The sequence below is a fragment of the Rutidosis leptorrhynchoides genome, chromosome 2, assembly GCF_046630445.1.
Source record: "Rutidosis leptorrhynchoides isolate AG116_Rl617_1_P2 chromosome 2, CSIRO_AGI_Rlap_v1, whole genome shotgun sequence".
NCBI classification, from domain to species: Eukaryota; Viridiplantae; Streptophyta; class Magnoliopsida; order Asterales; family Asteraceae; genus Rutidosis; species Rutidosis leptorrhynchoides.
In genome coordinates this window covers 604,330,445-604,402,533 of record NC_092334.1, presented here as the reverse complement: position 1 = coordinate 604,402,533, position 72,089 = coordinate 604,330,445, and the positions used below count along the sequence as shown (strand labels likewise).

At 33.2% G+C, this 72,089-nt stretch overlaps 1 non-coding gene across 1 annotated transcript; it reads left to right on the top strand.

Moving 5' to 3' along the window:
- Nucleotides 1-30,184: 30,184 nt before the first annotated feature.
- On the top strand, nucleotides 30,185-30,291 carry LOC139894710 (small nucleolar RNA R71). The gene has a single exon (XR_011775196.1). It is a non-coding gene; the product is annotated as a small nucleolar RNA R71 (small nucleolar RNA).
- Nucleotides 30,292-72,089: the final 41,798 nt, after the last annotated feature.

Genomic DNA, 72,089 nt, shown 5'->3' with positions numbered 1-72,089 from the left:
AATGAGAGCTAAACGCACTGGCCAAGGTCACGCAATTACTCATCCAGACATTAATGCGCCAGATTATGAAATCAAAGGACAAATTCTACACATGGTGACTAATCAATGCCAATTTAGTGGTGCGCCGAAGGAAGATCCAAATGAACATCTATGTACCTTTAATAGGATCTGCACACTATTTAAAATCCGAGAAGTGGAGGATGAACAGATATATCTCATGTTATTTCCCTGGACTTTAAAGGGAGAAGCCAAAGATTGGTTGGAATAGTTACCTGAAGGGGCGATTGATACATGGGACGTTTTAGTTGAAAAATTTCTTAAACAATTCTTTCCTGCATCTAAAGCCGTAAGACTTCAAGCAGAAATTGTTACGTTCACACAGAAGCCAAATGAAACTCTATATGAGGCATGGACTAGATATGGAAAGTTATTAAGAGGATGTCCGCAACATGGTTTAGACACCTGTCAAATAGTACAAATATTTTACCAAGGATGCGACATCACTACAAGGAAAGACATAGATATAGCAGCTGGTGGTTCTATTATGAAGAAAACTGAAACTGATGCTTACAAAATTATTGATAACACTGCTTCCCACTCACATGAGTGGCACCAAGAAAAAGATATCGTTAGATCATCTAAAGCAGCTAGAGCCGATTCTAGTCATGACTTAGATTCCATTTCCGCAAAGATAGATGCTGTCGAGAGACGAATGGAAAAGATGACTAAAGATATTCACTCAATACGAATTAGTTGTGAGCAGTGTGGAGGACCACATTTGACAAAAGATTGTCTCAGTATTGAATTAACAATGGAACAAAGAGAGAATATTTCATACATAAACCAAAGGCCTGGAAATAATTATCAGAATAATTATCAACCGCCAAGACCAATTTACAATCAAAACCAGAATTATAACTGAAATATTCCATACAACAACCAACAAGGTCCTAGCAATCAACAAGTATCCAATAATACTTACAATCAGCAAAGACCTAATTTTCAAAACAAACCACCACAACAAACCGATGATAAAAAGCCGAATTTAGAAGATATGATGACGAAGCTAGTTGAAACTCAAACGCAGTTTTTCACATCTCAAAAATAAACCAATGAACAAAATGCTCAAGCATTTAGAAATCAACAAGCTTCTATTCAAAATCTGGAACAAGAAGTAAGTAACCTAGCAAGGTTAATAGGTGAAAGAAAACCGGGAAGTTTACCTAGTGATACAAATGCTAACCCCCGGAATGAAACAGCTAAAGCTATTACCACAAGAAGTAGTACAATGCTTAAACCACCGGAAATACCTGTAACTTCTGATGAAGCTATTCCTACTCCACAAGAACCACAACCTGATCAAGATAAGGAAAAAGAACCGGTAGTTGAAAAGGTTAATGAAGATAACACAGCTAAGGATAAACCTTATGTTAAACCATACCAACCACCACTTCCTTACCCGAGTAAAATGAAGAAAGAGAAACTTGAAGCCGAGCAATCCAAATTCTTGGATATGTTTAAACAGATAAATGTAAATCTTCCTTTCATTGATGTGATTTCAGGAATGCCTAGATATGCTAAATTCTTGAAAGATCTAATCTCAAATAGAAAGAAAATGGAAGAACTCTCGGCTGTTACTATGAATGCTAATTGTTCAGCAGTGATGTTGAATAAGATACCAGAAAAACTATCTGATCCAGGAAGTTTCACAATTCCATGTTTTCTGGGTAGTCTTAGTTCAATAGAAGCATTTGCAGACTTAGGTGCTAGTATAAATCTAATGCCGTATTCACTATACGCTAAACTAGACCTTGGAGAATTGAAACCAACCAGAATAAGCATACAACTAGCCGATAGATCAATAAAATATCCTAGAGGGATAATGGAGAACATGCTATTTAAAGTTGGTACTTTAGTATTTCCAGTAGATTTTGTTGTTCTGGACATGGAAGAAGATTCTCAAGTTCCTCTCATATTAGAAAGACCATTCTTAAACACGGCTAAAGCAATGATAGACGTGTTCGGTAAGAAACTGACCCTAAGTATAGAGGACGAGAGTGTTACCTTTTCAGTTGATAGAGCAATGTAACAACCACAATCTGCAGATGATACATGTTATTATATTCAAACTATAGATGCACATGCAGAATTATTAGAAGAATTTCCAGAATTACAAGGAACAGGAGAATGTTCATTAGGAGAAAGTAATGAACCAATTGATGAAGCTGAAATGTTAGCTACACTTATAGCTAATGGATATGAACCAACAACAGAAGAAATTCAAATGCTAAAAGAAGAAGACAGATATCGATACAAATAGAAGAACCTCCGAAATTAGAGTTAAAGCCACTTCCAAACCATTTAGAATACGCTTATTTACATGGTGAATCTGAATTACCTGTAATAATATCATCTTCTCTTACTGAAAATGAGAAATCACAACTCATTTCTGTGTTGAAAGCTCATAAACCAGCCATTGCATGGAAGATTCATGATATTAAAGGAATAAGTCCTTCGTATTGCACACATAAAATCCTTATGGAAGAAGGTCATAAAACGTATGTGCAACGCCAACGAAGACTAAATCCTAATATGCAAGATGTAGTTAAGAAAGAGATTATTAAACTGCTAGATGCAGGTCTAATTTATCCAATTTCTGATAGTCCATGGGTAAGCCCAGTTCAATGCGTGCCTAAGAAGGGTGGCATGACTGTCATTACAAATGAGAAAAATGAGCTTATTCCTACTAGGACTGTAACAGGATGGCGTGTATGTATTAATTATAGAAAATTAAATGGCGCCACCAGAAAAGATCACTTTCCCTTACCTTTCATTGATCAAATGTTGGAAAGATTAGCCGGAAATAGTTACTATTGTTTTCTAGATGGATTTTCCGGATATTTTCAAATTCCAATAGCACCCGAAGATCAAGAGAAAACCACATTCACGTGCCCTTATGGTACTTTTGCTTACAAACGCATGCCATTTGGACTTTGCAACGCCCCTGCAACCTTTCAAAGGTGTATGATGGCGATTTTTCACGACATGATAGAAGAATGCATGGAAGTTTTCATGGATGACTTTTCAGTCTTCGGTGATACATTTGAATCATGTCTAGTTAATCTGGAACGAATGCTTATTAGATGCGAACAATCAAATCTAGTACTTAATTGGGAGAAATGCCATTTCATGGTTAAAGAAGGCATCGTTCTTGGTCATAAAATTTCAAAAGAAGGAATTGAAGTGGATAGAGCTAAAGTAGATGTAATTGCTAAACTTCCACATCCCACCAATGTTAGAGGAGTTAGGAGTTTTCTAGGGCATGCCGGTTTTTACCGACGTTTCATAAAAGATTTTTCTAAAATTGCCACTCCTACGAATAAACTCCTAGAAAAGGATGCTCCATTCATCTTTTCAGATGAGTGTATCAAATCTTTTAATATTCTTAAAGAGAAACTCACTAATGCGCCGATCATGATAACACCAAATTGGAATCTACCATTTGAACTAATGTGCGATGCAAGTGATTTTGCAATGGGAGCCGTTTTAGGACAAAGGATTGAAAAACGATTTCAACCTATATATTATGCTAGTAAGACGTTACAAGGAGCACAAACGAACTATACAACTACTGAAAAAGAACTCCTTGCTATTGTCTTTGCTTTTGACAAATTTCGATCATATCTCGTTCTAGCAAAAACGGTGGTCTATACCGACCAGTCTGCTCTTAGATACCTATTTTCAAAACAAGATGCTAAACCAAGATTAATCCGTTGGATCTTACTCTTACAAGAGTTTGATATTGAAATCCGAGATAAAAGAGGAGCAGAAAATCTCGCCGCTGATCATCTTTCTCGTCTTGAAAATCCCGAATTAGAAGTTCTAAATGAATCGGCCATACAAGACAACTTTCCTGATGAATATCTATTGAAGATAGATTATAAAGAAATTCCATGGTTTGCAAACTATGCAAACTACTTAGTTTGTGGATTCCTTGAAAAAGGATTATCGTACCAAAGACGAAAGAAATTCTTCAGTGATATAAAACACTATTTTTGGGAAGATCCACATCTGTTTAAAAGTTGTCCCGATGGAATAATACGCCGATGTGTATTTGGAGATGAAGCTAGTAAAATATTAAACCATTGTCACACAGGACCAACAGGAGGGCATTATGGGCCTCAATTAACAGCAAGAAAAGTTTATGATGCTGGATTTTATTGGCCTACAATTTACAAAGACGCACACCTTCTTTGCAAATCCTGTGATGCTTGTCAAAGGGCCGAAAAAATAAGTCAACGTGATGAAATGCCACAAAATGTCATCCAAGTATGTGAAGTATTTGACATTTGGGGTATTGACTTTATGGGTCCATTTCCAAAATCTCATAATAATCTATATATACTCGTAGCCATTGATTATGTGTCTAAATGGGCGGAAGCACAAGCTCTCCCAACTAATGATGCATGAGTTGTAGTCAACTTTTTAAAACATCTTTTTGCAAGGTTTGGAACACCGAAAGCTTTAATAAGTGATCGGGGTACTCATTTCTGTAATAATCAACTTGAGAAAGTTCTTAAAAGATATGGAGTAACTCATAAAATTTCCACCGCATATCATCCACAAACAAGTGGACAAGTTGAAAATACCAACCGAGCTTTAAAACGTATTCTAGAGAAAACCGTAGGATCAAATCCGAAGGAATGGTCCATTAAATTGGAGGATGCACTCTGGGCTTTTAGAACAGCCTATAAAACTCCAATTGGAACCACACCTTTTAGACTTGTTTATGGAAAAGCATGTCATCTTCCAGTAGAAATTGAACACAAAGCATTTTGGGCTTTGAAGACATGTAATCTTGATTTACATGAAGCTGGACGTCTACGATTAAGTCAACTAAACGAATTAGAAGAATTAAGACATGAAGCATACGAAAATTCATTAATCTATAAAGAAAGAACGAAGAAATGGCATGATAAAAGAATCAGAAGTTCAAAAGAATTTAAAGAAGGAGACAGAGTTCTTCTTTTCAATTCACGATTCAAGCTATTTCCTGGAAAATTGAAATCAAGATGGTCTAGACCATTCATAGTCAAAAGAGTTTTCCCATACGGAACGATAGAATTAATAAATTCAAATGGAATTGAATTTAAAGTTAATGGTCACAGAGTTAAACATTACATACATGGTCCGATGGAAGTTGACAATGAAGTTAATCATAATTTCACCACCCAAGAAAACCTTCAAAATGAAAACATAAATACGTTATCAACAACATATGAAAAATCAAAACTGGAATATAGGGAGGATTCAAATTTGAGTGATGAAGAAGAATTCCTATACAAACCTCCCATTCCAAGAAACGAAGAAAAATGTGAACAAGAAATTCAAATAGAAATGAAAGAATCAAGGAAAGAACACCCGAAAAAATTTTACAAACCAACTCGACTTACTAAAGCAGGAGACCCGGGTGAATTTATCATTTCTTGCTTACTTAATGATGGTGCTGTATATAATGGACTCGCAGATTTAGGAGCAAGTGCAAATATTATGCCTCTTTCCTTATACAAAAGATTAGGCATGGGTAAATTAAAACCAACCAAAATAGGTGTTCAATCATTTGACCAAACCATTAAACACCCGGTTGGAATAGAAAATAATTTACTTGTTAACGTGGGAAGTTTGACCTTTGTTGCAAACTTCATAGTGATTAATATGGAGGAAAACCTTGATGTTCCTCTAATTCTAGGTCACCCATTTTTAGCAACCACCAGGCATTCATTGATGTAAGAGAAGGTAGAATGACACTTAGGGATGGTGATACATCGATCACCTTTGTGAACCGAAAGTTTAGATCTCCACAAACCAAAACTGTTAGGCCAATAAAAATGCATAAGTGTGGGGAAGATGAAGAAACACTTAATGATGATCCAATCACAAAGAATGTCGTTGATGATACGAAATTAGATGAACCCATTTTTAACAGTTCAACGAAGAAACTTTATAAACGGATTCACGATGCTAAGATTAAAGGAAACTTTAAGTTATATAACCGATTAATATCCAATTTATCGTCAAAAGAAAAGGCAATGTTAGTTGAATTTGTGAAAGTTACGGAGGAAATCAACAAATGGATTGAAGTAAAAGTCAAAGATATATAAGTTGTTGATGATTCAATTGAAAATAATGTTAATCACAATTTCGACACCACAGCTAACTAAGTGTGGGGAGAATCAAGTCTTTAAAGGATAATATGTATTTCTGTTAGAGTTAGATTGTATGTTTTCGTGTAGTTCTCGAAAATGGAAACCGAATGGTCTTTCCCTAGCAGACCCTAAAGAACTAGTCTTCTCCCCCCATTCTGAATTTTTATTTTTTTTTAGGTTTTTACAAAATGAAGACTGCCTGTGAACTAAACCATGGTCTAATGCTACACGCTTTGATCACTAAACGTAATAATGACATACTACCGAGTGAAATAGTATCAGTAATCAGAGAAAGAATGGACGGAGTTAGAAAAGAATCCAGATGTGAAGATAATAAGTTACAATTTGGTAAAGGAAAATCAAAATCCGCAGCGAAAAGAAGAGCACGACACCTAGAAAGATGTCACAAATGCGAAAAATGGTCACATGGAGGTAAATGTTCAAATAATTAAACCTATTCAAATACCGAATTTGTTACTTTATGCAGAGACGGACCGTTCATATGTTTAGAAGAAAAGACACTGAATGTTCGAGGTTACGCCTATGTAGCTATGGAAAACCAATTAAACCGACTATCTTATGAATGGGATAGATCATATAACTAAGAAATCTATTTCACAGGTATGTTTGTACAGTTTTTATTTTATTTATTTTTATTTTTAACCTTTTAATAATAAACGATAATTTGTTCGCTAAAAAGTATTAAATTGGTATTGAATAAAATTAGGTTTGGCGACCTAAATTATTGATATCATTCAAAAATTTATTACATCACTGCGAAATTTAACGTTTATTCTTAAGGTATAAATATCTTTAATCAACCAACCCAAAATATTTCAAAAATTCGTCATGAGTTAAATTAGGTTTTGGAACCGAAATTACTTTACCGAAAAGAGGGGCGCATATTTTTGATAATATTTGATTGATTAAAGTGGGATAAAAAGCCAAAAAGATTTTTAATTTTATTTTTACCATGTTTTTAAAATTAATATTTAAATCTTAAATTAATATTGTAAACTTTGTAAAAACAATATTTTTTAAATTGTAAATACTTGCAAAATTAAATTAAGTTTGGTGTGAATTTTTAATTTTTAAAATATGAATTTTTAATTTTATGCATTTCAAATTTTAAGTTTGGTGTGAATTTTTAATTTTTAATTTTGAATTTTATATTTAAATTGTGTGAATTTAAAAACAAAAATTTACTTTATCTCATTAAGTTAAAAATATGATTTTTAAAATTCGTCGTAAGTTGAAGACTAGGTCTTTGAACCGAAATTGCTTTACCCAAGGGAGGGACGAGAACTTTTATTATCATTATTTTTAATCTTATTGAATTAAAGTATGCCAAAAACATTAAAAAACCCAAAAATCTTAGCTTTTAAAACAATCGCTACAAAAAGACAAATTTTAAAATTTTGTCGAAGGACGGACTAGGACATCGATCCGAAACGACCTCGTCCTAAATAACAAGGGAAACAAAATTTTAAAATTAATTACTTAATTGTTTTAATTAATATAAGATGTTAAAAAAAAAAAAAAAAAAAAAACTCCGCGACTCGCGGAGTTTGAAGCCTTAAACACCGCGACTCGCGGAGGGATGAAATTACAGAAAAAAATAAAACAGCCGAACTGATCAGTCCCAACACACCACACCAAAAATACTGAAAAAACACTGCGAAAAACAAGAAAAAAATCGAAAAAAAACCCCCAAAATCACAATTTTTAACCGTTAATCATCAAATCTTTTACTAAAATCATGTTGAGAAGGATGCTATCAAGGAATTACTCAAGAAAAACGGTAAATTTCTACACCTAAACACCATTTAATCCGAAAATTAGTGTTCTTGAGCAATTTTTTCCCCAATTTGATTTTGATGCTCTTTAGTGTAATTAGGCTTAAATTGTTTATGTATTATGCTTGTATAACCTAGATTGATGCTGTTTAACATGATTAGAAGCCTTAAACTTCAAATTTTGAGTAATCTAGGGTTTGTGTTCTTGAGCAAATTTGGGGCTTTTTGATATAAACAGGTTATGGCCGATTTTTGTCATGAATTGTTGCTAAATTAAGTAGTGTAACATGTCTAGGTAGTTAAATGATCCAAACTTTGAGCCTAAACATGATTTTGAGAATTAAAGTGGACTTTTTCAAGTCTAAAATTCATGAACTTGATTTTTGAGAGATAATGCCATTTGAAACTTGTTTAATTGCTAGTAATGATTATTTTGACATGTTATTTGAGTTGAATGCTTATGAACTTGGTGAACATTTTCGTATATGCTTATTTGAAAAAGTGTAGATTTGATGAAAATATGAAAATAAGCTTAAGTTTGATATAAATTGATCATGTCATTGTAATTATTTTGATTGATGATTTTGCTGACACTAATGCATATTTGGATGCACAAAAATTGTGTTTGATGTGTTTTGCAGACTGAAAGGGGTGAATCTTCATCCCAAGCTCGCAATGCTCCTGCTGAGAATGCGGAACAACAGAAGGTGGATAACTACTACAAGCAGGATATACCTCATCCAGTCATGACCTTTTCTGATATGCACTTGGAAGATTTGCACCCGAACCTGAGATTTGACAGACTTTGGATAGATTATCCAAAGTACCAAAGGGGTTTGCATACTCTTCATTCTAAGGTTGTTGAGGTACCGAGGGTCATAGAATGGGGACCCTTAGAAGCTGTAGAATTGGCCGGGCCAATTAGGGAATTACTTGTACAGAGGTATGGTAATTCTACTTTTAATGACTGGGTACGTTTATTCACCATGCGTAGACCTGTATATAAAGTATGGTGTGAAGAATTATTGTGTGGTATAGAGTTGAATGATCGGGTAGCTAGTTTAACCGGTCGATCTTTTATTAGATTTTTGTTAGGAGGTTCGATGCGCCACATGTCTTTACTAGACATGGCTCAGGCTTTACGTATATATACGCCTGAGGAGTTAGCATCTGCCGATTGTAGAGGGTTGATACTAAATGGTAGAAAGATATATGAAAATTTTGATACACACGGTGTGTGGAGTCAAATGACAAGCCATCACCGATTCAAAGGGGGAAATTACTCTTATTTGGATATAGATAGAGCTGAATTAAGAGTGATTCATAGGTTTTTAGCTAATTCGATTACACAAAGAGGTAAGAACAAGAAAAAGGTAAATGAACAGGATTTGTTTTACCATATGTGTATTCGAGACCCACAAAGCGCTGTAAGTATACCGTATTGTGTGGGTTATTATTTATCAGCTATGGTTCAGGGGATGAGACCGCATAGCATAATAGGAGGTGGTATTTTTATTACTTTGATTGCTGAATATCTCGGTGTGGATATAAGTCGGGGGGGATTATTTGTAGAAGAACCAGAACCCCGCGATACTATAGGTTTAAATGTATACCATGGTGCTAAAGTTTTGAAGAGGCGAAATAACGCCGCAGTACAATACCATGGTAGACATCCACAGGTTGAGAGAAACCAACAGCAAGGTAATGTAGAAGGGGGAAATGAGATGCAAGAAATGCAAAGGTTTATAGCTTCACAGGAGTACGAAAATTCTAGACAGAGAGCATTTGAAGATTGGCAAGTTCATCAGAACCAAATCATAGCTCATTGCCAAAATATAGGTAGAAACTATATTCCTACACCAAAACCCATATTCCCTCCCTGGTCTATAGAGATACAACCACCGTATCCTACGTATAACCCTGCCGAAGCATTCTATAGCACCTATGGTTATGCTTGGAACCCCTATTGGTATCAATATCATCCCTAGTCTACTTAATTTTATTTATTTTGTAATTTGTAATGTTGATACATTTAATACTTATGTTAATATTGTAATAGTTTTTATAAATTTCTAACTTTTATTCTTAGATTTTAATAATTTTTGAATGTGGGGTAATATACCAAACTTCAAAAATATGTATATATGTTTGCAGTTTATCTTATGTACACAACAGGGTAAAACAACGCATTTTCAAAGACTGGCATTAAGTTCAGCAAAAGCAACTAATTTTGACGACAAGATGCAAAATATATGTGAAATAACAACAAGGCGGAATGAACAAATGATGTGCACCATTTATCATTCAACAAACAAACGCCAATATATTTGGAAACTTTGGTAAAATTTAATCATTTTCACACAAATCACCCTCAATAATTTAAACTGTTACTGATTTCTTGCAAATGAGGGCATTGCAAGATCTTAAGTGTGGGAAGGGGTTAAATTCTTTCGGATTTTAAAAATTTTTATCTTAAACACTGGGTTACCATTAAAAATACTAGTAAAGCAGTAGTTGTATTAGAATCTAGTGCTCTCTGATAATAAAGAACAGCCCTAGTCTTATATACTGACTACCCAATTCTAGTAAAATTTTTCAAAATTTTCAAATTAAATGAACTCAAAATCATGTTTATACATATTTATGAACGATAAAACTAGGTTTCAACACCGAAATTATTGTTACCTCAGAAAGGACATAAATTGAGAAACAAACCAAAATGTTAAAATTCATTTAAAATGGAATAGAGGACGCTAAAAAGGAAAATAAAAGCCAAGTGTGGGAAAATTTACCAAGTTATTCAAAACATATATCACATATATCTGTAACAAATAACTGAAAATACTTTTGCTTTGGACTAAACTAAACTGTTTTACCCGATGAAAGAAAAGAAGAGATGGATCTACACGATGAATCAATTCCATCATTAAAAGGAAGTAAAGTCTTCCGAAAAAGACACGCGCTTCTTGATTTAGGTCATGAAGTTGTCGTCCAGACCAGCTGTAGGTTGACGAAAAATCTAGAAAAGTCATCACTAAAATCAGCAGGAAATCCACGGACCTCAGCATTAAACAGGGTCGCCAAGTGGTCAGATTTATCCTAACCATGAGAAGGATTTATCTCGTAAAATGGGGGGGCACCATGCAAATTAGCTGGATAAGACTAATGAATCAGATCCCCAGAAAGGATAATCTCCTTAAAAGATCAAAAATCAGCTTTTAAGCCTGATATAACTCAATCCTTGAGATTGACCTTAAAGATTGAGAATTACAAACTCATGGAATTCAATGATATCTAAACTCGAGCTTGAACGAGAAAATAATTTGATCAAAATTACAAACCGATTTGTTTTCTGAAAACCCTATTTTCAATGCGTTCATTACCATTGAACGTAAAATCCTAGGAATTCACCTGGAATTCATTAGGTCACCTGAACTAAATCGGGTGTCAACCGTAAGAACGGTGGTTGCATAGCATGGTCAAAGACAGGACCTTGTGCCAGACCGAAAAATCATAAGGGTGAGCTTTACTATTGCTCCTACCAAGGATAGTAATTGCGTCCGACACGTTATAGACCATAATCAAAAGCATGTCAGGGGACATTGCCTTAACAGTTGCTTGTTCAACGCTTTCCTTTACAACCGGACGGTAGTTTACCGAAAAGTAATATACGGGACAAGTAAACTGGACGTGTTGCTTTCCAAATACAAGGTTAGCAAGTGGGTGACACAAAACCGCAAGTTTTGAGCTAAAATTTTCAAATCTGAAACCCAACAAACCCACAAAAATATTTTGCAAACACCGGTGAAGGGTTATTCCGGAAAACTTATCTAGGGTAAAAACTAAATTTAATTTTCAAAAGATCAAATGTTTTCATAAAGATCCAATTTCCTTAATGGATCTAAATTTCTATAGTCATGTGGGACTGTAAACCATATCGTTACTACCATTGTTTATACCGCCGTATAGAAATCACTGATGTACAAAGTGTGAAGAATAAAGAAGTGATTCTAGTATTTCAAGACGATATTGCTTGAGGACAAGCAACGCTTAAGTGTGGGAATATTTGATAATGCTAAAAACGAACATATATTTCATAGCATTATTCCTCAAGAAAGACAAGCTTTTAGTTGCAATTATTCTATTTAAAAGTGATATTCGTTTAAATAATAAAAGGTGAAGACAAAAGGCAGATTCGACGAATTGAAGACGCAAACGACCAAAAAGCTCAAAAGTACAAAAGACAATCAAAGAGGTTCCAATTATTGATAAGAAACGTCTCGAAATTACAAGAGTACAAGATTCAAAACGCAAAGTACAAAATATAAAATTGTACGCAAGGACGTTCGAAAATCCGGAACCGGGACCAGAGTCAACTCTCAACGTTCGACACAACGGACTAAAAATTACAAGTCAACTATGCACATAAATATAATATAATATTTAAATAATTCTTATAATTATTTAATATATTATATTTATTTATAAAACCGTCGGTAAACAAAGAGTCAAACTCGTGTGAGCTGTAAAAGCAAACTCCGCGACTCGCGGAGTTTGAAGGCCAAAAATGCCGCGAGTCGCGGAGCCCCAAGTTTTGAAAGTCCCTATAAAAGCAACCGAATTCTGAGCATTTTTCATCATCTTTTTTTCCTTCTTCTCTCAATATATACGTAATATATATTTATAATTTATATTTTAATTTTAATTTTAATTTTAATCCTAATAATAAGGGTATGTTAGCGAATGTTGTAAGGGTGTAAGTCGAAATTCTGTCCGTGTAACACTACGCTATTTTTAATCATTGTAAGTTATGTTCAACCTTTTTAATTTAATGTCTCGTAGCTAAGTTATTATTATGCTTATTTAATTCGAAGTAATCATGATGTTGGGCTAATTACTAAAATTGGGTAATTGGGCTTTGTACCATAATTGGGGTTTGGATAAAAGAACGACACTTGTGAAAATTAGACTATGGGCTATCAATGGGTTTTATATTAATTAAACAATACCTTGTTAATTTAATATACAAACTTATAATTCGACGTATTTATATATAACCACATACGCTTGACTGGGTACGGTGGGCGGGATATCTATAAATACCAATAATTATTCATTTTGCCGGATACGGAATTGGATTAATAGTTAATAGACTTGTTGAAACAGGGGTGAATTACATTCAAGGGTAATTGGTGTAATTGTTAACAAAGTAGTAAAACCTTGGTTTACACGCAGTCGATAACCTGGTGTATTCATTAAACAAAGTATTAAAACCTTGTTACAATTCGAATCCCCAATTAGTTGGAATATTTGACTTCGGGAATAAGAATAATTTGACGAAGGCTTTCGCTCTTTATATTTATGACTGATGGACTATTATGGACAAATCCGTATGGACATATTAAATAATCCAGGACAAAGGACAATTAACCCATGGGCATAAAACTAAAATCAACACGTCAAACATCATGATTACGAAAGTTTAAATAAGCATAATTCTTTTATTTCATATTTAATTTCCTTTATTTTATATTTAATTGGACTTCTAATTATCGCATTTTTATTGTTATTTTATTTAATTGCACTTTTAATTATCGTACTTTTTAATTATCGCAAGTTTATTTTATCGCACTTTTATTATTCGCAATTTCATTATCGTTATTTACTTTACGCTTTAAATTAAGTCTTGTATTTATTTATTATTTTACATTTGGTTTTAACTGCGACTAAAGTTTTAAAATCGACAAACCGGTCATTAAACGGTAAAAACCCCCCTTTTATAATAATAATATTACTTATATATATATATTTGTATTTTTATAAAAGTAAACTAATATAACGTTAAGCTTTGTTTAAAAAGATTCCCTGTGGAACGAACCGGACTTACTAAAAACTACACTACTGTACGATTAGGTACAATGCCTATAAATGTTGTAGCAAGGTTTAAGTATATCCATTCAATAAATAAATAAATATCTTGTGTAAAAATGTATCGTATTTAATAGTATTTCCTTGTAAACTTTAATAGTATTTTATACCCCTTAGCTTTGACATCAGCGTCTTTGTAAATTGTAGGAGAATAGAATCCAGCATCATAAATTTTTCTTGCTGTGAGTTGAGGCCCATAATGCCCTCCTGTTGGTCCTGTGTGACAATGGTTTAAAATTTTACTAGCTTCATCTCCGAATACACATCGGCGTATTATTCCATCTGGACAACTTTTAAACAAATGTGGATCTTCCCAGAAATAGTGTTTTATATCACTAAAGAATTTCTTTCGTTTTTGGTACGATAATCCTTTTTTAAGGAATCCACATACTAAGTAGTTTGCATAGTCTGCAAACCATGGAATTTCATTATAATCTATCTTCAATAGATATTCATCAGGAAAGTTGTCTTGTATGGCCGATTCATTTAGAACTTCTAATTCAGGATTTTCAAGACGAGAAAGATGATCAGCTGCGAGATTTTCTGCTCCCTTTTTATCTCGGATTTCAATATCGAACTCTTGTAAGAGTAAGATCCAACGGATTAATCTTGGTTTGGCATCTTGTTTCGAAAATAGGTATCTAAGAGCAGAATGGTCGGTATAGACCACCGTTTTAGCTAGAACGAGATATGATCGAAATTTGTCAAAAGCAAAGACAATAGCAAGGAGTTCTTTTTCAGTAGTTGTATAATTCGTTTGTGCTCCTTGTAACGTCTTGCTAGCATAATATATAGGTTGAAATCGTTTTTCAATCCTTTGTCCTAAAACGGCTCCCATTGCAAAATCACTTGCATCGCACATTAGTTCAAACGGTAAATTCCAATTTGGAGTTATCATAATCGGCGCATTAGTGAGTTTCTCTTTAAGAATATTAAAAGATTTGATGCATTCATCTGAAAAGATGAATGGAGCATCCTTTTCTAGGAGTTTATTCATAGGAGTGGCAATTTTAGAAAAATCTTTTATGAAACGTCGGTAAAAACCGGCATGCCCTAGAAAACTCCTAACTCCTCTAACATTGGTGGGATGTGGAAGTTTAGCAATTACATCTACTTTAGCTCTATCCACTTCAATTCCTTCTTTTAAAATTTTATGACAAAGAACGATGCCTTCTTTAACCATGAAATGGCATTTCTCCCAATTAAGAACAAGATTTGATTGTTCACATCTAATAAGCATTCGTTCAAGATTAACTAGACATGTTTCAAAAGTATCACTGAAGACTGAAAAGTCATCCATGAAAACTTCCATGCATTCATCTATCATGTCGTGAAAAATCGCCATCATGCACATTTGAAAGGTTGCAGGGGCGTTGCAAAGTCCAAATGGCATGCGTTTGTAAGCAAAAGTACCATAAGGGCACGTGAATGTGGTTTTCTCTTGATCCTCGGGTGCTATTGGAATTTGAAAATATCCGGAAAAACCATCAAGAAAACAATAGTAACTATTTCCTGCTAATCTTTCCAACATTTGATCAATAAAAGGTAATGGAAAGTGATCTTTTCTGGTGGTGTCATTTAATTTTCTATAATCAATACAAACACGCCATCCTGTTACAGTCCTAGTAGGAATAAGCTCATTTTTCTCATTTGTAATGACAGTTATGCCACCCTTTTTAGGCACGCATTGAACTGGGCTTACCCATGGACTATCAGAGATTAGATAAATTAAACCTGCATCAAGCAGTTTAATAATTTCTTTCTTAACAACTTCTTGCATATTAGGATTTAGTCTTCTTTGATGTTGCACATATGTTTTATGACCTTCTTCCATAAGGATTTTATGTGTGCAATACGAAGGACTTATTCCTTTAATGTCATGAATCTTCCATGTAATAGCTGGTTTATGAGCTTTTAACATAGAAATGAGTTGATATTTTTCATTTTTAGTAAGAGAAGACGATATTATTACAGGTAATTCAGATTCACCATGTAAATAAGCATATTCCAAATGGTTTGGAAGTGGCTTTAACTCTAATATCGGTGGTTCTTCTATCGATGATTTATATCGATATCTGTCTTCTTCTTTTAGCATTTGAATTTCTTCTGTTGTTGGTTCATATCCATTAGCCATAAGTGTAGCTAACATTTCAGTTTCATCAATTGGTTCAGTACCTTCTCCTAAAGAACATTCTCCTGTTCCTTGTAATTCTGGAAATTCTTCTAACAATTCTGCATGTGAATCTATAGTTTGAATATAATAACATGTATCATCTGCAGATTGCGGTTGTTGCATTGCTCTATCAACTGAAAAGGTAACACTCTCGTCCTCTATACTTAGGACCAATTTCTTACCGAACACGTCTATCATTGCTTTAGCCGTGTTTAAGAATGGTCTTCCTAATATGAGAGGAACTTGAGAATCTTCTTCCATATCCAGAACAACAAAATCTACTAGAAATACTAAAGTACCAACTTTAACTAGCATGTTTTCCATTATCCCTCTAGGATATTTTATTGATCGATCGGCTAGTTGTATGCTTATTCTTGTTGGTTTCAATTCTCCAATGTCTAGTTTAGCGTATAGTGAATACGGCATTAAATTTATACTAGCACCTAAGTCTGCCAATGCTTCTATTGAACTAAGACTATCCAGAAAACATGGAATTGTGAAACTTCCTGGATCTGATAATTTTTCTGGTATCTTATTCAACAGCACTGCTGAACAATTAGCATTCATAGTAACAGTCGAGAGTTCTTCCATTTTCTTTCTATTCGTGATTAGATCTTTCAGAAATTTAGCATATCTAGGCATTCCTGAAATCACATCAATGAAAGGAAGATTGACATTTATTTGTTTAAACATATCCAAGAATTTAGATTGCTCGGCTTCAAGTCTCTATTTTCTCATTTTACTCGGGTAAGGAAGTGGTGGTTGGTATGGTTTAACATAAGGTTTAGCCTTAACTGTATTATCTTCATTAACCTTTTCAACTACCGATTCTTTTTCCTTATCTTGTTCAGGTTGTGGTTATTGTGGAGTAGGAATAGCTTCCTCAGAAATTACAGGTATTTCAGGTGGTTTAAGTATAATACCACTTCTTGTGGTAATGGCTTTAGCTGTTTCATTTCGTGGGTTAACATTTGTATCACTAGGTAGACTTCCCAGTGTTCTTTCACCTATCAACCTTGCTAGGTTGCTCACTTCTTGTTCCAAATTTTGAATAGAAGCTTGTTGATTTCTAAATGCTTGAGCATTTTGTTCATTGGTTTGTTTCTGAGATGTGAAAAACTGTGTTTGAGATTCAACTAGCTTCGTCATCATATCTTCTAAATTTGGCTTTTTATCATCGGTTTGTGGTGGTTTGTTTTGAAAATTAGGTCTTTGCTGATTGTAAGTATTATTGGATACTTGTTGATTACTAGGACCTTGTTGATTGTTGTATGGAACATTTCGGTTATAATTCTGGTTTTGATTGTAAATTGGTCTTGGCGGTTGATAATTATTCTGATAATTATTTCCAGGCCTTTGGTTTATGTATGAAACATTCTCTCTTTGTTCCATTGTTAGTTCAATACTGAGACAATCTTTGGTCAAATGTGGTCCTCCACACTGCTCACAACTAATTCGTATTGAGTGAATATCCTTAATCATCTTTTCCATTCGTCTCTCGACAACATCTATCTTTGCGGAAATGGAATCTAAGTCATGGCTAGAATCGGCTCTAGCTGCTTTAGATGATCTAACGATATCTTTTTCTTGGTGCCACTCATGTGAGTGGGAAGCAGTGTTATCAATAATTTTATAAGCATCAGTTTCTGTTTTCTTCATAATGGAACCACCAGCTGCTATGTCTATGTCTTTCCTTGTAGTGATGTCGCATCCTTGGTAGAATATTTGTACTATTTGACAGGTGTCTAAACCATGTTGCGGACATCCTCTCAATATCTTTCCAAATCTTGTCCAAGCCTCATATAGAGTTTCATTTGGCTTTTGTGTGAACGTAACAATTTCTCCTTGAAGTCTCACGGCTTTAGATGCCGGAAAGAATTGTTTAAGAAATTTTTCAACTAAAACGTCCCATGTATCAATCGCCCCTTTAAGTAACGATTCCAACCAATCTTTGACTTCTCCCTTTAAAGTCCAGTGAAATAACATGAGATATATCTGTTCATCCTCCACTTCTCTTATTTTAAATAGAGTGCAGATCCTATTAAAGGTACGAAGATGTTCATTTGGATCTTCCTTCGGCGCACCACTAAATTGGCATTGATTAGTTCCCATGTGTAGAATTTGTCCTTTGATTTCATAATCTGGCGCATTAATGTCAGGTTGAGTAATTGCATGACCTTGGCCAGTGCGTTTAGCTCTCATTCGGTCTTCCATACTTAGAGGTTCCAGATTTTCCATGATTGAATTTGTTGAATCTGAATCACTAGAGGATTCTGATTTAATGGTTGGTTCCTCAACAATCTCTGTTTGAATGATTGGTGGTTCCGGAGGAAAGATTAGTGGTTCAGGATCTCGAAATCGTCCCTGAATATTCTCCGGATTCTTAATTGTGAGGTCGGGTTCAAAAAATGGATTATCGAAAATTTGAATTGGAGTACTTGGTCGACTGGATGACGATTCTAAAGAAAAATCAACGGCGATAATATTTGCTAGATGTCTTGATCGAGTTACAGGTGGTGAACGTACAAAAAGTGGTGAACGTTTTGCTCGGTGCATTCACTGAATATCCTATTAGTTTTTAAAAAGAAAGAAAAATTATATAAGTTATTAAATTAATAGACTTTTCTGATTTTGCCCACGTTTCGAATAGCCAAAAGATGCAGCAGAGGGGCAGGATTCGTTTGGTCTCAATATAATTGAGTACTGTTTGGCTCCAATAACCCGGTCCACGTAAAAATCCAACTATTACTACGAACCAGAAAATTTTGATGTCTATCATTATAACCACTTAAAACAATTTTTCGTTTGAAATTTAAAGAAATATTAGATAAGAAATAGAGAAAATTCTAAGTCCTAAAAACTAGAATGGCGAGAAATAAGAAAGAAAAAGAGCGCGTCGAAAAACGACAAAAAAATAAAAAGGCGAAAAATAATAGGCGTCGAAAAATAAAAATAAGAAAGTAGCGCTTCTAAACTTAAAAAGGCACTAAAAACTAAAAATTAAAAGTTGCGTCTAAAAATATTAAAGCTTAAAAGAAATACTATATCCCAAATGGCAATAACTTAAAAAGGAACTAAAAACTAAAAAAGGCGTCGCAAAATTCTAAAGCACCTAGATCTTAGTCTAAAGAAAAAGCACTTAAGGGATTTTACGGCAAAGCCTAAAAATCTAGAAATAAAAATAACTATGGCAAATACTATATTTAAAACTAAGTACGAACGATAAAAAAAATACAAATTATGCTAAAACAAATAAAAAGATACAAAATATAAAAATAAACTTAAAGTTTATAAAATTATAATTTTTATAAAAATATTATTTTTATATTATTTATTTTATAAAAGTATTAATTTTATAAATTAATAAAACTAATTAAACTAAATAAACAAATTAATTAAAACTAAAACAAATTAATTAAATATTTAAAACCTAATTAGGGTTAATAATAATAATTATTATTAATAAAACCCTAAACTGTAATTAATGCGTACTATGTTGACCTGTCAGAGGACCTCCGCGAGTGCGGTTAGTCCCAGTTCAAAATCTCCGCGAGTCGCGGAGGGTTCAGTTTCAGCTGAGAAAGGTTCGATTTTTATGCAGGGTCAGATTTTTTTTTTTTTTTTTTTACTTTTTCTGTTTTTCTGTTTTATAAAATATAAAAAATATAAATATAACTTAAATAAAAATTTAATTTTAAAACTAAAATAAAAATACTTATTTACTTTATAAATATTATAAACTCTTAAAAATATAAATATATTATTTTTTTTCTTTTTGTATTTTTATATTTTTATTATTTTTAAAACTTATATTTTTATAAAAAGAACTTAACAAAAACTTTTATAAAAAATTTTTTTTTCTTATTTTTAGCGTTGCGCTTTCGGCGTTTAACTTCCCCGGCAGCGGCGCCAAAAATACTTGATGTTATGCGAGGCGTATATGAAATAGCTTATATTTTACTAGGAAATACTATTAAATATGATACAATTTTACACAAGATATTTATTTATTTATAGAATGGATATACCTAAACCTTGCTACAACACTTATAGGCAGTGTACCTAATCGTACAGTAGTGTAATTTTTAGTAAGTCCGGTTCGTTCCACAGAGAAATCTTTTAAACAAAGCTTAACGCTATATTAGTTCTATCTTATAAAAATACAAATATATATAAGTAATATTATTATTATAAAAAGGGGGTTTTTACCGTTTAATGACCGGTTTGTCGATTTTAAAACTTTAGTCGCAGTTAAAACCTAATGTAAAATATTAAATAAATAAAAGACTTAATTTAAAGCATAAAATAAATAACGATAATGAAATTGCAATAAATAAAAGTGCGATGAAATAAAATTACGATAATTAAAAAGTGCGATAATTAAAAGTGCAATTAAATACAATGACAATAAATAAAAATGTGATAATTAGAAGTGCAATTAAATATGAAAATAAAGGAATTATGCTTATTTAAACTTCCGTAATCATGATGTTTGACGTGTTGATTTTAGTTTATTCCCATGGGTTAATTGTTCTTTGTCCTGGATTATTTAATATGTCCGTCTGGTTTTTGTCCATAACAGTCCATCAGTCATAAATATAAAGTGCGAGTGTCCTCGTCAAATTATCCTTATATCCAAAGTCAAATATTCCAACTAATTGGGGACTTAAACTGTAACAAGATCTTAATACTTTGTTTAATAATTACACAAGGATGTCGACTGCGTGTAACCCAAGGTTTTAATACTTTGTTAACAATTATGCCAAGTGTCCTTGTACATAATTTCACCCTTGTTTTAATAATTCCATAGACTATTAATCCATTCCCGTGTCCGGTTAAATGAACGATTATTCGTACATATAAATATCCCGCTCATCGTGTCCGATTGAGTGTATATGGTTATTTATAGGTATATCCAATTGTAAATCTTTATATTAAAATTAACAAACTATCATTTAGTTAAACAAATATAAAGCCCATTAATAGACCATAGTCTAATTTCCACAAGTGTCGTTCTTTTGTCCAAACCCCAATTATGGTACAAAGCCCAATTACCCAATTTTAGTATTTAGCCCAACATCATGATTACTTCGGCATTAAATAAGCATAATAATAACTTAGCTACGAGACATTAATGAAAATAACATAAACATAACTTACAGTGGGTGTTATTAGCGTAGTGGTACACGGACAGAGTTTCGACTTACAAAACCTTAAAACATTCGACTAATCGATCCTTATTATTATCACTAACTTAAAATTAAAATTACAAATTGAGATTACGATTTGGAGTGATACTTGATACATAAAAATGGGGAAAGAAAAATATATATAAAATATAAAAGGTATATATAAATCGTCGAAATGCATGTTCTTTTATAGGCAGAGAGTGCTCCGCGAGTGCGGTGTATTTTAGTCTTCAAAGCTCCGCGAGTGCGGAGCTGTGGATTCCAGCTCACACTTTTGGAATCCAATGCTGCCGACGGTTTTTATTATAAATATAATATAAATATATAATTTATATAATTAATTATATATTATATTATATTTATATACATAATTGATTTATAATTTCCGGTCCGTTGCGTCATACGTTGAAAGTTGGTTCATGTCTCGGTTCCGGATTTTCGAACGTCCTTTCGTATGATTTAATATCTTGTACTTTGCGTTTTGCGGCTTGTACTCTTGTAATTTTGAGACATTTCTCATCAATAATTGGAACCACTTTGATTGTACTTTGTACTTTTGAGCTTTTTGGTCGTTTGCGTCTTCAATTCATCGCATCTGTCTTTTGTCTTCACCTTTTATTATTTAAACGAATATCACTAGTAAATAGAACAATTGCAACTAAAAGCTTGTCTTTCTTGAGGGATAATGCTATGAAATATATGTTCGTTTTTAGCATTATCAATTGTGTGTATATCTATATGCGTATTATAGGTAAAAGCTTGCTCGGGTGCGTTGTTGGAGATTTCGCGCGTGGTTTGTAATGCTCGAGTTCGAGGTGAGTGGAATAATTATATGCGTAGGTATATAATGTATTTATTTGTTGTAGCGTGAGATGTGAAGTTTTGATGTGCTAAGACACCACATTTCACGTGACGAGTGAAGTGTCGATGTGCTAAGACACCACTTAAAGTGATATGACGGGTGAAGTGTCTATGTGTTAAGACGCCACCCGGGGTGAAGTGTCGATGTGTTAAGACGCCACCCGGAGTGAAGTATCGATGTGCTAAGATGCCACTCCAAGAAAGTAAAGGATGAAGTGTCGACGTGTTAAGACGCCATCCGGGGTGAAGTATCGATGTGTTAAGATGCCACCCCAAGTAAGTTAAAGGGTGAAGTGCCGATGTGTTAAGGCGCCACTCGAGGTGAAGTATCGACGTGTTAAGATGCCACTTCAAGTAAAATGAAGAGTGAAGTGTCGATGTGTTAAGACACCACTCGGAGTGAAGTATCGACGTGTTAAGATGCCACTCCAAGAAATGACGAGTGAAGTGTCGACGTGTTAAGACACCACTCGGGGTGAAGTGTCGACGTGTTAAGACGCCACCCGGGGTGAAGTATCGACGTGTTAAGATGCCACCCATGGGGTTAGTATACGACATGTTAAGTGCACTAATGGTTGTTATGAACTCCAACGGTCTTTTAAATACCGTTCCCTCATTCGATTGGTTAACCATGGTTATTGTGTTGTAGTGTAGCATATTATATTGTTCGGGTTACATATATGCTATTGTTGTGCTAGCTTGTGGTATTGGAGGTATATAGCTTTATATTTGTGACTATAAGCTAATTGTGTTGCTAGCATGTATGGGGTATATGAGTAAGTGATTGCAAGTAGGTATATTATATATGTACGTGTATAACTATTGCACTCACTAAGCTTTATGCTTACCCCTCTCGTTGTTTACCTTTTTACAGGTATCGTGTTTTGAAGCTAACTAGTTGTTAGACTAGATGCTTAGGAGCGCTTGGGCTTGATGGGGTAGCTTTTGGATATTTGGACGCGGATTGGGGATTTGGTAGTTCCCGGGATTATGCTCTTGGTATTGGGTTGGGTTATTGAGTCTTAACCCGTATTTGTGGTGTAAACACTTCTAATTAACGTTTGTGATGTAAAATTTGATTCTATTGAGTAAATCTCTTAATTATAATTATTATTGTATGTTGTGAAAACCGTTACGTTTAAAAGTGTCGGGAAGCGAGTTTTCCGCTCGCGTGATTTTGTAAAACTGATCAGGAACTTTTAGTTCATTTGGACGCCGTCCCAAGGGCTTGGACGTCGTCCAGTCCTTCAGAGCTGGACGCCGTACAGATAACTGGATGCCGTCCATATGTACTGTCCCAGAATTTTTTTCTTAGGCGTGTTTTTGGTAAAATGAAGTCGGGTTGTTACAGCACAGCGGAAGATTTCTTTCAAACCTGAGAATAAACATGCTTTCAAGTGTCAACCAAAAGGTTGGTGAGTTCATTAGTTTATCATAAACATTCATTTCCATCATTTTAATAGACCACAAGATTTCATATATATAATTGTACACGTAACCCGAGTACAAAATAACACGCGTAACCCGCGAATTAAAAATGGTGAACGCTTGATAACCGACTTAACTTTAATGCATAGAATATCCCCAAACAGAACCTCTCGTCTGTATAATTAAATAATCTCGAAGTACTAAAGCATCCGTACCCCGGATGGGACTTGTCGAGGTCCATAGATCTATTTTTAGGATTCGCGTCAATTAGGGGCCATACCCGTTTCCTAATTATTATGTTACCAAGCTAAAAAGGGGTGATATTCAATATTCATAATCCAGCCATAGAATGTAGTTTTTGATCACTTGTGTCTATTTCGTTAAACATTAATAAAAACAACGCATGTATTCTCAGTCCCAAAAATATATAAAAAGGGAGTAATGAAACTCACAATAGTGTATTTTGTAGTAAAAATACATATGACGAAACTGAACAATGCGGGGTTGGCCTCGGATTCACGAACCTATATCAGCTGCATATATATTAACATATATCCCATTTAATCAACTAAGTTTACTTATATTTTATAATTTATTAAAATTAATATCTTTAAATATAATTGTACTTATAATAAATATATGATATATAATTTAATTAAGGTTTTATCAATATAAATGGTGATATATTAGTTAAAAACATATTAGTATGTAATATTAGTTGTCTTGTAATATATTTTTATATAGATGACATTTGTGTGTTAAAAATAATAATTATAATAATAATACTAAAAATAAATATAGTAATGATAATAATAAAAATGTTAATACTTTTAAAATAATGATAATACTAATAAAAAAAGGATACAAATGTTATATGTTAATAATGATAATAATAATAATAAAAGTGATAAAAATAATAGTAATAATAATAATAATGTTAGTAATGATAATAAAAATAATAATAATTATAATGATAATGAAAATAAAAATACTTTTGTTAATAATAATTTCAACAATGATAATTTTAGAATTAATAATAATAATAATAATAATAATAATAATAATAATAATAATAATAATAATAATAATAATAATAATAATAATAATAGCAATAATAATCCTAATACTTATTTTGATGAAAATAATAATAATGAGTATAACATTTATATTAGTGTAATAATAATAATAATAATAATAATAATAATAATAATAATAATAATAATAATAATAATAATAATAATAATAATAATAATAATAATAATAATAATAATAATAATAATAATAATAATAATAATAATAATAATAATAATAATAATAATAATAATACCTTAAAGAGCAAGCTTAAACAGGAATGTCACGGTCGAGATTCAAGCCCACGACCTCTTGGTTCCCCACCATACTCAATAACCATCTGCGCTTCTCAGACTCTTCTGAAGTTATATAACACTTAATATATATAACCCGTACTATGCTCATTGGGCCTCAGCAGCCCACTTAACTAACAATCTGTTTAAGAAGCCCAACTCGTTACCATAGTTATCAGGGTTTGCTGTATGTGGCCCAAAATAACAATTCAGTTGGTTTTGATTCAACAATAATTGAAAAGAAAAAAAATGTAGCAAACGAGGATTGATCACAAGACCTCTCGTTCCCCAAAATACTCCCTAACCACCTGAGCTACTTCGTTTTTTTCTGATATAGTTTGGGTTTGAATTTTTTTATTTAACTCGTCTCTCCAATTATTACTATATATCTATCATCATCTTCATCTCCTTAACATCATCATCCATGTTCATAGTCATCATCATCACAGCTCCCGATTATCTTCATCATCACATAATCATCATCATCATCCTAACATCACAACATCACCATCGATCATAATCATGATCAACATCATCAAAATCGTTATCTTTTCATCATACCATTGTCATCTTCACTATCTTATCATTAATCTCAATATCCTGTACCTAACCTAATCATCACGACACCCTTATCATCATTTTCATTTTATAATCTTATCATTGTCTAATTATCACCATAATTATCATCTAATTATTATCATACTTTTCATCTATTTATTATCATACGCGTATAATAATATAACCATATCATCATAACATAATCACGATTATCTTCACTGTTATCATCGACCCATCATTATCAAGGAATCACGATCATATCATCACCAAGCTTGTCACAGTCACTCGTCATCATCATTAATCGGTTTGCATAGAAAACTTTAACATTGAATGTTGCTGTAGCGAAGAATAAAAAATAAAATAAAACAACGGTGATTTGCAGCAGTCCTTCTCGAGTTCTTGGTGGTTTTCGAGCAAGCAAATGTGGTTTTGGGGTTGTTTTCACAGCGGACTGCAGCAGTAGTTTGATGGTGTGTGATGAGTAAAAAGAATGACAGTAGCAGTGGTAATAGGGTGATTGTGAGAGGTGGTTGTGATGGTTATTGGCGGTGACAACATCAGCTAATTAATTGCAGGTGGTGTCGGTTGTTTACAACAAAAACAGAAAACCAATCATGGTATATGTGGTGGTCATTCGAACAAAAGAGAGGTGATGGATGTATGGTGGTTTTAATGGTCTCACCGTGGTGATGGGTTTTGTGGTGATGGTTGTGGCTGGCTTGTGGTGTGAGCTTCAAAACAGAAATATTAACATCGGTGGCGGTTGTGATGGTAGGGAAGAAGAAGAGGATAGTGATCAAGGTTGATGAAGGTGTTCGGTGGTTCGATGGTGTGGCGTGAATGGTCACAATAAGAAAGGAAGAAGATGGAGGATGTGTTGTTAATATGTATGTAATGTATATGTATATGTAACTCTTCAGGAAACAAGTGGTGATATTAATATATATATATAATATACTAGAGTAAGATAAAGAACACAGTGACCATACATAATAATTCACATATTCACGGGTTCCTTTAGCTCTATTAGACTGCCGACATCTATCACGGGGTATTATATCGTGTCTCTTGCTAAACAGATAATGTATAAAAGTCTTCAGAAAAATCCCCAATTTTTAAATTAAGTTCATTTAATTATTTCAGTCATTTACTGTTTAAAACCTGATCAAAAAGGTTCGATAATTATTTATTTTCTGTTCTAATTTATATGTACGGAGTACTAATACTTAAACTTAGAAAGGTAAAAATATTTTAAACAAATCTAAAATCTTCGTAATCAATTTACAGTCTAACTTTTATGTTAATCCTTCGTATATATATATTATCTCTTTGTGAACACTAACGAAATGTCAACCGAGTGTTACAGACGTTTACTATTTAAGCTCGAAATCATTCATATTCCATTTTCTCTCTCTCTCTCTCTCTATATATAGTCAGTTTTTAAGTAACAAGTTTACCACATAAAAATATGTTATATAATTTTAAACAAATAGATTTAATATAATTTTATATATTTACAAATAATATTTATATACATATTTTATATATATATATATATATATATATATATATATATATATTATATTTATTTATGATAATAGTTTTCATTACATCGCATAATATTTTACATATTTATTTCCAACAATTAACCATATATTATTTCAAATAATATTTCAAATTATTATATATATATATATATATATATATATATATATATATATATATATATATATATATATATATATATATATACAAATAATTGTTCATGAATCGTCGGGAATGGTCCAAGGGTAATTGAATATATGAACACTGTTTAAAATTTTTGACACTTCAACATTACAGATTTTGCTTATCGTGTCGGAAACATATAAAGATTAAGTTTAAATTTGATCGGAAATTTCCGGGTCGTTACACCTGGCGAGGTTCAAGGGGCAGAGCCCCTGGCTGGGGTCGAGCTGCCATTCGGTTTAACATCACTTTATTAAAAATGTGTTGGAATTCGATTTTGACCCGGTTTGACCCAAAATAAAAAGCCCGGATAAAACACCCATTTTTAGCAGTTATGAAACTTCCATTCGGCAGTTATGGAACTGCCATTCGGCAGTTATAAAACACCGGGTTTTTGGTTATTTATTTGGTACGTTTTAATCAAATTAACACACAAAAAACACAGATTCATTGTTCAAATATTCTGAGTTTTATCCGATTGAAGATTTCGATAGTACCATCGAAATTCTTTGATCTGAAAGTGATTACACGACTCTCAGAAATCCAAACTCGAAACTCTAATATACAACAGATATGTTGTTAATGTAGCGGAATTTCTTCCTTGATAGGGGTATCTTCGTTTCTGTTATTTAATTTTATATGTTTGAATATATCATTTCATGTTTTTTTTTTGGCGAAAAAGACTAAGAACTTTTATTACTACGGATATTCATCACATAGATGAAAAACACGATACAAGTAACAAAACCATGAACAAAACTAATGGAACCACAAAGACGACTAAACCTAAGCCACAAAACCAAACGAGCCTAAAATTGGAAGGACCTAAACACCAACAACACAAATACACAAAATGAAACAAAAGAGGACAATAATAAATACAACAAACCAAACAACGAACCAAGAACACACAAGAAATACAACCTTGAACTTAAATGCCTTCGTTATAAAAACCGTTCATTTCAGCACCATGGACTTTACGTCCTTTACCTTTTTTGACCTTCAAACCGGGGGTGGATTAATACGTTTTCCTTCCACAAGAACATCCTTCATCTCCTTCAAAGCCGAGTCGAAAATACCTGCGAACTTACCCGAAGACGGTGACCTAGCAACCAAACAAACACCATTGGCCAAACTGACCACTTCATCCTCATCAGACACGGCATTCGGATCGGCATCATCAACGACCTTCATCTTCCCTATCCTTTTACTCTTCAACTTTGGATACTTATGAGAAGCAGAAAGACATCCGGGTTCATCCGTATCGGTGATCTTGATCTTGTTGATAGTCACCCGATTGACTCGGCACGGATCACCACGAAAAGGACCATCAACATTATTTAAGCCCGTCTTCGATTCCTCAATGGTAGTTGGCGAATTCATGACAACATCCAAATAAGATTTAGATCCACTAGCTTCAGGAGCATCTTTAGTCACAAAAATGACCACATCAGTTCCAAGAGCATCCTTAGACACATAATTTCTCATGTCAACATCCTCACAAACATCAGCACACACCCCATCCTTCTTTTCATGATCTAAAACAAATGCCTCCACCCTCTGATTAGGATTAACTGAACCGACATCGTCATTACGCAATTGATCAACATTTAAACCACTTTCCCGTCTCAATGCCTCTTTAACGCTATCGACGTCGTGATGTTTGAAATGTATTGACGGAGCAGGGGACTCATAAGTCAGACAACACGACACCTTCTTATAAACCTTTTGTGCTTCGGAACCTGAGCACACCAACACCTCCAGATTGGAGATGAAAATAAGATCCTCAAATAACACTTCAGAAATCATCTCATCCAATCATGAAAAATCGTTGAATTCGTTAACCCAAATCTGAGAATTCACACCACCCGAAGCAACTAAAACAGCCCGGACTGATTCATGTATGTGCTTTACTAAAGAAGTCTCGACGAAAATAAAGAATGAACCTAGATTTCCGAGACTCGAGGAGGAGTCTGCCATTCGGAGAACTTCGCCAAATAAACTAGCAATCTTCTTAATGTTGTCACTCGAAGCATACTTGGTCGGAATGCCACGAATTTCAAGCCAAATGAAGCGAACAAAACTGTTTGCCATCCTAGCAAAAGGAGCGATCTTAACAAAGTCATTGGACCCTGTGACTGTAGCAACGGCATTATTAAGGTTAGCTTGATCCAAGCAGGCAACAACACAACTAAATGTCCCCATTTTGTTGATGTGAGATACTAATACACGTCGGTTAATAAGAAACGCCTTGACCTTATCTTCAGACAACGGCTTGTGATCTACTAAAATGAAGCTGAAATCTAGCCTTTCAACCACAGTATCGTTAGGAACGAGATTACAATCCAAGTTTGATGCCCCGTGAGCCTGAAAATGACTTCTAGAGAAACCTAGAGCACGTCTCATAGGCCAACCAATGTAAATGTGTTTTTCGGGTGGTGTATTGGTTTGGTTGTTGAATGACACTTGTTTTTTATTAGGATTGTAGTAGCTTTGATTAGATGTTCCTCCCCGTTGATAGTTTTCATTACTCACATAGTTCACATGAGCATCCGAATTCATGGGAATATCATCTAGATCAATATTATTGCATTGAGTAATTTGAGAACAATTCTTCGTGAGATGTGGACCCTCCCATCGTTGACAACCTACTTGCATTGCAACTAATGTTTGTTGAACCTTTCTCAACTCTTTCCCAAATGTTTGAAATTGATTGTTCAAACTTGCAAGCGTCACTTGCCCACTATCACTCTCGACTTGTGCTACACTTTTCCTTGTCAAATCTCTTGGTGAAGGTGCCCATTCATATGTGTTGACCGAGATATCTTCTAACAAAACTTCGGTCGCATTTGGTGATTTATACATAAATACCCCACCGGATGAAGAATCAAGATATTGCTTCGTTAAAGTATTACAACCCTGATAAAATGTATTGGTGTACTCCTTCTTCTTCAAACCATGCGGTGGGCAAGCTCTAAGTAGCTTCTTGAATCGTACCCATGCATCATACAAACTCTCATCACCCCATTGGGTGAACCCATTAATCTCCATTCTAAGTCGCTCTACTTTTGACGGTGGGAAGAAGTGATTAATAAACTCATTTGTTAATTCTTGAAAAGACCTTATGGAATCGGATGACAAACTTCTTATCCAAGCTTTTGCATCTCCTTAAAGTGTAAAGGGGAATGCCCTTAACTTAAAAGCATCATCGGTGACGTTTTTGGTTTTGTAAATATCACAAAGATCATTGAAGTGTTGAATGTGTTCAAACGGATTCTCATCTATCAACCCATGAAAGTATGTATCCTTGATCAACGTGAAAAGTTTACCCTCGATCTTCCAATTATCTACTTCAATTGGTGGTTTGGTAATAGCTGGTGCTATCAATGTTGGTGCGACCAATCTAGCGTACCACATTGGTGTGTCGTTCGGATCATTCAATAACTCTTGATTAACCGGAGGACCATTTGGATTGCCCTCGTCATTAAGAATCGGTTGACCATTAGGATCCATGTCTTCTAAACAAAATAACAAGGTGATAATGTAGCAGTCCTGTAGCAATTCACTGTAGTAGCTGGCGGCACTGTAGCAAGTTCCTGTAGCAGGTTCCTGTACCAGTACTGTAGAAGTACTGTAGCAATTCTGAAATTTTACAATTTGGTCCCTGAAATTTTCAGAATTTCATTTTTTGGTCCCTGAAGTTTATAAAAATTATAATTTTGCCCCGTAAGTGGAATTTAAGCCGCGAAGTGTCTATTCCACCATTTTTAACCGTTTCGGACGTAACAGTGATCTCTGTTTTCTACAATTCAACCCCGTTTGTGTTGAAAAATTATTTGTAAGGTGATAATGTCCATAGAAGAGTCAACATCATCTTCGGGAGCTATGATTATGCTCACAGCCACAAACTACACGCTGTGGAAACCTCGGATGGAAGATCTCCTCAGCTGTAAAGATTTGTTCGATCCTATTGAATTGAAGGGTCTAAACCCTGATTCCGCCAAAGAGATAGATTGGAAGAAATCAAACCGAAAAACTATTGGTCAGATCCGTCAATGGATTGATCATAGTGTCTTCCACCATGTTGCACAAGAGACAGACGCATATGTCCTTTGAAAAAAGTTGGAGGACATGTACCAGGCCAAGACTGCTCGGAATAAAGCCCTGCTGATGTGGCGTTTATTCAACATGAAGCTCAAAAGTGGAACTTCAGTTGCCGAGCATACCAGTGAGTTCCAGAGCTTGGTCAACCAGTTATCGTCTGTAGAGATGTCTCTTGGCGATGAAGTTCAGCCGCTACTGCTACTTAGTTCCCTTCCCGATAGTTGGGAAACGCTGGTAGTAACACTCAGCAACTCAGCACCGAATGGCAAACTTACCATATCAATGGTCAAGGATGCCCTATTCAGTGAAGAGGCAAGGAGAAAGGACATGGGCACAGATCAGACTCATGCCTTTGTCACAGAGAATCGGGGGAGACAGCGAATGAGTAGCAAAAATAAATGGAGAGGCAGAAGCAAGAGCAGGGGCAGGTCAGCTGATGGCAGAAAACCAACATATAAATTCCATCATTGTGGATTAGAGGGACATATGAAGAAGAACTGCTATAGATTGAAAGAGGAACAAGGTCAAAGCAGTTCACAGCCGAAGAATAAGGGTGGAGAAACATTAGTGACTATCTCTGGTGATGTCGCTTATTGTTCAACCCATGATGAGACATGCCTTCACGTCTCACGAGAAGAAACAGAATGGGTGGTAGATACTGCAGCTTCCTACCACGTGACTCCATACAAGGAATACTTCACAACATACAAAGCTGGAGACTTTGGAGCTGTGAAGATGGGAAATTCCAGTTCCGCTGAGATTGTCAGAATTGGTGATGTCAAGATAAAGAAAAGTTCCGGGAGCACAATCACTTTGAAGGATGTCCGCCATGTGCCATATCTTCGACTGAATTTACTTTCTGGGGTAGCTCTCGACAAATAGGGCTATGATAGTCATTTCAGTAGAGGCACATGGAAATTGTCAAGAGGCGCTATGATAGTCGCTCGAGGACACATTTGTGGCACACTATACAAAACTCATGTGAAGATCTGCACATACAGCCTTAATGTTGCAGAAAAGGAGGCTTTACAAAATTTATGGCAGCAGAGACTCGGTCACATGAGTGAGAAAGGGTTGTCTACCCTAATAAAGAAGAAGCTTATCAATGTAGACAAGGACGCTGCACTAGATCCTTGCAATCATTTTCTGTTTGGTAAGCAGCATAGAGTCTCGTTTAATTCCTCTTCAACGAAAAAATCAGAGTTACTCAGTCTGGTACACTCTGATGTTTGCGGTCCCTTAGAGATTGAATCAATTGGCGGCAATCGATACTTTCTGACGTTTATCGATGATGCTTCTCGAAAGGTGTGGGTATATTTCTTGCGGACGAAGGACCAGGTGTTCGATTACTTCAAACAGTTTCATGTCATGGTAGAACGTGAGTCAGGAAAGAAGTTAAAGTGTCTTCGATCCGACAACGGCGGTGAATACTCCTCCAGGAAGTTCGATACCTATTGCTGATCATATGGCATCTGACATGAGAAGACAGTTCCACGTACACCTCAACACAATGGTATAGCAGAAAGAATGAACCGAACAATCATGGAACGTGTTCTGAGCATGCTCAGTATGGCTAAGCTACCAAAGCCATTCTGGGGAGAAGCAGTCAGAGCCGCATGTTACTTGATCAACCGATCTCCATCAGTACCACTGAATTTTGAAGTTCCGGAGAAACTTTGGTCTGGAAAGGATCCATCATACTCTCACTTAAGAGTATTTGGATGTTTGGCGTACGCACATGTATCCAAGGAGCTCAGGCAGAAGCTGGATGCAAGGACCACTCCATGCATATTCATAGGCTATGGAGATGAAGAATTTGAATACAGATTATGGGATCCAAAGGAGAAAAAGGTGATCAAAAGTAGGGACGTGGTGTTCCATGAAAGCCAGACAATAGAAGATATTGAAAAGCCCACAATATCTCAGAAGACAAATGTTGCTGCTCAGGTGCCAGAGGCAACAACGGAATCATTCATGAGAAATGAATTTTCAGTGCAAGAAGAAATGCCAGAAGTAGAAGATAATGAGGAAAATGGCGGTGCTGAGCAGGGGGAGCCACAACCCCATTTGCCAGACGTTCCAGCACCATCACAAGGTCAAGATGATGGTGGATCTCCTCAGAATGTTCCAGAAGTTCGTAGATCTGAACGAAGTCGGATTCCATCGAGTAGATATCCAGAATCCGAGTACCTTCTACTTACTGAAGATGGAGAACCAGAGAGTTTTCATGAAGTAGTAACTCATAAGGATAAAAAAAATGGTTGCTCGCAATGCAGGATGAGATGGATTCTCTGCAGAAAAATCAAACTTATGAGATTGTAGAACTTCCACGCGGGAAGAAGGCACTGAAAAACAAATGGGTGTTCAAGCTGAAAAAGGATGGTAGTGGAAAAGTGGTGAAATAAAAAGCACGGCTTGTAGTCAGAGGATTCCAACAGAAGAAAGGGATTGATTTTGACGAGATATTTTCACCAGTAGTCAAGATGACTTCAATTAGAGTTATACTTGGATTGGTCGCAAGTATGAACTTGGAGCTTGAACAGATGGATGTAAAGACAGCTTTTCTTCATGGAGATTTACATGAAGAAATTTACATGGAGCAGCCGGAAGGTTTTGAGGTTTCAGGAGATAACCTCGTATGCAAGCTGAAAAAAAGTTTGTATGGTTTGAAGCAGGCACCTAGGCAGTGGTACAAGAAGTTTGAATCGTGCATGGTGAGTCAAGGGTACAAGAAAACTGCAGCAAATGAGTGTGTCTACATTCAGAAATTTTCTGAAGGAATTTCGTTGATCTTCTACTATATGTAGACGATATTTTGATCGTAGGAAAAGACGCAACGAAGATCAACCAGCTGAAGAAGGAACTCTCGAAGTCTTTTGACATGAAAGACTTAGGACAGGCTCAACAGATTTTGGGAATGCATATAACTCGAGACAGGAAGAATAGAAGGTTGTGGTTATCTCAGGAGAAGTATATTGAACGAGTGCTTGAACGATTCAATATGAACAATGCCAAATCTGTTAGCATTTCATTAGTCAACCATTTCAAGTTAAGCAAAAGTTCTTGTCCCTCATCCAAGGAAGAGATCAGGGAGATGTTTTTAGTACCATATTCTTCAACAGTTGGAAGTTTGATGTATGCAACGGTGTGTACAAGGCCCAATATTGCTCATGCAGTGAGAACGGTGAGTCATTTTCTCTCCAACCCCGGGAAAGAGCATTGGAATGCTGTAAAATGGATTCTCAGATATTTTAAAGGTACAAAGAATCTATGTCTTTGTTACGGGGGAGCTGATCCAATCTTGGAAGGCTATACATATGCGGATATGGCCGGAGATCCCGATAGTAGAAAATCTACTTCAGGATTCATTTACACTTTTGCAGGGGGAGCTGTTTCATGGCATTCAAGACTACAAAAAAGTGTTGCATTATCCACAACTGAAGCAGAGTATATTGCTGCCGCAGAAGCTGGAAAAGAAATGTTGTGGTTAAAGCGTTATCTCCAAGAATTTGGAATCAAGCAAAAGGAGTACAAGATATATTGTGACAGTCAGAGTGCTCTAGATTTGAGCAAGAACTCCATGTACCATTCCCGTACAAAACATATTGATATTCGCTATCATTGGATACGCGAGGTAATTGATCGACAACTGTTGAGACTAGTGAAGATCCATACAAAGGAGAATCCTGCGGATATGTTGACAAAGGTGGTGACTCGAGAGAAATTAGAGTTATGCAGAGACATAACTGGAATGTTCGTGAATTCGGCTGGAGGGGGAGAATTGATGGTTTTCAGTGGTTTTCAGCCGTCATCTAGATGGCTCTGTTCCAGCCGTCATCTAGATGTTCAAAGCTGCCGACGTTGACAACGCGTATGGAAGTGGCAAACTTGAACACGATGACGGCCGCCAACTTCCGCCAACCTTCCTCGTTCACACCATTCACCGCCATAGAATTTTTGCTATAAATAGAGATGCAAACTTTCATTGTAAATCATCTCAAAAATCACTCAGAGAAGTGTAATCACAACCTAGAGAGTGTGTGTGAGTTTGAGAGTTTTTGTGAGTTTTGTAAATACTCGTGTAATCTATTCTTGTGAGTAATAGAGTTATTTTTCTCTCAAATTTGTATCTCCCAACGTCCAGGCGATCCTCTCTTCCTAACACTAGACTTACTTTAATCTAGTAAATTAAATTAATTGGTTGTGTGATTCATGCGAATTTCTACTTATTGCAGCCCCTGACCCAAGGAATGAAGTTGGAGATCATAACATCTACAATGTAAGTCAACTATCAATGCCTTATTGCTACCACCGAACATATGATTCGACCTTCGCTATTGTATTGTATATAAATTAGGAATCAGTAGTAACAGACGATTTGGTTGCTTTGACAGTAAAAAATGTGTATTGTGCTGCACGTATTTCAGAAATTGAGATAAAACTAGTTAATCTTCCTTAAAAGTCTGCTTACTTGTTATTTTACTATTAATTGTTTGGTGTTCGGTCAGTTTTGCTATGTTGTATGGATATATGTATTTCCATTGTTGAAAAAATTTACAACTAATGACTTTTATTTGTATGGATATATGTATATATGTATTTTACTATTAATTGCTTTCTTATATTACCATGGATGATTGTACAATATCACTATTTGAATTTTTTTTCCTTGGTTTTTATGTAATTAGTGTTGAATAACACAGTCTGCTTTTCTCATAAGATTTTGGAGATATAAAGCATTCACCTGTTTGTTTCTCAATATTACCGATAATCGTCACAGTTGCGGTTCTTGGATGGATCTTCAAATGCGTCTCACGTATCCATTTGTAAGTGAGCATATACAAATTTAGTTAATAATGACTTGAAATATATTAATGTACACAGGTCGGATGCAGCAATAGACGCATAGCTGAAAACTGCAACTGTAATGTTCTCATTTTTTATTACAGTAAAACCTCTATAATTTAATACTCCATAAATTAATAACCTCGATAAAATTAATAATTTGTCCGGTCCCAACTTGAGATCAGTACAAAATTGGACCCCAATCGATAAAATTATAAGATAATAATTATTTTGAAATCCCAATGTAATTATATTGGTCTCAGCAAAACTACAAATTAATAATTACTTTATTCTTTTTTTGAAATCTCAATATACATTGAACTTGACAACTTCATTAATGTGTGAATATACATACATGAGAATTTTGAAGGTATTTTTTTATGTTTTATTCGAATAGGTAAAGTGAACGGACATGGTAATTTCATGTGTCGATGCATTAATTTGAGACTTGCTCACAGATATAAGCGAATATTTTTAATTAATAATTTATCGATATAATAATATCTCATTAAATTAATAAAATATTTCGGTCCCAATATTATTAATTTATAGAGGTTTTACTGTAATTTTTTTAATAACTATTTCTATAGTAATTTAGTTAATTTGAATTATTAATTGATTTATGTGATAATGTGATCAACGATTGAGATTAAGTATTGAAAATATTCTAGTCTTGGATGGAACTACCATTAACAAAATCACATAAAAAAAAATTAGCAAGCTGACAACTTACTACTAACATTAAGGAAATCACATAAAGAAAGATATTTGTGTTCACTTAAGATTTATGACTCAACAACCTTTCTTGTACAGTTCAGTATAGTGATTAGATGCATATGGGTTTCATCTTATCCTACATGAACTTTCTTTACAAACAGATCTCACAAAAATTAGACATTCTCATCTTCATCGATTTGCGACTGTAAAACTTTCATAGGTATGTTTATTTCTTCATAACTTATATATACACAATAGATGTGTTGGGTTTAAATTGGTTTCCAATCATGATGAAAGGCCCAAGCCCAACAAATTAGACCCAAGATGAAGGTTGACCTGGTCAAACATCTAAGGGCATTATTTGAGTCAACTATCCAGCTAATTTCCAGAAAAAGAGAGCAGAAAGTTTTCAAGAAAGTGTGTGATCTTCATTTTCCGTCTACAGTGACAGCAGTCCAGAAAATCGACGATCCCCGGAGATCTAACCGTTGGATCTTCATCAAATTTAGGCTGTGTCTTTCTGACATCAGTGCCAAGGTTTTCAACCGTTGAATTCATCTAAAGAAGTCTGTAGCTCGATTTATAGCTTCTGGATCAGACTGCAGTTTTTGTGTGAAATCATTCCTCTTTTGTCTTTAATTGTTTCATATACTTGTTGATTGTTGTAGTTCAAGAGTATGATGATGTTGTATACCTCTAGTTGATCTAGAGAAGGATTATTGTATTGCTCTCTTGTTGATGATAGTGGAATTTAAGTGGCTTACGAGTCCCGTGGTTTTTACTCTCGATTTTGAGAGGTTTTCCATATAAAAAGTCATATGTGTATTGTGCGTGCTTGATTATTTCTTAGCTACTGATTTGCTACTGATTTGGTATTGTTTAGCTACTGATTTGGGTTGGATTTGGTATAGCTTGTTTGTTAGCATCCTCACGGGTTCATACGGGTCGGGAAAGTATTGGTCAAACAAGTTTGTTTCCGCTTTGTAGATTGTCCGTTGTGATTATTTTTCCATCAAATTGGTAACAAAGATTAAGGTTATTTGATTGACTTGTGTGAAAGATGGAAGCTAATACAAGTAAGATGGTTAGTTTAAATGGTTCAAATTATCATGTTTGGAAATGCAAGATGGAGGATCTTCTTTATGTGAAAGATTATTATTTGCCTGTTTTTACTGAGGATAAACCTGAGGAAAAATCTGATGCTCAATGGAAAATTTTGCATAGACAAGTATGTGGGTATATTCGGCAGTGGGTTGATGATAATTTTGTGAATCATATTACTGGGGAGATTGATGCTAAAGCCTTATGGAAAAAGCTTGAACAGTTATATGAACGAAAGACTGGGAATAACAAGTTGTTCTTAATTAAGCAGATGATTGGTTTGAAGTATCATGATGGGACTCCTATTACAGATCACCTAAATGCATATCAGGGTATTATTAATCAGCTTGCAGGAATGGGTATCAAGTTTGAGGATGAGGTTCAAGGTCTCTGGTTACTTGGTACGTTACCGGACTCTTGGGAGATTTTTAGGACATCTTTGTCCAACTCTGCACCGAATGGTATTATCACCATGGAATTGGCTAAGGGTAGTATTTTGAATGAAGAGATGAGAAGAAAGTCACAAGGTTCCTCTTCACAGTCAGATATCTTGGTCACAGAAATGCGGTCGAGAAGTCATAGTATAGGTCATGGTAAAAGAGGCAAGAATCGTAGTAGCTCAAGAAAAGGTAAGTTTTCTAATGTTGAGTGATATCATTGTCGTGAAAAAGGGCACACAAAGTGGTATTGTCCACAGTTAAAAAATGAGAAGAAAAAGGCATATGACAAGAATAAACAAAAGAAAAGTGATGGTGGTGATGATGATAATGTTGAAGTTAAAGCTATCACAGATGAGTTCTTTGTTTGTATTGATTGTGATATGATCAATCTTACTCATGATGACACGAGTTGGATTGTTGATAGTGGTGCTACATGTCATGTTGCAATATGTAGGGATCACTTTTAACAACCCGTCCTAATCCACCTGGACGAAGTCATCAACATCTGGTCTCATTGCGAGGTACTGACCTAAATATGCCATGAATGACTCCAAGTAGTATCTTTAATATGAGCAAATGCACAGCGGAAGATTTCTTTCATACCTGAGAATAAACATGCTTTCAAGTGTCAACCAAAAGGTTGGTGAGTTCATAGATTTATCATAACAATCATTTCAATATATTAATAGACCACAAGATTTCCGTTTATAAATATATGTACACTCGTAAGTGTATAAAAGTATTCTATAAGTTGTTGAGCGCTTCGGTAACCATACTTAACAATTAATGTGGCATATTCCCTTTATTATGAAATCTCCCTATACTGTACCAAGTGTAGTAAAAATGAACTACTATGCAACCATTTACGATACTAGAGCGACTAGCCCGGTTGGGGTGGTCAAACCCGATAGATCTATCAATAGGATTCGCGCTTACATTTTCTTCCAACATGTAAATATTAGTTACCAAGCTATTAGGGAAGATATGCAAAGTGGTACAACTCAAAATAGAATATATTTTAAGTACTTGTGTCTATTTCGTCAAACATAAAAGCAGCGCATGTATTCTCAGCCCAAAAAATATATATTGCAAAAGCAATTAAAAAGGGAGCAAAGGAAACTCACGATACTGTATTTCGTAGTAAAAATACATATGACGGCACTGAACAGTGTAGGGTTGGCCTCGGATTCACGAATCTATATCAGTTATATATATTAACACATATAATTGTAATCGAACGAATTTATATATTATATCCTAAATTATGTATTATATATATATATATATATATATATATATATATATATATATATATATATATATATATATATATATATATATATATATATATATATATATATAATTTGTGTATATATTTAAAATGATTAATATTTATATAGCTATATCAATGTATATATATATATATATATATATATATATATAAATACCTAATTTGTTAAAAATGTTAATATGATTAATACATACTTATATGTAATATTACTACAAGTATACTTTTATATCAATAATAGTAACAAAGGTTGTATTTGATTATAATGGTAATATTAATTATAATAATACTGGTAATAATATTAATTATAGTAATAATAGTGATAAAAATAATAATAATAATAATAATATTGTCTCAAAAAATAATACTAATAATAATAATGATAATAATACTAATCCTAATAGTGATAAAAATGATAATTTGACTAAAAATGATATTTTTAATAATATTGATAACAATAGTTTTTAATAAAAATAATACTTTTACTAAAATGCTACTTTTCATAATAATGCTAATAATGATAATAACAATATTGGTTTAAATTATAAGGATACTACTAATTCTTATGATAATAATAATAAAAGTTATATTTATGTTAATCATAATCATAATCTTTATTGTTAATAATAACAATACTTAGCATAATAATGATAACAATAATAATACTAATAATTTATTTAATAGTAATGATAATAACAATAATAATAATAATAATGAAATAATAAATATAGTAATAAAAATTATACCTCTCAAGAATAGCCCTAAAAAAATATAGCTCCTCTGCTCGGGCTCGAACCCGTGACCTCCAGCTCACCCTCAAACACACTTAACCATCACGCCATTTCAATTTTTCTGTAATTAAATCACCTTAATTTAAATATAAACCGTACTGTTCTTCTCCCTTTTTCTTCTTCAACTCACGACATTCACTCAACCAAAGAATCAAGCAAATCAAATACTGGAATTAAGTTTATTATTGAAGACAGAAACGACTTGCAATGGATACACTTGATCAGTTAATCGAAAAATATAAAAATAAAAAGAAACCTGCTGAACGTGATGACCAAGAACAACTCAAATGGTGATTTTAGATTTAAAAACGTTTTAGCTCATAATTCCTACATGAAAAAGGTTCTAAATACTTCCTATAAACTTTCTAAATTATCAATTTCACTTTAATCGTAAGAGAAAACTCCAATTTAATCCAAGAACATTGTTTGACTTTTTATTTCAAAATCTTTGACCTTGAAATTTGAATTTGATAAAAAGAATTGGATTCTGAAACTTTACAGAAAGTATCACGACATGATTTGGATCGTTTCTGCATTTTTAGATTTTAAAACTCATTACAAATTCAAGCCATTGATAAAAATGAATAGAAACGGAGATAGTCGACTGGTTCCAGCTTTTTTTCCGATTTTAATTCAATAAATTGGATTGTTTATAATTGATAATTGATAATGGTAGTGGAAAAGAATTGGAATGCCTGATTTACAACTGAATTGATCAAGTATATATATAAAACGTGGGTATTCAGCTTTCTAAATCAGACAAAGTAAAAAAAAATAAAAAATTAAAAAGGTGATCCTGATTGCTAACGATTTTTGTTTGTTAATGCAACAACTTGTACGAATTAGGGACATAATCAAGAATCATTCACAGTCAGATAGTGAAATCAAACAGAATACGTATAACTGTATAATTTTATATGTATAACTGTATATGTATTTATATATATAGCTGTATATGTTTATATATATATTAATATATATCAATATTTTTTTATACGTATATGTATTTATGTATATACATATATCTGTGTTTATATATTATATATTTAATATTAATACTAATGAATAGATATATTAATAATTAATAATAATAATATTAATATTATTAATAATGATATTGATAGTAATTATAACCCTAAATGATAATTTTTAGTAATGACGTTAATGATAATAATAATGTTAGTATAACACTATATTTTTAACTCGAAATCCAAATTTAATATATTGATATTACATATTATTATTTATTTATATTTAATACTTATATGATATATATCAAATAAATACACATATTGATTGTTTAATATTTATACATTTTATATATTATAATATATATACAATCAATAATTATGTATATCAATCATATATATATATATATATGTATGTATATTTATATATATATTTCAGGTACTACATATTTAATTATGTTTTAAATAGCTAGTTTAAGTTTTCTTTCACAATAACTAAATCACAATAATAGTTCTCTCATATATTTAATGTACAATTTGTTACATGTAGTTATTTACATATACATTTTTGTTTACGTTTAAAGGTTCGTGAATCGTCGAAAATAGTCTCAGGGTAACTGAATAATTCAAAAATTTTGAGGTTCAATTATATAGACTTTGCTCATCGTGTCGAAATCAAATAAAGATCAAGTTTAAATTTGGTCAGAAATTTTCGGGTCGTCACAGTACCTACCCGTTAAAGAAATTTCGTCCCCGAAATTTGATTGGAATCGTCATGACTGATAATAAGTATGTTTTCATGACGCATACGAGCTGAAAAAAATAGAGTTTTCATTACCATAGAGTAGTATGGATAAAATGATTCGATTACTCGAAGCGTATGAGTGAAACTTATCACAAAGGAGTGAATTTAGAATAAAGATTCGCCTTAGCTTCTGACGTGGTCATGTTTGAATTTCGGAATTCAAGAGATTTAAAGAAAATCTATGAAATCTATAAGATCTGATTCTTCGGTAAATGAGGAAATTATGATTTCTTTAATTAAATGTGATGATCTGTCCTGATTACTACGTCTGATATTTTCATTATAAATTTACCTTTTTCCATTCCATTAGTTTTTACCACTTCTATACCTTCTTTCTCAGTTCATATATCCCAAACGATTATAATAATGCTTAATCCGGTTTTAATCCTTGTTCTTATTCTGACTATCGCAATGATCGTTCTTCTTTTCCAACTCATACCGGAAGAATCTGTTTATTTATACTATGCTCTAGGGATTATTGTATTTATAATCCTCCCGTGTCTTTATATTGCTATACGCACTGATATCCACGGTTTGTAATTTCAGTTTTGTTGTTGCGTTTTGTATTTTTCCTATATATCGGAGCTTTATGCTCTTGTTTTTTTTCCCCCAATTTTAAATCAAGCGAATAATGGTCCAAAATTCATAGATATGAAGTTTCGAATGAACACGACTAATGTTTTAAGATAGAAATTGTAATAGCACGATATTGATTGGTTATATTACCTGAATTCAAGAGAGAAGATAGAACTATCAGGAAGACATGTTCTCTAAAATGTCCCCTTCATATTGATTATAAAGGTTCCATATTAATTGATTTCGTCGCGAGGTTTTGACCTCTATATGAGACGTTTTTCAAAGTCTGCATTCATTTTTAAAACAACCATAACCTTTATTTTATCGAGAATGGTTTAAAAAGCATTACGTAGATTATCAAATAATGATAACCTAAAATATACCGTTTACACACGACCATTACATAATAGTTTACAATAAGAATATATTACATCAAAATAAGTTTCTTGAATGCAGTTTTTACACAATATCATACACGTATGGACTCCAAATCTTGTCCTTATTTTAGTATGCAATAGCGGAAGCTCTTAATAATCACCTGAGAATAAACATGCTTAAAACGTCAACAAAATTGTTGGTGAGTTATAGGTTTAACCTACATATTATCTGTGACGATCGCTCCAAATTCATATGGACGAACACGTCATTCATTGATTTCATTGCGAGGTATTTGACCTCTATATGATACGTTTTGTAAACATTGCATTCTTTTCAAAAGGTACACAATAAATGAATATCAATTTCTAAGGTTTTCAACATTTGATGATTTCTACATATAGACAATCTCCATAAATAATAGTTTACCATAATACATCCGTTGACAATGAAGTCAAAATAAGATACACGGTGATAATTTTGTGAATGCAAAGTTTTCTTGAATAAAGCATGTATGACTCCATGCACATAGTTTGTATCACATATAAGCAAACAGCGGAAGACTTCTAGAAACCTGAGAATAAACATGCTTTGAAGTGTCAACACAAAGGTTGGTGAGTTCATAGTTTTAATGTTGCGCATAATCTGTATATAAAGGTGGATCACAAGATTTTAGTTGTTCAATCCAGAAACGTTTATCAAAATATTCTACGAAATTGAGCACCCTGGTAACTAAACTTAACGTATATATAATTTGTACCCTTTGTATAATCATCTTAATAATACACGCAAACCAACGTGTACGCTTCTCAAATAGCATACGTCCGTTAAAAGGCTAGTGCTCTAGCTCGGACGGGGATATCAAGCCCTATGGATCCATATACAATTATTCGCGCCCACCAGTCCATATCCTATGTACTGGCAACTACTAGTTACCAAAGCTAAGGGATTTTCGGTTTAACTCAGTGTAGAATTTAGTATGTACTTGTGTCTTATTGCGTTTAAAATAAATTGCATGTATTCTCAGCCCAAAAATATTTAAAGTATTTAAAATGGGAGACTATAAACTCACGCATGTAAATCTAGTATTTTCAGTATGTATAAACAGTCCATGTATTCTCAGCCCAAAAATATATTGAGTAAAAGGGATCATATGAAACTCACCTTAGCAGCATATAAAGTCGTTCACCAAAATGTGATCGAAACTCGGATTACCAAATAACCGTAGATCTCAACCTAGAGAACATATGTTGGTCAATAAATGTCTATCAAGCTAGGTCAGGTCATAGTGTATCACAATCCTAATGCTCGAGATCGACATACAAAAGTTATCCAAAGTCGTTTCAAAAAGTCAATTTTGACAGTTGTTTAACAAAACGAGACGTACCTTATATAAGGATTCATTTACTCGGTTGGTAATATTCAAAAATCCAATTTATCAATCTCGTAAACAAGTTGTTTAAATCTTAATTGCATATTCAAAAGCAATTTCAATTAACGTCAATCATAATTCAGTTGATCATATCTTTTAACCCGTTCATCGAATTTATTCGATATCTAAATGAAAAGTTATTGATTTTTCGCCAGCTTTCCGAAAACATGTATATCATATACCTTTTACCAGTAATATATGTATTTAATTCATGATTCATTATAAACTGTTTAACGACGAAATTTAGTATACAAGTATGTATAAATATATATTCGAGCACTAGACATGGATACACTATTAATATATAATAGATAAGATATAAATGCTTACATATCAATATTGTGATTTAATATTGTAGGAAGTTACGTAGACGTAACGGAGATGATAAACACTAGATTTGATTCACAAATATACCCCCGAACATTACCCATAACCTCCTTGGCAATAACCCATAATTTCCTTAGCTTTATCCCGCTCATAAAACTTGTTTTGAATTTATTCGAGCAAAACCTCGCCGTAGTATTTTATGTGTAATACTAATAATAAGAATAATAATAAGATTTAATATTATTAATATTCTTAATAATAATAATAATAATAATAATAATAATAATAATAATAATAATAATAATAATAATAATAATAATAATAATAATAATAATATAAGTAAATAAATACGGAGTAATGGAATGAATCAGAAACAGATATGCTCGAGCTTTTATAGGTGTGGCCTGAATTCAGACCCCATGCGATCGCATGGTTCTGAAGGCCATTTGCCATGCGATCGCATGGCCCGTTTTTCCAGATCACATATTTTTGTAATTTAGCTCGTCGACATAATTTAATATAATATATATAATATATTTAATTTATATAATTAATTATATATTATATTAAATTCACATGCATAGTTGACTTGTAATTTTTGTTCCGATAAGTCGTACGTTGTCACTCGACTTATGTCCCGGTTTCGATTTTTCGAATGCCCTTTCGTACGCTGAGAAAACTAGTACTTTTCGTTTCGTGACTCGTACCTTTGTCAAAATATAAACTTAATCATTGATAACTATGTCACTCTAAGTGTAGCTTTAATCAATTAAGTGTTTTGGTTATTTACTTCTATAAATCATCGTCTCGTAGTATATACATATATACATATATATATATATATTTTTATTTTGAAATAGTGTTTACTGTAGCACAGTTACTGTAGCAAAGTCAATTTCACTGTAGCAAATAGTGATTCTCGAAGACAATGTAGCATTTTGGGTACTGTAGCAATTTGAAAATACTGTAGCAAATTAGTGTTTTACTGGTTCATCTTAAACACTTTAGTTAACTTATCTAAATATCAATCGAATCAGTAAATGAATGTTACTATCGTTTACTAAATAACTTGAAATTATATATATGTATATATCTTTTTAATATACATAAATCAGTTTTTAAATACACATTGGAAGTTATTTATAATTAATTTTAATAATAAATATTTCAACTTATCATATATATTCAAATAGATATTTAAACCAATAAGTTTAATGTATGGTATCAAACAATTAATACATCGTTACATTTTCAAGTTATAGTATATATGTTACATATAATTGTTCGCGAATCGTCGAAAACAACCGAAGGGTATTTAAATATATAAAAGTAGTTCAAAAATTTTGAGATTCAGTTTTACAGACTTTGCTTATCGTGTCGGAAATATTAATCATACAAAGATTAAGTTTAAATTTGGTCAGAAATTTTCGGGTCATCACATTATCAAATCATAATAATAGACCACAAGATTTCATTTTTATAACACATCTCATATCAGGCATTTCGCAAACTGCATAGAGATAAAAATCATTCATATGTTGAACACCTGGTAACCGACCTTAACAAGATGCATATAGAATATCCCCATCATTTCGGGACTCTCATCGGATATGATAAATCAAAGTACTAAAGCATCCGTAACTCGGATGAGGCTTGTTGGGCCAAATAGATCTATCTTTAGGATTCGCGTCAATTAGGGGCCATTTCCCTAATTCTTAGGCTACCAAGCTAAAAAGGGGCATATTCGGTTCGATAATCCAACATAGAAAGTATTTTCGATTACTTGTGTCCATTTTGTAAAACATTTATAAAATCGCATGTATTCTCATCCCAAAAAAATAATAGATTTTAAAAGTGGGACTATAACTCACTTTCACAGATTTTTACTTCGTCGGGAAGTAAGACTTGGCCACTGGTCGATTCACGAACCTATAACAAATATGTACATATATATCAAAGTATGTTCAAAATATATTTACAACATTTTTAATACGTTTTAATGTTTTAAGTTTATTAAGTCAGCTGTCCTCGTTAGTAACCTACAACTAGTTATCCACAGTTAGATGTACAGAAATAAATCGATATATATTATCTTGAATCAATCCACGACCCAGTGTATATACGTCTCAGGCTAGATCACAACTCAAAGTATATATATTTTTGGAATCAACCTCAACCTTGTATAGCTAACTCAATCATTACTGCATATAGAGTGTCTATGGTTGTTCCAAATAATATATACACATGGGTCGATATAATATGTCAAAACATTTGCATACGTGTCTATGGTATCCCAAGATTACATAATATATTAGAATACATGTATGATACAATATAAGTTAGCTAGGATATGATTAATATAGATTTGTTACCAATTTTCACGTAGCTACATCAAGCAAAATTATCCAATCTTGTTTTACCCATAACTTCTTAGTTTTAAATCCGTTTTGAGTGATTCAAGTTGCTATGGTTTCATATTGAACTTAAGTTTATGAAGCAAAACAGAAAAAGTATAAGTTTATGGTCAGAAATATAGATTACAAGTCATTTTTATAAAGGTAGTCATTTTAGTTGAAAGAACGACGTCTTGATGACCATTTTGAAAAACATACTTTCACTTTGAGTTTAACCATGATTTTTGGATATAGTTTCATGTTCATAAGAAAAATCATTTTCCCAGAAGAACAACTTTTAAATCAAAGTTTATCATAGTTTTTAATTAACTAACCCAAAACAGCCCGCGGTGTTACTACGACGGCGTATGTCAGGTTTTACGGTGTTTTTCATGTTTCCAGATCTTAAATCATTAAGTTAGCATAACATATAGATATAGAACATGTGTTTAATTGATTTTAAAAGTCAAGTTAGAAGGATTAACTTTGTTTGCGAACAAGTTTAGAATTAACTAAACTGTGTTATAGTGATTACATATTCAAATTTTCGAATAAGATAGTTATACATATATGAATCGAATGATGTTATGAACATCATTACTACCTAAATTTTAGTATGTAAACCTACTGGAAATGATGAAAAAATAACTTGAGCTTCAAAGGATCTTTGATGGCTTGGAAGTTCTTGAAATAGAATCATGACACAAAAACAAGTTCAAGTAAGATTATTACTCGAATTAAGATAGTTATAGTTATAGAAATTGAATCAAAGCTTGAATATGAATATTACCTTGATTTAGAAAGATAATCTACTATAAATAACAAAGGTTTCTTGATCTTAGATGATTGCTTGGAATGGATTAGGAAACTTGGAAGTAAACTTGTAAACTTGGAAGTGTTCTTGATGTGTTCTTGAGTAATTGTTTTTATGATGATTATAGGTAATAACCAAAGCTTGTATTTGATGATTTTTTCTGGAAAAATAGTAATTTAGACGTTCATGGAAGAGTGTGTGTGTTTTGAGAGAGAATTGGGAAGGAAATTGGAAGTGAAATGGAGTAGGTGGTGAGTGGTGAATGTGAGTGGGGTTAAAAGGAGTTCTTGTTTTTGTTTCCTTGCTCATAAGTCATGATAGTTATCTAATTGTTGGTTCCACATATTTGTTGACTATCTAGGGCTGCTAAGAGCTGAATTATTATATGTATATACCAATAGTATATATGTCTAGGAGCTGGGTATTGTACGAGTACGAATACGGTTGCATACGAGTAGAATTGTTGATGAAATTGAACGAGAATGTAATTGTAAGCATTTTTGTTAAATAGAAGTACTTTAATATGTGTCTTGAAGTCTTCCAAAAGTGTATTATTACAACATAATACACTACATGTATATTGAAAGGACCCATCCTAATCCACCTGGATGAAGTCATCAACATTTGGTCCCATTGCGATGATCGGCTCCAAGTAATGTCCTTATATTGAGCAAATGCACAGCGGAAGACTTAATTCGTACCTGAGAATAAACATGCTTTAAAGTGTCAACCAAAAGATTGGTGAGTTCATAGGTTTATCATAACAATCATTTCAATATGTTAATAGACCACAAGATTTCATAATCATAAACATAATACACTCGCAAGTGTATGTAAAGGATTCTAAGTGGTTGAGCACTTGGTAACCATACTTAACATTTAATCAACGTCGCATATTCCCTTTAGTATGAAATCTCACTACACCGTACCAAGTGTAGTCACCAAAACAAAGTACTGTGCAACCGTTAAATACTGGTCGTCCAGTCCGGTTGGGGTTGTCAGGCCCGATAGATCTATCAACAGGATTCGCGTTTACAATACCCATGTAAATAGTAGTTACCAAGCTACAGGGAAATATGCCAGTGGTATAACTCAACGTAGAATATATTTTTAAGTACTTGTGTCTATTTTATAAACATTTATAAAAGCAGCGCATGTATTCTCAGCCCAAAAATATATATTGGAAAAGCAATTAAAAAAGGAGCAAATGAAACTCACTTTTGCCTTGAAGGTATTTAATTCGACTTGGTCTCCGATAGATATCACGAACCTAACCATATATATAATATATCAACATATTTTCTTTTTAAGTAATCGTTACATATATATATACTTTTAATACTTTTAATATTTTCTTAGTCCGTAGTTAACAGTCCGATGTTAGTGGTCCACAATTAGTTGCTTAAATAAAATAAATAAAGACCCCATCGTATTCGTATTGATCAGAATTAATCTCGACCCATGGTACCATGTTGTCAAATGACGTGTTGCGTACATAAAGTACCGTGTTGTCAAATGACGTGTGGCGTACAATCATGAGGTCTTATGATTAATCTTCTCGTGTTGTTTACGGGTGGTACTGAAATATATAAAATCAACTCATAAGTAATTATATATAAAATATCATATTAATTAGAAAAGATATGATTAATTTACTTTTTCTCCAAATATTTTCGTAGCTAAACTAGCTTCGGATACCCAATCTTGTTTTAGTCGTAGTTTCTTCATTACAACTCCGTTTTTGTTGGTTCAACTTGCCACTTCCTTAGATCGAGTCAAATTTTAAGAATTTGAACTGAAAATACCTTAGTTTGTATTCGAAATCATAGATTATAGGTCAAACTTTGGTGAAACTTATGAAAGTGATCATTTTCCATCATAAAAACAACATTTAATGATCATTTTTCTAAAAATACTTACACTTTGAGTTAAACCATGAAATTTTTATGTGTTAACATATTCATAAGAAATATCATTTTTCTAGAACATGAACTTCCAATTCAAAGTTCAAGATGGTTTTTAATTATCCAACCCAAAACAGCCCCCCGGTTGCACTCCGACGACGTAGATTCAGTTTTTAAGATGTTCTTTGTAAAACCAAGTTATATCTTGTTAGGTTAGCATATCATTATGATATATTACAGGTCTTGAAGTGTTTTAAAAGTCAAGTTAGAAGGATCTATTTAGTTTGCGAACAAGTTTGAAATCATTCAAACTATGTTCTTGTTGTTAAAATTTTATACCACAAAATAAGATAGCTATATGAATATGAATTGAATAAGATTATGAACAAGGTTACTACCTCAAGTTACTTGGACAAAGTTACTGCAAAAGATAAGAAATAATCTTGGAATCAAAGAGTGGTGGAGTTAGATCAAAAGGTTGGAAGTAAACTTCTTCAAATGGGTGGTTATTTTGATATGTTCTTGAAAGAGTTTTCTTATGGTGTTTAAGGCTTGTAATTGAAGCTAAATGATGGGGGAAATGCTTGGAGATGATCAAGTATGAAGTTAGGAGTATTTTGAGAGAGAAATGAGAGTGTAGGTATGAGAAATTGGAGTGAAGAAATGGTGTTCATTTATAAAAACATTTTTAGTTTATAAAGAAAGAAAAAGGATTCCTAATTTTGTTTCTTACTAATAATTCATACTACTTGACAAATTCTAGTTACCTCATATCTAGGGCAGTAATAATGTTGATTAGTATGTTGATTTGATGTGTATATACCAATAGTAAATACGTATAGAAGCTGGGTATGATACGGGTACATATATCCTAGATATACGTATAGAAATCTTGAGGAAACGGAACGAGAATTCAAATATAGCTATCTTTTGTGAATATACTTATATTGTTTTATGTATTTAAATCCTTAAAAGTGATTAAATACATTATATATACGATACATGTATAAGCATTATATATTATAAGTATATATATATAAAAGAATGTTACGTATAGTTATCGTTTTGAAAACTTAAGTTAGTAGTTTCAAAATATACTTATAACTCATTGTCATTAGTACACAATGAGATGTTAAACCATCCTTAGATCATGTTAAATATATATAAATACATATATATACACAAACGTATAATTATCGTATGTTATATAGTTCGTGATATCATCGGTTATATTGGACGGTCAAACGTTGTGTAAAACTCTTTTCAAAAACACAAGTCTCAACAATTTGGATTGCTTATCCTGTTGGTATGGTTTAATTTATATAAATATTAATCTCATAAGTATAATTTGGTCGGAAAATTCCTGGTCATTACAGTACCTACCCGTTAAGGAAATTTCGTCCCCGAAATTTGATAGAGGTTGTTATGGATAACAATAAGAAGGTTTTCATGACAAATATAAGGTGATAATGGAGTTTTATCATCATTGAGTAATGTAGATAAAACAATTCGATTATGCGAAGAATATAAATGAGACTATCGTAAAAGAGTGAGATGAGTAAAATATATTCGTCTTAACCGATGACGTAGTTATGATTGATTTTCAGAATTTAAGGGATTTAAAGAGAATCTTACGTAATAAGATTTGGTTCTTTGGTGATTAAGGAAATCAGGATCTTCTTTGATTATATGCAATAATCTGTTTCGATTGCTCTGTCGGATATTTCACTATAAATTCATCCCTTCGTTTCCTTATTTTCCACGACTCACACCTTCTATTCTTTCTCCCTTGATTCTTACTTTAAAGCATTCATCAATATGCTCCATCCAGTCCTGATTCTTGATATACTCCTAACTTTTATATCTGTCATTCTTCTTTTTCATCTACCACCAGAAGAATCTATTTACTTCTACTATACTCTTGTGTTTATAGTGTTTCTAATTCTCCCGTGTCTCTATATTGCTATCTGCATCGATATACACGGTTTGAAATTTCGGGGTTATTATCGAAGTTTATATTCTTCATTATTTTTCGGAGCTTCATGCTTTCGTTTTCTCTTCTCGACTTCGAGTCAAGCGAGTAATGGTCCGGAATTCGTAGATATGAAATTCAGAATGAACATAGCTAATGCTCTAAGAAGAAAATGGTAATAGAATGATTTTGATTTGTTAAATTACCAGAATACCCTGGAGAAGACCGAGTCATCCAGAAAAATATTCTCTTGATATGTTTAGAGATTAGATAGAATGTAAGAGTCGTGTAAATGGCACATGATGACGGTACTGTGAATCATCATGCTTCATTAGAAATTCAGCATGACTTACTGTAATATAATGACGTTGATCAAGTGTCATTATATTATACTAACCATGCTTCAGTTCCCAACACTACTTCAAAACATTCATATTTTAAACTTGAAGGTTTCAGAATTTAGAAACTAACACAGTTTCTTTTATGTTGCAGATATTACGGAGAGATAAATGATCTCAGATAAGAATAGTTGTGAAAATATCGCCAGAAATATGGAGGTTATTTATAATAGAACATATGAGAATATCTTAGAATTTCTAATATCAATGGATGATGAAGAAGATTTGTCTGTGAAGGTTTAGAATGAGAAATAAGATGTTTGCTAACGATTTCAGCAGTCACAGAATCATTTGGATTCTTTGAAGGCAAACTTATTCTTTGTGATTTGTCCACGGCTTTCTTCATAGTTTCACATAATCTGCTTTTCAGTACTAAATTTTCTATCGAGCGTTCCTAACACTCCTTTCTTTATCATCAAACTTTTGGCCATTAAGATCATCTACAACATGCTGCTTCGTCAGCATTTTCAAAGTTAACTGATCTGGGTCATCGGTTATCAAACCGAGGTAGTTTCAGGAGAATTGTGTTTTTAGAATGATTAATCGATGATGGTAATATTGTGGAACATAAAAGGTTCCCCAGTAACAATAAAGAGTACGCATATATATCGCTGTTATAATAAAATTGTTTCGGATGAAAAGTCGGAGTTGACTTGCTGGAGCTGTGATAAAATTAGCTACTTTGGAAAGGGATTGCAAAACGATCTTCGGTAATAACAATGTCAAAGGAACTAGAACAGATACGTGTCAAACGTTTACTCAGTTTCCGAGGGTTTTTCAGGTGCATAACTATATGCATCAATCTTTTCTTCCGTAGATGAAGTACGGTTGGTTTATCCTCTCGATTGAGGTGTTTTTAAGAATCATGATAGATTTGAACGCTGATTGTAATCGTCGAGATACAATGAGGTTTAAGATGAAATCAAGTGGAAATCTTGAAGAAATGTTTAGTTTCATATGTTATAATCAATATTTTAATTCATTTTAATTGTCCAATGTCATTAGTCCACAGTCGATAGTCCACAGTAACAGTCCAATAATTCATATATAGTTTAATATATAATATACAAATTAATTAATACGTGTCGTGACCCGTATACCTCTCAGACTCGATCACAACTCAAACTATATATATTATTGTAGAATCAACCTCAACCCTGTATAGAGAACTCGATCATTACTGCATATAGAGTGTCTATGGTGATTCCAAATAATATATATAGATGCGTCGATATGATATGTCAAAACATTGTATACGTGTCCCGATATTTAAAGTGCGTAAAATAATTACAAAAATTAAATGACGATAAATAAAAGTGCGATAATTAAATTGCGATAAATAAACTGCGATAAATAAAATGTAATCAGTTAGCTAGGAACAGTTAGCTGGAACAGTTAGCGTGGATTCTTAACAAAATTTTTCATAGTTAATTTGTTTGTTTCTAACAGATTTTATTTTGTCATATGTTTTCTTCATATGCCACTTGTTGGATTCTGGGAAGTCAAAATCCAAATATGAAATTGAATGAAAATGGTTATTCTGCGGTGAACGGATATGTATATCGGTGGTTGTAAGTAGGATAGTAAATGACTGTTGAATCAGCTTCGACGAATGTACAATGTAACTTATTAAGATGAAATCTAATTATTCCTCGGGTATTACCTACCTGTTATAAAAAAAATTTCACCATTAATATTTTGTACAAAAGAACTTTTAATTACAATCTTTATGAAAACATATATACATATATATTTTCTTCAGATGAAATCATGAATTTAATGAGTTAATATGATATTAATCTCATTTACTTTTTGGTTTGAGCTAGAATAAGAAATCTCTAAAACTTTTTGAAACCACATATTCTTCGCAGAATATCAATGAAGTTATGGATCAATACTTCATCGTTCATTATTGTTGGTACTCCTTAGTATCTATGGTGCGTATGATGTTGATGTTTGTGGGACAGATTATGATGTCGAGACGTGTGATGCGGATGTTGTTTGTTAGTGGTGATGATGGTATTGTTAATGTTATTGATGGTGGTGCTGATTATGCTGCTGGTGCTGCTGCTGGTGTTTGCAACCTTCGCACCATGTTCTCCAAAGCCGTCACGCGAGCGCGAAGTTCCTTAACTTCTGCTAGTACACCGGGATGATTGGCGGTTGGAGCGAGCGAATGAACAAGATTTTTAATATGGGATAGTATATAATTGTGACGAGATACTCTAGAAATGAGAGAGAAAATGGTGTTTCGAATAGGTTCGCCGGTAAGTGCTTCAGGTTCATCGCCAAGAGGGCAATTTGGTGGATGTAATGGATCACCTTCTTCTTGTCTCCAGTGATTTAGTATATTACGAACCCATCCCCAATTCATCCAGAATAGATGATGGGAAATTGGTTGATCCATTCTGGTGACGCTGCTTTCTGAGCCCGAATGGAAATCCATATCGGCATAACTGTCGGAATCTGAAGAATTCGAACTAGATGCGGAATCCATCTTGTATAATGGGGAAAATGAATTTTTGGTATGGAATAGATTATAGGAGTTAGATTTGGTACTCTTCAATACATAATTTACATATGTATATATAATACCAAAATCCCATAAATTACGGAGAATCTTTGAAAAGATATCAGTCAAAGTTCGCAATAACAGATATGCTAAGATAAGAATTCGTCTCTACACTATCAATGCAGTAAATGCAGTAAAACGTGTCTAGACTTATGAATGATAAGCAGGTAATTTCCTAAGGATGATAAGCAGATGATTTCCAACTAGAAATGATAAGCAAAACTTTTGACATGTAGACACGGTCGAAGTCCAGACTCATTAATGCATCCTAACAACTACTAGTTAGACACACTAATGCAAGACCTGGTTCGCTACGACCACCGCTCTGATACCAACTGAAAGGACCCGTCCTAATCCACCTGGACGAAGTCATCAACATTTGGTCCCATTGCGATGATCGGCTCCAAGTAATGTCCTTATATTGAGCAAATGCACAGCGGAAGACTTAATTCGTACCTGAGAATAAACATGCTTTAAAGTGTCAACCAAAATGTTGGTGAGTTCATAGGTTTATCATAACAATCATTTCAATATGTTAATAGACCACAAGATTTCATAATCATAAACATAATACACTCGCAAGTGTATGTAAAGCATTCTAAGTGGTTGAGCACTTGGTAACCATACTTAACATTTAATCAACGTCGCATATTCCCTTTATTATGAAATCTCACTACACCGTACCAAGTGTAGTCACCAAAACGAAGTACTGTGCAACCGTTAAATACTGGTCGTCCAGTCCGGTTGGGGTTGTCAGGCCCGATAGATCTATCAACAGGATTCGCGTTTACAATATCCATGTAAATAGTAGTTACCAAGCTACAGGGAAATATGCCAGTGGTACAACTCAACGTAGAATATATTTTTAAGTACTTGTGTCTATTTTGTAAACATTTATAAAAGCAGCGCATGTATTCTCAGCCCAAAAATATATATTGCAAAAGCAATTAAAAAAGGAGCAAATGAAACTCACTTTTGCCTTGAAGGTATTTAATTCGACTTGGTCTCCGATAGATATCACGAACCTAACCATATATATAATATATCAACATATTTTCTTTTTAAGTAATCGTTACATATATATATACTTTTAATACTTTTAATATTTTCTTAGTCCGTAATTAGCAGTCCGATGTTAGTGGTCCACAATTAGTTGCTTAAATAAAATAAATAAAGACCCCATCGTATTCGTATTGATCAGAATTAATCTCGACCCATGGTACCATGTTGTCAAATGACGTGTTGCGTACATAAAGTACCGTGTTGTCAAATGACGTGTTGCGTACAATCATGAGGTCTTATGATTAATCTTCTCGTGTTGTTTACGGGTGGTACTGAAATATATAAAATCAACTCATAAGTAATTATATATAAAATATCATATTAATTGGAAAAGATATGATTAATTTACTTTTTCTCCAAATATTTTCGTAGCTAAACTAGCTTCGGATACCCAATCTTGTTTTAGTCGTAGTTTCTTCATTACAACTCCGTTTTTGTTGGTTCAACTTGCCACTTCCTTAGATCGAGTCAAATTTTAAGAATATGAACTGAAAATACCTTAGTTTGTATTCGAAATCATAGGTTATAGGTCAAACTTTGGTGAAACTTATGAAAGTGATCATTTTCCATCATAAAAACAACATTTAATGATCATTTTTCTAAAAATACTTACACTTTGAGTTAAACCATGAAATTTTTATGTGTTAACATATTCATAAGAAATATCATTTTTCTAGAACATGAACTTCCAATTCAAAGTTCAAGATGGTTTTTAATTATCCAACCCAAAACAGCCCCCGGTTGCACTCCGACGACGTAGATTCAGTTTTTAAGATGTTCTTTGTAAAACCAAGTTATATCTTGTTATGTTAGCATATCATTATGATATATTACAGGTCTTGAAGTGTTTTAAAATTCAAGTTAGAAGGATCTATTTAGTTTGTGAACAAGTTTGAAATCATTCAAACTATATTCTTGTTGTTAAAATTTTATACCACAAAATAAGATAGCTATATGAATATGAATTGAATAAGATTATGAACAAGGTTACTACCTCAAGTTACTTGGACAAAGTTACTACAAAAGATAAGAAATAATCTTGGAATCAAAGAGTGGTGGAGTTAGATCAAAAGGTTGGAAGTAAACTTCTTCAAATGGGTGGTTATTTTGATATGTTCTTGAAAGAGTTTTCTTATGGTGTTTAAGGCTTGTAATTGAAGCTAAATGATGGGGAAGATGCTTGGAGATGATCAAGTATGAAGTTAGGAGTATTTTTAGAGAGAAATGAGGGTGTAGGTATGAGAAAATGGAGTGAAGAAATGGTGTTCATTTATAAAAACGTTTTTAGTTTATAAAGAAAGAAAAGGATTCCTAATTTTATTTTCTTACTAATAATTCATACTACTTGAGAAATTCTAGTTACCTCATATCTAGGGCAGTAATAATGTTGATTAGGATGTTGATTTGATGTGTATATACCAATATTAAATACGTATAGAAGCTGGGTATGATACGGGTACATATACCCTAGATATACGTATAGAAATCTTGAGGAAACGGAACGAGAATTCAAATATAGCTATCTTTTGTGAATATACTTATATTGTTTTATGTATTTAAGTCCTTAAAAAGTGATTAAATACATTATATATACGATACATGTATAAGCATTATATATTATAAGTATATATATAAAAGAATGTTACGTATAGTTTTCGTTTTGAAAACTTAAGTTAGTAGTTTCAAAATATACTTATAACTCATTATCATTAGTACACAATGAGATGTTAAACCATCCTTAGATCATGTTAAATATATATAAATACATATATATATACACAAACGTATAATTATCGTATGTTATATAGTTCGTGATATCATCAGTCATATTGGACGGTCAAACGTTGTGTAAAACTCTTTTCAAAAACACAAGTCTCAACAATTTGGATTGCTTATCCTGTTGGTATGGTTTAATTTATGTAAATATTAATCTCATAAGTATAATTTGGTCAGAAAATTCCGGGTCATTACATATATACATTTAACTGAGTCGTTAAGTCATCGTTAGTCGTTACATGTAAGTGTTGTTTTGAAACCTTTAAGTTAACGATCTTGTTAAATGTTGTTAACCCATTGTTTATAATATCTAATGAGATGTTAAATTATTACATTATCATGATATTATGATGTATTATGATATATATACATTTAAATGTCGTTACAACGATAATCGTTACATATATGACTCGTTTCGAAATCCGTAAGTTAGTAGTCTTGTTTTTACATATGTAGTTCATTGTTAATACACTTAATGATATGTTTACTTATCATTTATCATATTTAAACATAGTGTAACAATATCTTAATATGATTCATATGTATTTAGTAAGACGTTGTTATAACGATAATCGTTATATATATCGTTTCGAGTTTCTTAATTCAATAAACTCATTTTTTATGTATATCACTCATTGTTAACATGCCTATTTAGATAATTACTTATCATAATTTCATTTTAACCATATATATGTCTATATATATAACCTCATATAGTTTTTACGAATTTGTAACGTTCGTGAATCGCCGGTCGATTTGGGTGGTCAATTGTCTATATGAAACCTATTTCAATTAATCAAGTCTTAACAAGTTTGATTTCTTAACATGTTGGAAATATTTAATCATGTAAATATCAATTTCATTTAATATATATAAACATGAAAAAGTTCGGGTCACTACAGTACCTACCCGTTAAATAAAATGTAACATCCCGCCTTTTTCCGTTTACTTTTCCGTTATACTAATATAAAGTCCGCTATATGTTTATAACATCTCCCGTTGATACGCGTTTTAAATTATCTCGTTTAGGTAATTCCCGCACCCGAGCGAAAGTTGAGGGACTAAACTTGACAAGGGATCAAACCCTTGACTAGGTCAAAGGGTCAACCCCTTTCACCCATTCATTTCCACCTCCATCTCTCTCTCTTTCTCTCTAGCAAGAACACACACACCCAAAAACCATATTCATTCATTCATCATCTAAATCCGGATTAGGGAGCTAGCAACCAAATAAATTACATATTCGTGATCCTCTCTTCATCCTCTCCATTTTGGTACCAACTTCATCTCATTTGGGTAACTTTCTAAAATCACTAGATTTTGTGTTCTTGATGTTTTTAACTTATAAAAGTGTTAATTAGTGTCTATGGCTCAAGTCTAACATGAATATATGATTTATATGCTCGATCTCGTTGTTTTAGTGTAACTAGCATGAACTTGAATTTTGGTGTGTTGTTCTTGAATTTTGGATGATCAAATGTTGTTAGATTGTTAAAGTGCATGTTTTAAAAGTGTTACTAGTATCATTAGCTTCGTTTTGATGTATAGGTTGATTAAGGAAACTCCAAGAACATGATTAATGATTTTGTGAACTTGGATTAGGGTTTGATGAGCTTTACATGAACTTTTGATGCGTCAAATGCTATGAGATATTGTTGTTAAGTGTTTTGTTGCAATGTGTGTTTGATTACCTTCAAAACGGCATATCATATGTGTGAATTGGATTCCCGAAACTTAAAATGCATTTGATGAACTTGAAACTTTGAAAATGGATTCTTAATGATCACTTGACGGAAAATCGGTTATTGAAATTGATGTTTTTGTTTGATGAAACGTGTTTAGTTGTTTTCCTTGTCAAATTACCTTTCCGACGATATATAGTATGCATTTTGGATGTTTTCGGTTCATAAAATAGGTTAATTTGAGTTTTGGTTCGTGACTTGGTCTTTTTCTGCAAACTGCATGTTTCCCAGGTATTGCGCGCCGCGCATATACCCGCGCGCCGCGCAAAACAGAAATCCCAGATATTTACCCCCTTTGGTTAAGCTCTGACCAGGATTTACACTTGGGTGCGCGCCGCGCAACCCTTTGCGCGCCGCGCATATGCCCAGCTCATTTTTGTTTTTATTTTTCCTTTCACAAAATGTTTCCCGCTTAACCGTAACTCCGATTAACATGAAACTTGGCCATTCTGCTCATAAATGATTTCTCATCATGGGAAAATTGTCGGATACCCGATCCGACCCCGTTGACTTTGACTTTGACCAAGTTTGACTTTTAGTCAAACTTAACCAAACAATTATACGATCGTTCTAACATGCTTAGTTACTTGTATCGTGCATGAAACTTGACTAGTTGATTCACATGCTACATAATCGAGTCGTAACGAGCCATAGGACTAATTGAACATCTTTGACCTATCGTGTTTACCGTTGTTGATACAAACCTATTGTTTAGGTCAAGACTAGCATTGTTCTTTGCACACGTTTACTTGTCGAAGTACTTTACTACTCGTGCACTCAAGGTGAGATCATAGTCCCACTTTTACTCTTTTTGAACTTATATTGGGATGAGAAAACATAAACGATTCTTTTGAACTAAGTGAACACAAGTACAGGAAAACAAACATTCTACATACGAGTTTAGAACAAAATCCTCAATTCGATTATCATTAGTTACACTTGCCGGGTGTAAGCGAGAACTTATGTTGTATGGATCCATATGGGTTTGACAAACCCTCATTCAAACGGTTCGCTACCGTTTACGAATGAAATATATTTTCGAGAAACAGTGTATGTTCTAGCACTAAGTGATGGGGTTCAATGGAAGGAAATGTTAAGCATTGATAATTGGGTGCTCGTGAAACAAACTTTTGGAATGTATTACTATTATTTCATTGATGCAAATCTTGTGGTTCACTTGTACTTACTTACTTAAACCTATGATTTCACCAACGTTTTCGTTGACAGATTTCTATGTTTTTCTCAGGTCCTTGAACGATACATGATACATGCTTCCGCTCATTATTTGATACTTGCATTGGATGTCGAGTATATGTGCATTTCATGGAGCGTCTTTTGACTTTACTTTAAACCGTGTCGCCTAGATTTCATTCGTATTATAACGTTGTAACTTAACTATTGGTTGAACAATTCTTGTAAACTTTGGGAACAATCTTTATTTTGAAATGAAGGCGACATATTTTGGTCAAACTTTGTCTTAAAGACTTATGACCACGTAACGGGACCTAAGTAGACGGCGCCGTCAAACATGATTTGGTCGGGTCGCTACATAAATTTCGTCCCGAAATTTTAAGCTGTTGAAGGTGTTGACGAATCTTTTAGAAATAAGTGCGGGTATTTCTTCTTCATCTGGTCTTCACGCTCCCAGGTGAACTTGGGTCCTCTACGAGCATTCCATCAAACCTTAACAATTGGTATCTTGTTTTGCTTAAGTCTTTTAACCTCATGATCCATTATTTCGACGGGTTCTTCGATGAATTGAAGTTTTTCATTGATTTGAATTTCGTCTAATGGAATAGTGAGATCTTCTTTAGCAAAATATTTCTTCAAATTCGAGACGTGGAAAGTGTTATGTACAGCCGCGAGTTGTTGTGGTAACTCAAGTCGGTAAGCTACTGGTCCGACACGATCAATAATCTTGAATGGTCCAATGTACCTTGGATTTAGTTTCCCCTGTTTACCAAATCGAACAACGCCTTTCCAAGGTGAAACCTTAAGCATGACCATCTCTCCAACTTCAAATTCTATGTCTTTTCTTTTAGTGTCCGCGTAACTCTTTTGTCGACTTTGGGCGGTTTTCAACCGTTGTTGAATTTGGATGATCTTCTCGGTAGTTTCTTGAATTATCTCCGGACCCATAATCTGTCTATCCCCCACTTGACTCCAACAAATCGAAGACCTGCACTTTCTAACATAAAGTGCTTTAAACGGCGCCATCTCAATGCTTGAATGGTAGTTGTTGTTGTAGGAAAATTCTGCTAACGGTAGGTGTCGATCCCAACTATTTTTGAAATTGATAACACATGCTCGTAGCATGTTTTCAAGGGTCTGTATCGTCCTTTCACTTTTCCTATCAGTTTGTGGATATAAGCAGTACTCATGTCTAGACGAGTCCCCAATGCTTGTTGCAATGTCTGCCAAAATCTTGAAACAAATCTGCCATCCCTATCTGAGATAATAAAGACTGGTATTCCATGTCTGGAGACAACTTCCTTCAAGTATAATCGCGCCAACTTCTACATTTTATTATCTTCTCTCATTGGCAGAATGTGTGCTGACTTGTTAAGATGATCGACTATTACCCAAATTGTATCATAACCACTTGCGGTCCTTGGCAATTTAGTAATGAAATCCATGGTAATGTTTTCCCATTTCCATTCCGGGATTTTAGGTTGTTGAAGTAGACCTGATGGTTTCTAATGTTCAGATTTGACCTTAGAACACGTCAAACATTCTCCTACGTATTTAGCAATATCGGCTTTCATACCCGGCCACCAAAAGTGTTTCTTGAGATCTTTGTACATCTTCCCCGCTCTGGAATGTATTGAATATCTAGTTTTATGTGCTTCCTTAAGTACCTTTTCTCTCACATCTCCAAACTTTGGTACCCAAATTCTTTCAGCCCTATACCGGGTTCCGTCTTCCCGAATATTAAGATGTTTCTCCGATATTTTGGGTATTTCATTCTTCAACTTTTCTTCTTTTACAACTCCCTGCTGCGCCTCCTTTATTTGAGTAGTAAGGTTAGTACGAATAATTATATTCATAGCTTTTACCCGCATAGGTTCTCCGTCCTTTCTACTCAAAGCGTCGGCTACCACATTCGCCTTCCCCGGGTGGTAACGAATCTCAAAGTCGTAATCATTCAACAATTCAATCCACCTACGCTGCCTCATGTTCAATTGTTTCTGATTAAATATGTGTTGGAGACTTTTGTGGTCGGTATATATAATACTTTTGACCCCATATAAGTAGTGCCTCCAAGTCTTTAATGCAAAAACAACAGCGCCTAATTCTAAATCGTGTGTCGTATAATTTTGCACATGAATCTTCAATTGTCTAGACGCATAAGCAATTACTTTCGTTCGTTGCATTAATACACAACCAAGACCTTGCTTTGAGGCGTCACAATATATCACAAAATCATCATTCCCTTCTGGCAATGACAATATAGGTGCCGTAGTTAACTTTTTCTTCAACAATTTAAACGCTTTCTCCTGCTCATCCTTCCATTCAAATTTCTTCCCTTTATGCGTTAATGCAGTCAAGGGTTTTGCTATTTTGGAAAAATCTTGGATGAATCTTCTGTAGTAACCAGCCAATCCTAAAAATTGACGTATATGCTTCGGAGTTTTCGGGGTTTTCCACTTTTCAATGGTTTCGATCTTTGCCGGATCTACCTGAATACCTTCTTTGTTCACTATGTGACCAAGGAATTGAATTTCTTCCAACCAAAATACACACTTTGAAAATTTGGCGTACAGTTTTTCTTTCCTCAACAACTCTAGCACTTTTCTCAAATGTTCTTCGTGCTCTTGATCATTCTTTGAGTAAATAAGTATGTCATCGATAAAAACAATGACAATCTTGTCAAGGTATGGTCCACACACTCGGTTCATGAGGTCCATGAACACAGCTGGTGCGTTAGTCAACCCAAACGGCATAACCATAAACTCGTAATGATCGTAACGCATTCTGAAAGCAGTCTTCGGAATATCATCCTCCTTCACTCGCATCTGATGATACCACGTAAATCAATCTTCGAATAAACTGACGAGCCTTGTAGTTGATTAAATAAGTCGTCGATTCTTGGTAGTGGATAACGATTCTTGATGGTAAGTTTGTTCAACTCTCGGTAATCGATACACAACCTTAATGTACCATCCTTCTTTTTGACAAACAAAATAGGAGCTCCCCATGGTGATGTACTTGGTCGTATAAACCCATGCTCTAAAAGTTCTTGTAGTTGGATTTGGAGTTCTTTCATTTCACTGGGTGTGAGTCTGTATGGAGCACAAGCTATTGGTGCAGCTCCTGGTACGAGATCTATTTGAAATTCAACAGATCGATGTGGAGGTAGTCCCGGTAATTCTTTCGGAAATACATCGGGAAATTCTTTTGCGACGGGAACATCATTGATGTTCTTTTCTTCGGGTTTGACTTCTTTGATGTGTGCTAGAACGGCATAGCAACCTTTTCTTATTAGTTTTTGCGCCTTCAAATTACTAATAGGATTTAGCTTCTCGTTGCTCTTTTCTCCGTACACCATTATAGGTTTTCCTTTTTCTCGTACAATGCGAATTGCATTTTTGTAACATACGTTTTCCGCTCTCTCCTTTTTCAACCAGTCCATGCCGATTATCACATCAAAACTCCCTAACTCTACTGGTATCAAATCGATCTTAAACGTTTCGCTAACCAGTTTAATTTCTCGATTCTGACATATTTTATCTGCCGAAATTAATTTACCGTTTGCTAATTCGAGTAAAAATTTATTATTCATAGGCGTCAATGGACCACATAATTTAGCACAAAAATCTCTACTCATATAACTTCTATCTGCACCCGAATCAAATAAAACATAAGCAGGTTTTTTATCGATAAGAAACGTACCCGTAACAAGCTCCGGGTCTTCCTGCGCTTCTTCTGCATTAATGTTAAAAACTCTCCCACGGCTTTGCCCATTATTATTTCTCTGGTTTGGACACGCAGTTTTGTAGTGGCCCTTCTTCTCGCATCCATAACAAATAATGTGGGCATTACTTGTTCCTTTACCCGATGGTCCATAAATTTCACACTTCGTTGCATCATGACCCTTTCTATTACATTTGGACAAAAATTAGTTGGATGGTACCCTTCACACCTTAGACATGGAATTTTCTGATTTTGATTACCAGTGTTGTTATTGAGATTGTTGTGGGATTTTTGTTGTTGCGGTTGGTATTGTTGTTGGGATGATTGTTGTAGTTGTTGTTGTTGGAATGGTTTTTGTTGCGTTTGTTGTTACGAAAAATGGTGCGATTGTGGTGTTGATTGTTGAAATTGTGACTCTTGTCACTGGGTTCTTCCCACTTTTTCTTGACTTGTTTCATTTTGGCCTCCTCGGCTGCCTGCTCTTTAATCCTTCCCTCGATCTGGTTTATAAGTTTGTGAGCCATTCGGCTTGCCTTTTGCATTGAAGTGGGCGCGCTTGAACTCACATCCTCCTGAATTCTCTCTGGTAACCCCTTTACAAATGCATCGATATGCTCTTCTTCATCTTCGAACAATCTTGGGCACAATAAACACAACTCGGTGAATCGTCGTTCGTATATGGTGATATCAAACCCCTTCGTTCGTAATTCTCTAAGCTCTGTCTTGAGCTTATTGACTTCGTTTCTGGGACGGTACTGCTCGTTCATCAAGTGTTTGAATGCTGACCACGGTAGTGCGTAAGCAACATATTGTCCCACTTGTTCGAGATAGGTATTCCACCATGTTAACGCAGTACCTGTGAAGGTATACGTGGCGTACTTTACCTTATCTTCCTCAGCACATTTGCTTATAACAAACACAGATTTGACCTTTTCGGTCCATCATTTCAGTCTGACTGGTCCTTCAGTTCCATCGAATTCCAGAGGTTTACAGGTAGTGAAAGCCTTGTAGGAGCATCCTACACGGTTTCCTGTGGAGTTAACTCCACTGCTAGACCCTGAGTTATTGTTGTTTTGCATTGCAGCATGTACTGCAGCTATATTTGCTGCAAGGAAAGCATGGAAGTCTTCCTCACTCATGTTCAAGTTCTGACGAGTAGTCGGTGCCATTTCCTTCAAAAATAGTCAAAAGAATTAAGTTAATCATATACTATATTAAGAGTAGTCAATAGTATTCCGTAGCATAATATGAACTCATTTATAAAAGCTTTTTCTTCATATTAGCGTTTTATAAGTTTTAATTCGGGTAATACCTACCCGTTAAGTTCATACTTAGTAGCTAACATACAATTCAACTACTACAATTCTATATGAAAAACTGATTATAATAATATTTTACATTCAAACTTTTATACAATATTTTGCAAACTTACAATACCGCTAATAAAGACGCAAGTCGTTAATACGCAAGTCGTTCAACAAAGGCAATAAAAACACGTAATTCATACGTCCAGAAACAAGTCATGCATTCTGGTTTTACTAAGACTACTGCCCATCATTGGTCTTGTGGAACATAACCTTTGTGACCATTGACAAGACAGCATGTTGTAATGTCGTCAAAGGGACGAGGGTTTCGTAATGTCCAACTGCCCCGTAATAATTTAAAAACCTTGTTTCTCGCCCCAACTACTGAATCCGTCACTTGTGGAAAGGTTTTATTTAAAAGTTGTAATCCGATGTTCTTTTTCTCACTTTGGTGAGAAGCGACATCACTAACCCGTAAGCATAACATGCTTCCTTATGTTGCATGTTAGAAGCCCTTTCTAACTCACGAAATCCTATGTTGGGATATGTTGAGTCAAAATAGGTTCTTAACCCGTAGCATAAAATTGCATTTGGGTTCCCCGCACTTAACGCTTTAAAGAAAACACGGCGTAACTTACGGTCTCCCCAATGTGATATATCCCACCTATCAAAGGAAAGCCTTTTATAAACTAAGGCATTTCTGGAAAGTCTTTCAAATGTTTGACAAGTTAATTTCATATCCTCTGGTAGGTCTTCTAAAATATTCGGTTGTCTACCCTTAACGTCCATTTTGTGTTTTTATACTGTAAAATAGACAAGGATTAGATTCGTAAAAGATAATTAACAAACAATACAAGCAATTTTTACATAGAACATAAAAGTACAAGCACACTACAATACATATAATACACAACATGATTACAACCCTCTAATCTGAATCACTGGTTTCTTCTTCTTCAGACTTGGTTCGTTTTCCTAATTTTTTAGGGATATATGGTGTTCCTCTAATACGAGTCGTCATTTTCCACAATGGTTTAGAAAAACCTGGTGGTTTAGAGGTTCCCGGGTTATTGTTACAATTTAGGAAATACGGATGTTGCCGATACATATAAAGTTCATCGGGGTTGGAATCAGGTTTCTCTATTTTTATACCTTTTCGCTTATTATTTTCTTTTTCTTTATTAAATTGGGTCGATGTAATTTCTATAACATCATCGGAATCCTCATCGGGATCCGATTCATCAAAAAATTGGTAATCTTCCCAATATTTTGCTTCCTTGGCGGAAACACCATTGACCATTATTAACTTTGGTCCATTGGTTGAGGATTTTCTTTTATTTATTTATTTTTATGTGGTTCCTAATATTTCCTCCTCCGGAACCTCTTCTTCCGGTTCCTCTTCTTCCGGTTCCTCCTCTTCCGGTTCCTCTTCTTCCGGTTCCTCTTCGGGAATTTGTGAATCTTCCCAAAATATATTCGACTCTTCATTATTATTAGGTGAGTCGATGGGATTTGTACTAGAGGTAGACATCTATCACACAATATCAAACACGTTAGGAGATTACTATATCACATAATATTTACATGTTAATAATATATAGTTTCCAACAAAAAAATGTTAAGCAATTGTTTTTGAAGAAAAACACGGTCGAAGGCCAGACTCACTAATGCATCCTAACAAACTCGGTAAGACACACTAATGCAAAAATTCTAGTTCTCTAAGACCAACGCTCGGATACCAACTGAAATGTCCCGTTCATATTGATTATAAACATTCCATATTAATTGATTTCATCGCGAGGTTTTGACCTCTATATGAGACGTTTTTCAAAGTCTGCATTCATTTTTAAAACAACCATAACCTTTATTTTATCGATAATGGTTTAAAAAGCATTACGTAGATTATCAAATAATGATAACCTAAAATATACCGTTTACACACGACCATTACATAATGGTTTACAATAAGAATATATTACATCAAAATAAGTTTCTTGAATGCAGTTTTTACACAATATCATACACGTATGGACTCCAAATCTTGTCCTTATTTTAGTTTGCAACAGCGGAAGCTCTTAATAATCACCTGAGAATAAACATTCTTAAAACTTCAACAAAATTGTTGGTGAGTTATAGGTTTAACCTACATATTATCAAATCATAATAATAGACCACAAGATTTCATTTTTATAACACATCTCATATCAGGCATTTCGCAAACTGCATAGAGATAAAAATCATTCATATGTTGAATACCTGGTAACCGACCTTAACAAGATGCATATAGAATATCCCCATCATTCCGGGACTCTCATCGGATATGATAAATCGAAGTAAAGCATCCGTAACTCAGATGAGGCTTGTTGGGCCAAATAGATCTATCTTTAGGATTCGCGTCAATTAGGGGCCATTTCCCTAATTCTTAGGCAACCAAGCTAAAAAGGGGCATATTCGGTTCGATAATCCAACATAGAAAGTATTTTCGATTACTTGTGTCTATTTTGTAAAACATTTATAAAATCGCATGTATTCTCATCCCAAAAAAATAATAGATTTTAAAAGTGGGACTATAACTCACTTTCACAGATTTTTACTTCGTCGGGAAGTAAGACTTGGCCACTGGTCGATTCACGAACCAATAACAAATATGTACATATATATCAAAGTATGTTCAAAATATATTTACAACATTTTTAATACGTTTTAACGTTTTAAGTTTATTAAGTCAGCTGTCCTCGTTAGTAACCTACAACTAGTTGTCCACAGTTAGATGTACATAAATAAATCGATATATATTATCTTGAATCAATCTACGACCCAGCGTACACACGTCTCAGGCTAGATCACAACTCAAAGTATATATATTTTTGGAATCAACCTCAATCCTGTATAGCTAACTCAATCATTACTGCATATAGATTGTCTATGGTTGTTCCAAATAATATATATATATGGGTCGATATGATATGTCAAAACATTCGCATATGTGTCTATGGTATCCCAATATTACATAATATATTTGAATACATTTATGATACAATATAAGTTAGCTAGAATATGATTAATATAGATTTGTTACCAATTTTCACGTAGCTACATCAAGCAAAATTATCCAATCTTGTTTTACCCATAACTTCTTCGTTTTAAATCCGTTTTGAGTGATTCAAGTTGCTGTGGTTTCATATTGAACTTAAGTTTATGAATAAAAATAGAAAAAGTATAAGTTTATAGTTGAAAATAGAAATTACAAGTCATTTTTGTAAAGGTAGTCATTTCAGTCGAAAGAACGACGTCTTGATGACCATTTTGAAAAACATACTTTCACTTTGAGTTTAACCATGATTTTTGGATATAGTTTCATGTTCATAAGAAAAATCATTTTCCCAGAAGAATAACTTTTAAATCAAAGTTTATCATAGTTTTTAATTAACTAACCCAAAACAGCCCGCGGTGTTACTACGACGGCGTATGTCCGATTTTACGGTGTTTTTCGTGTTTCCAGAATTTAAATCATTAAGTTAGCATATCATATAGATATAGAACATGTGTTTAGTTGATTTTAAAAGTCAAGTTAGAAGGATTAACTTTGTTTGCGAACAAGTTTAGAATTAACTAAACTATGTTCTAGTGATTACATGTTTAAATCTTCGAATAAGATAGTTATACATATATGAATCGAATGATGTTATAAACATTATTACTACCTCAAGTTTAGTAGGTAAACCTACTGGAAATGATGAAAAAATAACTTGAGCTTCAAAGGATCTTTGATGGCTTGGAAGTTCTTGAAATAGAATCATGACACAAAAACAAGTTCAAGTAAGATTATTACTCGAATTAAGATAGTTATAGTTATAGAAATTGAATCAAAGCTTGAATATGAATATTACCTGTGACTACCCGAAAATTTTCGACCAAATATAAACTTAATCTTTATTTGATTTCGACACGATAAGCAAAGACTGTAATGTTGAAGTCTCAAAAACTTTGAACTATGTTCATGTATACATTTGACCTTTGACTATGCCCGATGATTCACGAACAATTGGTTATAAATAAATGTGTATATATATATATATATATATATATATATATATATATATATATATATATATATATATATATATATATATAAATATATGTGTATATATAATAATTAGATATAATAAAATGCCAATTAATCAGTAGAATTGAATATGTAAAATAATATATAATATAATAAGGTTGTTAATAAAATAGACCTATAGATATGATTTTTATACATAAATATCATTATATGTATATTATAATATATAAAATCTCTAAATAATAAATATTCAATAAAAGTTATTATATATGTAATTTCAAGATAAAGTATAAATGTTATAGAATATTATGATCATTACTTTCAGTATTATTAACAATAGTAACATTATTATTATTAATAATATTATATATAGTACAAACTACATATATGTATATAAAATTTTATATATAAATGATGATATTATTATTAATACTATTATTATCATTAATGATAATATTATTATTATAACTAATGAGATTATTACTATCATTTATATTATTATCATTGCTAGTAACTAAAATAGTATCATTTATTGTTAGCATTAGCATTAACATTATCATATTATTATTTGTCAATTATTATTATTAGTCTTAATTAAAAATATTATTATTATTAATAATATTATTATTAGTATTATTAATATTAATAGTATTAATATAATTATATTAGTTAATTATCAAAAATAGGAATTAGATATATATATATATATAAATACAGATATATAATCATTATATATATAAATAGTTATATATGGATACATACACATAATACTATTATACATATATATACATACATTTATACAGATACATACGTACATGTGTAAATAATGATAAATAAATATATATACTCCGTATAATAAACACATAAATCTATAATCAGTTCCATATCATTGTCAAGATGTTGTGAATTGATTTCATGACATCAAAATCGTACCAATCAGGAAACTCAATCAACAGATACCAACAAAATCTGTTTACAATCCCTTTCTTCTTTTAATTTTTTTTATAAAGTTTTGGTACCTGCTTGATATTCTTGTCGACCAATGGATTATAAAACAAACGAGTTATGCAGTGATATCAATTAACTCTTTCAGTCTTTCATTATCATTATCAATTAAAAACTAATACATCCAGTGTCTGTTTGAATTTAAATATAAATTTTGAAGAAAATAGGCGAACACCCTGTTCTTATTTTGTTTTTCAAAAACCTCGATTACAAAACAAAATTTAAGATGTTTTAATGCAATGTTGTTAGGAATTTCTCAATCAAACTATCTGTAAAGTCCCAGCTCACAATTTTTAGTATCGTGTTCTAATTCTCGAGTCAAACATATTTTTCTTAAAAAGTCAAACGAGTGTTCATAGTGAAATTCGTGATCCTTTTAATGATTTAAGTTCAATTGATGCTTCAGATAGATTCTAATAAACGTTTAGGATCTTTTTCATGTTGGGATTGTGACCTGAAACATCCTAAAAATTTCAATGTGATTTGGAGTTCTTAAACGAGTTCATAGTATCTGTCTTATTTTGTTTTTGTAAATCCTTTCAGTTTTAATTAACACTTAATCCTTCAAATTGTTTCTGGTATTTAAAAATCCTAAAATAATTAGTTAATTTAGCTGTTAAAAATTAATTGGGCTGTGTATGATTATGGAAGAAGAAGAAGTAGAAATAGGAATAAAATATTACGGGTTAAATACTTATAGGATATAGATTTAATCAGAAAAATGGAACTGGAGCATTGGTTTAAAGGGTTAGCGGGTTAACGAGAGGTCGGGGGTTCGAACCCCACTGATGGCAGTTTTCATTTTTTTGAGCTATCTCATCAAGGTAGCTAATTTATTATCATTATTATCATTATTATTATTATTATTGATATTATTATTATTGTCATTGATTATTGTTATCACTAGTAATATCAATTAATATTGTAATTATAATGATTATTATTGTTACAAAAATAAGTATTAGTTATTTGTTATTATTATTATCACGATTAAAATTACAATTATTAGTATTATTGTAATTATTTCTAATAATTAATATGATTATCATTATTAATACTAGTATTATCACTAAATATTATTATCATTAGGAGTATTATTAATATAAGTATTACTATTATCATTATGATTAGGATTACGAAATTATGTCATAGTAGCTTTAGTTATTA